This window comes from Urtica dioica, chromosome 4 (assembly GCF_054948205.1).
Source record: "Urtica dioica subsp. dioica isolate 48M chromosome 4, U.dioica_male_clone48M_v1_H2, whole genome shotgun sequence".
NCBI lineage: Eukaryota > Viridiplantae > Streptophyta > Magnoliopsida > Rosales > Urticaceae > Urtica > Urtica dioica.
Window position 1 is genome coordinate 12,299,330 of NC_142759.1, and position 61,443 is coordinate 12,360,772.

Below are 61,443 nucleotides of genomic sequence, written 5' to 3' on the forward strand. Positions count from 1 at the left end.
ACAAAAATACTCAATGTTCGTTATGAGTATCACCCTTCCTACTTCGGGATTTATTTCACGCGACACTAATAATTATGTTAAAACTTACTTTATACTTGTAATTTGGATTTTATTAATTAATTATTTTAATAATTATATTTTACTAATGTAATTAATGAAACCTATAGTATTAAACTTAATATTACGAACACCCACAGTTAAGTTTTACGTGGTGGATGAGCCTCTGCACCCCATCGCCGTTCCGATCGACGAGCTCAAGAACGAAGACATTCAACGCCGGTAGAACTCGATCCGACGCCTTATGAGTTCGTGTCACTTCTCCACTGTTTTGTGCAGAAGAGAAATGAGATCTCCTTGAACTACATCGACACCTAGCAGCCGCGCGCGCTCGAATTGGGGGTTGGGATTGAAGTTTTCGCAACGGCGTGAATATGGCAGCCTCGGAATCTGCTTATCAAACGGTACTTGCTCTTCCGGTACCAGAATTCAGTAAGAACTATTTTCTTTACTAGATTCTCCATCTTTGTTGGCAGTTTGTAATCCATTGAGATTGTCTTGATTTCCAAAGAATGGCAATCGAAGATATCCTTTTTTGTTAGATATTTTGTAAATGTTTGTCTTTGGTTTTGTTGGGAATATTGCCGACTTGAAGATAATGAACAAATGATTACTAAATTCGATAATAAGATTACTTTATTAGCATTATATGATTAGTGGGTTGATTTCTAAACAATTAGAATCAATAACAACTATCTTCCATAGCCTCCGTATTAAACTGAGTCACGTGTTGGGCACCTGAGTTCGGGCGGTGAGCTAAAACGAGGTCGATGACTGATATACGCCTGCAAAGCTATATCTAAAGTCATATATGTGGAACACATATGTGAAAGCTGATCACTATGTGGGAGCATTCTACACTTGTGGTAAGTGTACGACTTGGACATGTCTTGGTTGTAGATGTGTCGTTTAAGGACCGTTACGACACACTAACCGAGGTCGCTATGATGGTCACAGTGAGACTTGATCTGAATCCTGAAGTGATCATGGACACTGGGTCATGTTACTGAGCTCTTTGACTCATTCGCTAAAAGGCTATCCATGCTAATCACAGCTTATGTCTTGGGAGTCTCTCAGAGCATGATTCGAGTGGGAAGTGGTTTACAGATACGGAATCCAGCCTTCCTGAAAGAAGGTTAATGTTCACCTCACCTAAGGGTTGATTCCAGAACCGATAGATTACTAGCACTTTCGAAGTAAGTAACGTTCGAAAGAATCTTTCGCTAGGGAAACAACAATGCTTAGGGCTGATATGTATCAAGAGAAGTATAACGGAAAAATTGACTTCTCTTGACACGGGTAACCTGGAGAATCTTGATCACGAATTGACTATATCAGTGGACACTCGTCACGATGAGTAAATATAATTCTAGTATTAAAGGAGAGTTCATTCTTGGCTTACAAAGTGGAGTATTTGACCAAGATTAGACGAATCGATGGAAAAAGGGAAATGACTATTTCGTCTTTTTCATCGGATTTGTTAAGCTTCTATTACTAGGTCCATAGTCCCCGATTCGACTCTGATAAAGGCGGATAAGAACTTTCGTATAATAATGTTTATCATTATTAATCTCACTTGCTGTAATTGTGATTGACATCATTAATTCTGGACAACGGGTATTCGCAGAATTAAATAAATATTTATGGTAGAATTGTTTAGTTATTGTTGGATCAAGTAAATAATCAATTATTAATTATTTGTTTGTTGTTGGACCAAATAAATAAATAATTAATTGAGTTTTAAGCAATTGGGTCTTGCACAAAATATGAAAATCGGATTTGGGAATTTTGGCATGGGAGTTGCGCAAATTAATTTGCCTTGGCCGTGTGCCTAAAATCCGACTTTTATGATATTGGTATTTACCAATATTTTCTCTTTAGTTGTTTAAATAAAGGAGAGAGAATAATATAAGATATTGTCTTTTATTCTCTCCTTATTTAAAGGAAAATATTTAGGAGAATATACGAGAATATATTTAAAGGGAAATAATATATTCTCTTTTATTATCTCACTAAATAAATTATTCTCTATTTAAATAGAGAATAATATCCCATAGATATTGATCTGATGGATGAGAGAAAAAGTAGGATTCATTTGTTGAGATCCAAGGGCCTAAATTAAATCCTCTAGTGTGAACACAATAAAAGGAAATAATATATTCTGGAAGGTTCCATGAATATCTCATTTTACTACTATGAATAGGGGTTCATGAGAAGGCATAAAAAAAAAAGAGAAGGATTTTGACCTAATAATTTCGTGGCTCTCCCTCTTGGCCGTGCAAAATTTTCTGCCTCTCCCCCTCGGAAATTCGTTTCCATTCTTAGTAAAATAAGAACCAGATTTGAAACACCACGTTTCTCATCTAGTGAGATAAAGACTGTGCCCACTCATCTTTCTTATTCGTCTCGGAGATTACGTTTCGGAAGACTAAGGTGTCATCCTCGAGTCCTTCATCAAGACCACGCAAGGAGTACGCGATTGGTTTAGGAGCGTTATGTAGCTGAGCCGAAAATCAATGTAAGCATTCGTTTTTCTTCAAATCGGTTGCTAGATAAATATGCTCTCGTGAATTAAATTAATTAAACATAACTAGATCTTGTTAATTATAACCATAATTTAATTAGCTTATGATCAGCGTAATTAATTATTTTTCCGCATTAATATGGTTATATGGGAGAATCATCTTCAACGAGTGGTATCAGAGCGATTCCCCAACAAGTTTTATGGGAGAGTTTAACCTAAACAATATCAAAGATGGAATTCTTTCGTCTGCTTTTATGGTTTGACTCTCGTGACTGTTGGGAATATTGCCCACTTGAAGATAATGAATAAATGATTACTAAATTCGATAATAAGATTACTTAATTAGCATTATATGATTAGTGAGTTGAGTTCTAAACAATTGGAATCAATAACAACTATCTTCCATAGCCTCCGTATCTAACTGAGTCACGTGCTGGGCACCTGAGTTCGGGCGGTGTGCTAAAACACGGTCGATGACTGATATACGCCTGGAAAGCTATATCTAAAGTCATATATGTGGAACACATAGGTGAAGGCTGATCACTATGTGGGAGCATTCTACACTTGTGGTAAGTGTACGACTTGGACAGATCTTGATTGTAGATGTGTCGTTTAAGGACAGTTACGACACACTAACCGAGGTCAATATGATGGTCACAGTAAGACTTGATCTAAATCCTGAAGTGATCATGGACACTGGGTTATGTTACTGAGCTCTTTGACTCATTCGCTAAAAGGCTATTCATGCTAATCACAGCTTATGTCTTGGGAGTTTTTCTCAGAGCATGATTCGAGTGAGAAGTGATTTACAGATACAGAATCCAGTCTTCCTGAAAGAAGGTTAATGTTCACTCACCTAAGGGTTGATTCCAGAACCGATAGATTGCTAGCACTTTCGAAGTAAGTAACGTTCGAAAGAATCTTTCGCTGGGGAAGCAACAATGCTCAGGGCTGATATGTATCAAGAGAAGTATAACACGGATAAATTGACTTATCTCGATACGGGTTAACCTGGAGGATCTTGATCACGAACTGACTATATCAGTGGACACTCGTCACGATGAGTAAATATAATTCTAGTATAAAGGAGAGTTCAGTCTTGGCTTACAAGGTGGAGTATTTGACCAAGATTAGACGAATCGATGGACAAAAGAGAAGGGACTATTTCGTCTTTTTCATCGGATTTGTTAAGCTCCTATTACTAGGTCCATAGTCTCCGATTCGACTCTGATAAAGGCGGATAAGAACTTTCGTATAATAATGTTTATCATTATTAATCTCACTTGTTGTAATTGTGATTGACAGCATTAATTCTGGAAAACGGGTATTCGCAGAATTAAATAAATATTTATGGTAGAATTGTTTATTTATTGTTTGATCAAGTAAATAAACAATTATTAATTATTTGTTTATTGTTGGACTAAGTAAATAAATAATTAATTGAGTTTTAAGCAATTGGGCCTTGCACAAAATATGAAAATCGGATTTGGGAATTTTTGGCACTAGGGTTTGCGCAAATTCCCCCTTGGCCGTGTGCCTAAAATTTCAAATTTTATAATATTGGTATTTACCAATATTTTCTCTTTAGTTGTTTAAATAAAGGAGAGAGAAAAATATAAGATATTGTCCTATATTTTCTCCTTATTTAAAGGAAAGTATTTAGGAGAATAATATATTCTCCTTTATTATCTCACTAAATAAATTATTCTCTATTTAAATAAAAGAATAATATCCCATAGATATTGATCCGATGGATGAGAGAAAAAGTAGGATTCACTTGTTGAGATCCAAGGGCCTAGATTTAATCCACTAGTGTGAACGCAATAAAAGAAAATAAAATATTCTGGAAGATTCCATGAATATCTCATTTTTACTACTATAAACAGGGGTTCATGAGAAGGCAAAAATAATCAATTATTTGAGTGAAAATTTTGTGCATCACTAGCCTCTCGTGGCCGTGCATCTGCCTCTCCCTCCCCTCGGAAATTCGTTTCCATTCTTAGTAAAATAAGAGAGAGATCTCGAAACACCTAGTTTCGTGATCTAGTGAGATAAAGACTGTGCCCACTCATCTTTCTTATTCGTCTCGGAGATTACGTTTCGGAAGACTAAGGTGTCATCCTCGAGTCCTTCATCAAGACGACGCAAGGAGTACGCGATTGGATTGGAGCGTTCTGTAGCTGAACCAAAAATCAATGTAAGTACTCGTTTACTCTTATATCGGTTGCTTGACTTATATGCTCTCGTGAATTAAATTAATTAAACATAACTAGATCTTGTTAATTATAACCATAATTTAATTAGCTTATGATCAACGTAATTCATTATTTTTCCGCATTAATATGGTTATATGGTGGAATCATCTCAAACGAGTCGCATCGGAGCGATCGTTCGTGTCCGATTCGCGCTCGATCCACCGACAAGTGGTATCAGAGCTAGATGTTATGATTAATTAATCGATTCGTTCTTGGATGTGAATTTCATGCAATTCAATATATGATATGTGAATTGTGATTCGTGGTTTGATCGTATAATATTTGATTCTCGCTTTTTTAGATTTTTGTAAACCCGAAATTCAAAGGGTATAGGTTTTATGTAATTATTATTATTATTGTTGTAATCCGATGGTGCGACGTTCTTGATCACGACGATCGGCGAGAGACGGATACACAACGAAGAAGCATGACGGACGAAGAAAGATTCCACGACTACGCCACAAGAAAACTTGTCACAAAATTTTGTGACAAGTCTCGGCCGTCCTCTTAGTGCCGGGCCGCGCCCTCGTGGCGGCGGCAGTCCGGTGCAGCCTCAAGTCTAATCTTGACCTAGGTCAAGATTAGAGGATTCGTCCGGGCCTCAGCCCGGAAACCCTAGTGGGCCCACGGGCCCACTCATTAAAAAAAAAAAATTACTGAAAAAAATAAAATATAAGTTTTTAAATATTTTATTTAATTAATTGTATGGGCTGAGCCCTAATGATTTTTTATTTAAAACATTACAAAATAACTGATTATGATATCGATTTATGTTAATGGGACATTGGAATGGGCCCTTACTTAATTAATTTTTTCGATAAAAATTAGAAAAATTAAATAATTTGATATTGATTTATTTTTCTAAGGGACATAAGAATGGGCCCAATTGAATCCATGGGCCAATGTGATTGGGCTCATCTTGATTTACTTTATAGAATCAAATAGGAAACGATCAATCCGAATCAAACCATTCTTGCATGCTCTTGCTTGTTTATTTAATTACTATGCCATGCTTGTATACTATAACTTAGATCATGTATCGTATGTTTATGGTTGTCATGGGCTTTCATTCATTAAAATTGTCTAATTGGATTAGGATAGTTAATTAATGAATGAGTTGAACGGATCACAGAGCTTTGTCACCAAGCCGATAAGAGGCTAAGCTGAGAGGTACTTAAGAAGACCTAGTGTCTCACCTTCTCTACTGGGAGCTTTTTCCGTGATGGAATACTTTTAGGATAACCAAGACTAGATGTCACGAATTCCTAATCACTAAGCTATATCGAAACATCTGTTTTTAAGTGTAGCTTAGAAACACTCGAGTTTTTAATATGACTTAGTTAACTCGAGTGGATCACCTAGATTAAAGTTAATGCTAGGAAAATTAAAATACTGAAAGTATATTGAGTCGTAGGTCTCCAACATTGACACAACACCGTGAGGATGAAAGATCCCCTCGTGACCGGCGGTTTTCTAAACATGGTGGTCAGTTCCATTCGGAAGGGCTTTTCTGATTCCAATACCAAGGTTGTGTCTCTGACGATAGGTGGGAGGGTTGATCTCTGCGTGTACTAGTTACGCTAGTGCGTATGAGCTAGATTTCTTTCACTGAAATGTTGGGTTGACTCATGCATGAACCGACCGGTGGTTTCTCATGTGACCAAAGATTCCTATAAAATTGGTAGTTAGTGAGCATAGTTATGAAGGTGCATGTACTATGATTGCTCACTAATCTGAGATGGTTCTCATTTTCACTAGGTGCACTCCGTTACGTCACCAGAGTGAAACGGACTGTGGCTATTAGTCGAATTACCTTGGAATATAAAAACTGGGTTCTTTTGATTAGTATTTTATCCCGTGCATGTTTGCATTATAGTTTTTATTTCCTAAATTATATTGATAGTTGTTTCTTTTCATATTGTTAATAAATGTACTTTTATGTTTTTAGTAATCATGTCGAACCCTATTATGGCCCTGTTGTCGAAAGACGTCCTGACTGGAGATAACTTCCCTAAGTGGAAGTCGAATCTCAACATTGTGCTTGTGAGTGAAAGCATTCGCTTTATCCTCACTGAAGACAGACCTCCTCTTCCTGCTCATGGTGCCTCCAAGAACTTGAGGGAGGACTATGACAAATGGACTACTGCCAATAACAAGGCGGTGGCCTACATGCTCGCAAGCATATCTGATGCGTTGCGAACTAAGATGGAAGGGAAGGAGACCGCTGTGGAGATCCTTGACTCGTTGCAACAAATGTTTGGGATGCAAAGCGAGCAAGCCCGCATTGAGCTCACCCGTAAGTGCACTAGCACTAGGATGACTGCGGGAACTCCGGTGAGAGATCATGTCATGAAGATGACTAACTACTTCACCGAAGCTGAACTCCATGGGGCACAAATGGATGAGATTACTCAGGTGGGAATAATCCTGAATTCCCTTTCGAGTGACTTCATACAGTTTACGTCCAACTACATCATGAACAAGTTGACGTATGGACTGTCTCAGCTGTTGAATGAACTACAGACTTTCGAGTCTATCACTCGACATGGGAAGAACAAAGGGTCAGCTCTCTAAGCTGACAAGAGTTCTTCGCCTAAAACCAAGAAGATGTTGACTTCTGGTGCTGAGTCATCTAAGGCACGTCCGAATACTTCAAAGGGGAAAGGTCCCGCTAAGAAGGAAAGGAAGAACTTCAAGAGAAGTGGAAAAGGAAAAGAAAAGAAGCGAGAAAGCATTGGTAAATGCAACCACTGCAACACTGAAGGCCATTGGAAGAGGCATTGTCCTTTGTAGTTGGCTGAGCTTGAGAAAAACAAGAAGAATGCTGGTATGGTACCTTAAAATTCATGATTAAAGATATCCTAAAAAGGTTTTGAGGATAATTATTCATGAGCATACTTCTTTTCTTGTTGCAGAGCAGATCTGATGAAGCACACATGTGTAGACGAGCTTGCTGAGCAATGTTGGATTCAAGCCCGAATTGTAGAGAAGCTCATGCTCCGTTTGAAGATCTAATTTCCCGCTAGTTTTATTACTTTCATTTTTGGATTTATTTTTTGAACATGGGATGTGTCATTTAATAATCCGAGGTTTTCTGGATTGTAGCCTTTATGGCTATTCCAGAAAGGATGAATCTTTCTTTCTTTATGTTTTATTATATTATTTATGAACACATGGTTGTGTCTTTAAATATTTCCTTCTATTGAATGCCTTGATTGCTTTTATGATATTTGAATATGCATGAATGCTTATGTCCTTATGAAAAAGATATAGAATATGAAGGTCACGTTTTTCCGTTCATATGCTATATAGAAACACAATAAATAAATATAAATATTTTCTAAGTTATTATCTCTGTTAGAATTTAATTAGCTTTTATTGCTTCATTAAATTCTTATGTTGAATATGTTTTATTGTTTAAGAACTATTTAGAGCTTTGTAAGCGTCTAAATAAATATTATCATTATTCGACAGTGACTTGTGCGAATAATAAGTAATAAAGGAGACACAACTAAAAGTTAGTGTTGATGATGAATTAAATTAGTGGGAGCTTTCTTAATTGGAACCTAGTCACTAATATTCATATTGATTGAGTGGGAGCATCCTTGAATGGAACCTAGTCACTCTAGATTTATTGATTGAGTGAGAGCATCCTTAATTGGAACCTAGCCAGTCTAAAATTCAATAATCGAGTAGGAGCATCCTTAGCTGGAACCTAGCTACTCTTATTCATTGACATAGTGGGAGCATCCATAAATGGAACCTAGCCACTAAATAACCAATATTATTGAGTGGGAGCATCCTTAATTGGATTCTAGTCACTATTGTTCAATAAAAGAGTGAGAGCTTTCTTTAATGAAATCTAGCCACTTGTTGTTCAATAAATAGCAACATCCTTCACAGGATTAAACCCATCATTGAAGATGGCATCCTTAACCGGAATGTATATGCTATTATTCAATAATTAAAGTGAAAGAGTAATCAATGATTACCTTGCCACATAAATCAATGAATTGAAAGGAAGGATAATTTTGAATTATCTTGTCGTTAAAATCAATAACCTAGTGGGAGCATCCTAGAATGGATCCTTGTCACTCTCATCAACAATAAACTTTCCTTAAATGGAAAGACATGATCTTGAGATATCACTCTCGATCACACTAACTTGTCTGAAAGTTATTAGCCCATATTTAATAGATCTACCTGTTAAGCTATTAGCTTAAAGGAATTAGGGGTGAAACTGGATCGGTTCGGTTCGGTTTTTGACATTTTTAGTATCCGAATCCGAATTTTTGGTTTTTTAAAACTCGGTCCAGTATCCGGTCCAATTTAGTCTAAAACCGAAATTCGGTTATCCGAATACTCGGTTATCTGGTTTCTTAAATCCAGTATCCAGTCCAGTATCTAATTTTTAAAATTCGGTTATCCAGTTTGTAAAATTTCAGATCCATTTTAATATCCAGTTTTATAAAATGGATATCTAGTTTCTAAAATCCAAATCCGGTTTGTAAAAATTCAAAAAATGAGTACAAACGACTCTTATAAAGCTCCAAAATAACAATACATAATCTAAAACTAAGTAAAAAAAAAATAAAATTCAAAAGGACACTCGTCTCCAAACCTACACATGTAAATATCATAATATAAAATTAAAATTACAACTCTAATGATCATAATAAATCATACAACAATTGAATTTGTAGATCATATAATCAAGTTGTAGTAGCTGTAGAAGTTGATATATATGAGAAGTTTGTTCTTCTATGACAACTTGACCATCATCTGTTAATAATAATGACATATATTTAAAACGCTAGGTCTGTCTCAAAATTAGGTCAAGTCTTTTTTTAATATATATTTATTTTTAATTAAAAAAAATCGGTTAAATAACCGATATCCAGATTTTCCCAAAATCAAATCCGATATCCGGTCTAGTTTTATAAACCGGATCGGTTATCCGAATCCGAATTTCGGTTAGTTGACGTGGCTCCAAATATCGGTTTTGGTTCGGTTTGGATATCGGTTTTATCCGATTTTTGGTTCGGTTTTGTACAGCCCTAAAAGGAATATAGAGATCTATAAAAGGATTAATGAAATGGTTTAAGCTTTAATAAGCTATAAGGTAAGGGATTGAGCCCTTAAGGAGAGACATTATCATCAATGATACTCTTCTTTCTGATACCACGAACCACTTCATTAGGGATCTTCAAAATTGAAGATGAACTGTCCTTTGAGGATGAAGTTCCAATAACATAAAGACATGGATCGAAGTAGTTATACTACTAAACCTTTTGAAATATGAAAGGTAGATCCTAAGTACTTAACAAACTAGTCATGATTGTACATGGATGTTTGTTATAATCGATATTTTGAGAATGATCGATAAGTATAGCTCCTAAACAAGTGTCATGAATAAAGTCATTACTATTATAGTTCTAGACCTCATTATGACACAAGTAAATTGACTGAGCTAACTGTTTCTAAAATTAAATTTAGAAATGACATGCTCATTCCATTATGTCTCAAACATACTTATTGACATAAGGTATGAGCTCAATGTTGAGGCTATTGACATTGCCTTTAAAAGGACTAATAATTAGACCTTAGACAATGTCGTATTTCCGAGAATAACTACATGTGTTGTAAACACTGTAATTTATGGAAATAGTGAGATACTTAGTTATTTAAATATAGTAGATCCTTAAAGCCATGTGTATATATTGAATATGAACATTACAAACAAGGATGGACTATAAATAACCAAGTAATGGAAATAGGTCAATAAAGTTCTTATATAAACACGTTCAATAAATAACACTATAGTAAGTGGTTTATTGTTTACTAATTGACTCTCGTGACTGTTGGGAATATTGCCCACTTGAAGATAATGAATAAATGATTACTAAATTCGATAATAAGATTACTTAATTAGCATTATATGATTAGTGAGTTGAGTTCTAAACAATTGGAATCAATAACAACTATCTTCCATAGCCTCCGTATCTAACTGAGTCACGTGCTGGGCACCTGAGTTCGGGCGGTGTGCTAAAACATGGTCGATGACTGATATACGCCTGGAAAGCTATATCTAAAGTCATATATGTGGAACACATAGGTGAAGACTGATCACTATGTGGGAGCATTTTACACTTGTGGTAAGTGTACGACTTGGACAGGTCTTGGTTGTAGATGTGTCATTTAAGGACCGTTACAACACACTAACCGAGGTCATTATTGTTGTCAATGGTGCCCACAAGAAGAGTAATAGTGTCTATTTATGTACATTTGATGTCAAATAGTCTTACGAAGACTCTTGCTTGTAATTGCTTATTCATTAATAAAAAGTTGAAACGTTCATTCAATCTTCCTTGTCTGAAGCTTTATGATAAAACCCTGGTCTTTTAGTCCATAAACAAACCTAACAACTTACGAAGAGACAAATGTAGATTTGCATGAACAAACTCTTCGTAGTTTGCTTAAAACGATATATTCGCAATCTTAGGGTCAAAGGACTATTGACCTCAGTATGATTGTTAGAAGAATCTATGATGTCTGGTTATGAGGCATTGAGAGTTGGGGACTCTATAGTTCTTCTAGGTATATTCCGAAGGTACTGAATTGACCAGTGCACTTCTAGAGACAATATAAGAACAAACCATTTAACCTCTTATGTCTCGAAGTCACTATGTATGAATTGCATCATGCTTACCTTAATCCTGAAATGAGACATGCCATTTCACACCTTAGTATTCTCATTTGAGAAAGTCAGAGTTCGGACTCACTATGTCATTCCGAACAGGGCCTATTGGTGAAATACTAAGTTGTGAGTATGTCATGAGTAACTTTGTGAAGTTCTCATATATATGGAATTCATGTACAAGATTGCTGAAATGCAATGTATGTCACCTCATGCTTTGTTCCTTGGAGTGTGAATAAATGAACTGGCCAGTGTCCAAATTGAGTCCTGACTCTTTTGGATGAAACAATGTGACTTGTTAGCTCCTCGTCAATACATTGTTTCTAACTTATTCACAAGCGACAAAGGAGTTGAGGAAATAACAGCTAGAAGGGTAAAATGGTAATTTAGTAAATCCCGACTAGCTGATGACATTCATGAAGGGTAAACATAGATAATATTCAGTGGATCCGCTCATCATAATTAGGTCGAATTCTTGAGTAGAAAATAAATTCATTTGAACCGAGAGATTTTCAGTGTCAGCTCTTTAGTGGAGTCAGTTGGCATTAAGCTAGACTTGGAAAAAGTTTGTGAACTTTTGAGTCCAAGTGTTTAGCTAAAGCTTTGTTCATTTGGGTCCATGAGGTCACTGTCACGAATCACATCGATAGGAATAGTTAAACTGGAAGCTAAGCCAAAACAAGAACGAAAATAGTTAAAAGGGTATTTTTGTCTTTTGAGACAAAGGATGAAATGAATGTCAATAAATTTTTTGACAAGGTCATTTTGTGACATGTTTCACTCGGCCATGACTTGATCATTGGGCCTTGTGAATTAATTTCATTTCATAAGAATTTTATTGAAAATTCTTATTGGGCCTTTTTCATGTTGTCATGAACAAATGGAAAAGCTTCTAGAAGCCTTTTCTAGAAGGCCTTGGGCGCCCAACATACCCAACCAAGAGAGAATATTTTGTGCATAAATGTATCAAGATACTTGCCAAAAGAAAAAGAGGAAACAAATTTGCATAAGGATGCTATATGGAATTCGGCCAAGAGAGAGACAAGGCAAGCCTTGAACAAAATAGGAAACAAATCAAGGCTTCTAGAAGTCCTAGCTTGGCCGAGTATCTCAAAGGGAAAAAAGAGGAAATTGCTCATGAATATGTGATATTCTATAGAAGAGGAAACTACCTTATTGAAGGTGAGACCTCTCCTATAAATAGGAGCCTCATTTCCTCACAATTCATTCATCCAAGTTTAAGAGATTTGAGAGACTCTCTCTCTAGAACTTGGCCGAAAATCCTCTCTCTCTCTCTCTAGTTTATTTTCGATTATTTCTTGTCTTGGCACCTAGGTCCTCACTCGACCTAGTCTTTAGCTCTGCGACTTCGAGACTCGTTCTCAAGTCGTAGTGTTTAAAAGTGCCCACTCACTAATTCCTTCTTTTCGAGTGATTTAGTGATAGAAACTTTCGTGGTTGCTCGAGGTGCCGAGGAAAGAAAGAGAGACGTGCTGCGAGGGGAGACGAGCGTTGCAACTTTCCAAAAGCTTCTACAAGGTTCAAGCTTCAAGAAAGGTTAGTAACTTTAATAGCTCATATTAGTTTTTATTTACATGCACATGCTCTTGTCTAGGTTAGTAAAAACTAGTTTTACTTAAATAGGAAATTTTTTAAAATTCCGCCGCTTAACGAAGCGTTAAACTTTTTCTTAAACCCTAGATCGATTCTAACAATTATGATGGTCACAGTGAGACTTGATCTAAATCCTGAAGTGATCATGGACACTGGGTTATGTTACTGAGCTCTTTGACTCATTCGCTAAAAGGCTATTCATGCTAATCACAGCTTATGTCTTGGGAGTTTTTCTCAGAGCATGATTCGAGTGGGAAGTGATTTACAGATACGGAATCCAGCCTTCCTGAAAGAAGGTTAATGTTCACTCACCTAAGGGTTGATTCCAGAACCGATAGATTGCTAGCACTTTCGAAGTAAGTAACGTTCGAAAGAATCTTTCGCTGGGGAAACAACAATGCTCAGGGCTGATATGTATCAAGAGAAGTATAACACGGATAAATTGACTTATCTCGATACGGGTTAACCTGGAGGATCTTGATCACGAACTGACTATATCAGTGGACACTCGTCACGATGAGTAAATATAATTCTAGTATAAAGGAGAGTTCAGTCTTGGCTTACAAGGTGGAGTATTTGACCAAGATTAGACGAATCGATGGACAAAAGAGAAGGGACTATTTCGTCTTTTTCATCGGATTTGTTAAGCTCCTATTACTAGGTCCATAGTCCCCGATTCGGCTCTGATAAAGGCGGATAAGAACTTTCGTATAATAATGTTTATCATTATTAATCTCACTTGCTGTAATTGTGATTGACAACATTAATTATGGAAAACGGGTATTCGCAGAATTAAATAAATATTTATTGTAGAATTGTTTATTTATTGTTTGATCAAGTAAATAAACAATTATTAATTATTTGTTTATCTTTGGACCAAGTAAATAAATAATTAATTGGGTTTTAAGCAATTGGGCCTTGCACAAAATATGAAAATCGGATTTGGGAATTTTTGGCACTAGGGTTTGCGCAAATTCCCCCTTGACCGTGTGCCTAAAATTTCAAATTTTATAATATTGGTATTTACCAATATTTTCTCTTTGGTTGTTTAAATAAAGGAGAGAGAAAAATATAAGATATTGTCCTATATTTTCTCCTTATTTAAAAGAAAGTATTTAGGAGAATATTTAGGAGAATAATATATTCTCCTTTATTATCTCACTAAATAAATTATTCTCTATTTAAATAAAAGAATAATATCCCATAGATATTGATCCGATGGATGAGAGAAAAAGTAGGATTCACTTGTTGAGATCCAAGGGCCTAGATTTAATCCACTAGTGTGAACGCAATAAAAGAAAATAAAATATTCTGGAAGATTCCATGAATATCTCCTTTTTACTACTATAAACAGGGGTTCATGAGAAGGCAAAAATAAGCAATTATTTGAGTGAAAATTTCGTGCATCACTAGCCTCTCTTGGCCGTGCATCTGCCTCTCCCTCTCCTCGGAAATTCGTTTCCATTCTTAGTAAAATAAGAGAGAGATCTCGAAACACCTAGTTTCGTGATCTAGTGAGATAAAGACTGTGCCCACTCATCTTTCTTATTCGTCTCGGAGATTACGTTTCGGAAGACTAAGGTGTCATCCTCGAGTCCTTCATCAAGACGACGTAAGGAGTATGCGATTGGATTGGAGCGTTCTGTAGCTGAACCGAAAATCAAAGTAAGTACTCGTTTACTCTTGTATCGGTTGCTTGACTTATATGATCTCGTGAATTAAATTAATTAAACATAACTAGATATTGTTAATTATAACCATAATTTAATTAGCTTATGATCAGCGTAATTAATTATTTTTCCGCATTAATATGGTTATATGGTGGAATCATCTCAAACGAGTCGCATCGGAGCGATCATTCGTGTCCGATGCGCGCTCGATCCACCGACAGTGACGGCGACCACGATAGCTGTTGGAAATATTGTAATAAAGAGTATTTATTACAATTTGTGTGACTGATTTGTAGCTAAGATTTGAGTGAGGTCTACTCATCTTTCTTATTCGTCTCGGAGATTACGTTTCGGAAGACTAAGGTGTCATCCTCGAGTCCTTCATCAAGACGACGCAATGAGTACGCGATTGGATTGGAGTGTTCTGTAGCTGAACATAAAATCAAAGTAAGTACTCGTTTACTCTTATATCGGTTGCTTGACTTATATGCTCTCGTGAATTAAATTAATTAAACATAACTAGATCTTGTTAATTATAACCATAATTTAATTAGCTTATGATCAGCGTAATTAATTATTTTTCCGCATTAATATGGTTATATGGTGGAATTATCTCAAACGAGTCGCATCGGAGCGATCGTTCGTGTCCGATGCGCGCTCGATCCACCGACAGTGACGGCGACCACGATAGCTGTTGGAAATATTGTAATAAAGAGTATTTATTACAATTTGTGTGACTGATTTGTAGCTAAGATTTGAGTGAGGTCTACTCATCAGAATTGATTAATTCCAGCATATTCTTACTCCTCGTTGCGACAAATATACGATTTAATATTATTCTTCCAAAATCAATGCTATATTGAATGAAAAATTGATGTTCGAAGTGTGTTGAAAAATACCAATTGATTGTGAAGTAAATATGAAAGTGTTGTGATTGAATGTGCTATTACAAGAATCTCACACGGAAGAAACATGTGAACTTTGTGTGAATTTATATATCAAATTTGATCAAAATAGTTTGAGTTCCCAAGGGTGATACAGTTTCGTAGATGGGCAAAGACTTATGAAAGCCCAATTCCACTACGCGCATGCCGCCGCCGCCCGTCAGGTCAGTTGGACTTGGGCATTCCCTCTATTTATTTCCTTCCGAATTTTATTTTATTTTAATATAAATAAAATAAAATATTATTAATTTGATATTAACTGGCATTGTTAAGAGTGTAACCGTGTATAAATCTGGGGCCTTCATGGCTGGTTTTGAATGTCTATAACTGTGCATTTACCATGCACTTATGAGAATGTTTTGTAACCGAGCATTGATGGGCAACGGTTGTAACCTTCTTTGGCCCGTCCTATAAAAGGCAGACTTGAGATATCATTCTGCACACACCAACACTGAAAGCCAGTTTTTCCTAGCATCCTATTTCCCTCTAGATCTCCTAAATTGTTTGTTTTCTTTGTAGTCCGGTGGTAGGTTTTAAACCGTGGTTCTAGTTCACCGAAGTCAAGCATTGTGGTGCAAAGTTTGCCTTGTTCCGTCGTTGTATCTTGGGAGGCTTTCGCTCAAGTAATCCGGCACCCGTGGGAGGGCGATAAAAAGCTTCAAGAAAACCGTCCAACGGGCCTCGACACTTTTATTTCCGATCACGTCTTCTTGTGTTCATACCGGATATAAGGTAAGGTTTATCCAATTTTGTACTTTATTTCTTTTATCTAGTTGTTTCCTTTTTATTTTCTTCAAATTAATTTTATTAGTTTCTTTGAAATTATTATTTTTTTTTAATTTTTTTGCAAATTGTCTTTATATCCCGTCAATATTTTTTAAAAAATATTGCTAACAATAGCCGCTCCGAAAGGCCATCGTCGTTCGCACCCGGCTCCGACTCCGCTGTGGCTGTCGACGTCACGGCCGTCAGGGAGATGTGGAGGCTGGTCGTCTTGGCCGAGGTCAAGCTGTTATAATGCAGGCCATTATTAGATGTTATAAAGCAGGCAATGTATTATAATGCAGACAATAATTAGATGTTATAATGCAGGCAAGGTGTTCAATGTTTTACTTCAGTGAAACATTTTGAGAATTTTGCTTATTATTCTGTGAGAAGTTTTCGACAATGCACGTGAGATTTTTGTTAGTATTAACCGGTTATACTCGAAAGGAACATCGAGTATATTTGCCGTAAAAAGTTATTGAGTAATTAATAAGTGTTTAGTTAACTCAAATATTGAATATATATGTCGTCATTAACTCTTATTTTAATTATTTTTTATGCAATATTGCAAAAAATATGTAGGTGCGAAATGGGAAGGTTGTAGGAGCTAGCTAGCTGCTAGGACCATTATATATCAAGATTTATCTTCTTTGAGGTCTTTAATTAGAAAACACTTTCTTACCTAATATAAAACTTTTTAAGCACAAGTACGTAGTCTAACTCAATTTGTTAATTTAGGGGTGGAAAAAATGGGGATAAGTGGGTAGGTGGGTAGATATCATTATAAAATTCTTTTTACAATAAACATAAAAAGAACTTAAGAGTATAGGATATATTACAAGGGGGGGAAAATATTTCAATTTTTATTTTAATAATTATATGTTACAAATTTAGTTCGGGCGGTCAAAACAGAACTTCGTTTAAATTTGACTCAATGCAAATACAGTATTGATTTGCTAACAAAACACAAATATTGTAACAGCTTATTCACATCTCTCTTCAATAATGTGTCAAAGAAAAAAAGCTTGAAGTTGAGTTTATGAAATCTAATTTAAATCTCACGGTTCCTTTAGTTGCCGGGCTTTCGTTTTCAAAAAAATAAAGTTTGGACTTTTAATCTTCAATGTCGTTGCTTCTCCCGAGAGAGAAAATTCCGGTGATTTTGAGCAATGGATGACTCTCGTCACAGGAGAACATACTTTTTTTATTTTTATTTCATTCTTCATGTTTTTGTTTTTTTTCTTTTGACTAAGTTTCAATAATTCAAACTTATTAGAAATAGTTTTTGTACCGCTCAATCTTTAATCGGAGAGGTTTTTGAATATTTTTCATATATGAATTTCAAATCTAAGATATGATTTTGCTTAGGCATTGATCTCAAGGGCAAGACCTCTATAACTATAATCTGTAACAGGCGAGATCGGTATTTTTGTTCGTAATTCATGTAGTAATACTCTGATAATTAATGATTAATTGCACAGACAGATAACCCCATATTATTTTGTTGTGTTTATGATTGTTTGTGGTCCGATTTTATTTTCTTCCTACTTAAGTTTTTTTCAATTTTTTTGCGCTATTTTTGTAATTTTAGCATTTGATTTTTATCAATGTATCTTTTGAAAAGCCTTTTATAAAAAAAAATAATAAAAAAAAATAAACCGGATGAATCTAATTTAAATCGTGGTTTATAATATATTTGATTAAAATTTAATTAAGATTTTAAGTTGGATTTGATAATCCAAATTGTCTAACCAATTTTAGTGTATCATTTTACGTCTCTTTACTACAATAAATCACCTAACCATATTTTTAAAAATGAGTTCAAAATCATGACGTGATTTATTTTCATTAGAGAGATACAGACCATAAAAAAAAGAAAAAAAAACAGAGCGGTATGTGATTACTTTCTTTCTTGAATTGAAGGGAAAAAAAGAAAAGAAACAGAGCCTGATTCGATTTAGAGCTTCTGGAGACCGCTTATAATATCGATGTCTATAATAAAGTCTCAATTTTCATATAGCCGAGCTCTTAATAAAAAAACACAACTAGACAGATAGTGATCTGCAATGGACCACTTTGTTTTGTTGAAGAGAAACTTTGAACATAATTATATAAATTGACTATTCAAAATAATTGTGATTTTTATTTTGACAAAAACTATACATTGCTTTTCTTGATGATGTCGTGTGTGGATATAATCAATAAAACCAAAACCAAAACCAAAAATATGATTTTATTCCATCAGATCCCACTAGCTTAATAACTCAATTGATATAAATGAGAAGGACATTTGTGGTGCTCGAATTAGAATAGCAAAGAAATGCCTTTTAGATACTTAATTTCCATTCGCTTAAACCTACTACATCTTTTTCTTACCATCCTTCTCAATATGGAATTAATAAAAATTCATATTCTCCGGGAAATTCATGAACACCATGCGCTCAATACTTTATGCAATAGCTTAGAATACGATACAATTATTCAAAAGTAGTTGAAATTCATGTCCAACTAATATTACAGGAAATAATACCTAACCGATAAATATCGTTGCCTGAAGAAAGATCTTAAAAAAACAGTTTGCAGATTATATGATCTCTGACAACATAACACAAGATCCTCTTATCTTTCGATCTCTACAAAGTAAAAACGTGTCGAGAAGTAGAATTATTTTGGCCAACAACCAATCTTTTTATTTTATTTTATCACAAATTATTCATATAGAATTTCGTGATGAATCATATCTCAAATATAATAGTATTTTTTTTCCCTTCCCCATAGGATATAGAAATTTGCACCATATAAGCATTTCTTTACTATTAGCGAATAAATAATTAAATATCATATTCCCACTTCCCTTTCAAGTCTCATTTTTTATTGACGCTACGATGAAGTTAACAAAAGTAGAATAAACTACGTTTGTCTACAGTTTGAAATAAGAATATCAATATCATTATCAGTCAATAGCTACCACAACTATAACCGCGTTTTGGACTGATTTGCCCTGTGTTTTTCAAACGGCCGGTAAGTTTTTATGTTTACTATAAGCTGTTACCAAATTTAATATCTGTGCACAACTGAGGTATTAATTACCCAAATTCAAGGTAAAATTGTAAATTAATGTTGGTTATGAATAGTTGTAAAATGTGAGAAGGACACCTAACCCTCTATTCATTAAAAAAAAAAAAAGTGGCAATTAAGACAACTGTTAACAATTTCAATAGTAGTAGAGAAATATGCTACAAAAAGCCAAAATTTCAAAATATTATCATAAACAACAAGGTTGAATTTTGTTTAAATGACTCGCATTTTTCAAGGACAACAATCAAATTTCATATGTTGTGTACCTACTTTTTCTCTTAAATTCATCAAATAGTATCATTATCACACAATAACTAGCCTGTAACTCCTCTATTCAAATCACTTATTTTAAAAATATATATTATATACACACCTAAAAAATAATCCATGAACGCGACAAGTTTAAAAGAAAGACGAAAAAAAACTATAAAACTAACCAAAATTTCTAAACATCATCATCATCATCATCATCATCATCAACAACAACGCTGAAAAAAAAAATCATCCACCACCAGAAAAAAGCATCAATAGTGATGATGACGTTTCCGAGTGGACCCGGAAGCGATCCGAGTCTGGACTCGCTCGAACTCGGAGAACCGGCAAGGGATGGTTATACCGCCCTGGTGGTTAAACCCGTACTCGTCCTCGGCTTCCCTGAGAAGCTCGCTGAAGAGAGGGTGGTTGAAGTAAATCACCGGCACCAAAACCCTGTGAAAGTCCTCGTCCTCGTCCTTCTGTCCCACGTACACCGCCAGGTGTCCTTTCGGCACCGCGTCCTGACCGGGACAGTTCTCCGCCGGCTCTTGACCCAGCGCCACGTACCCCGGACCGGGTTTGACCCGGCACAGCGACTTCGCTCCTTTAGATAACCTCCGACCCCAGCGGATGAGCTTCGCGATCGGCCTCGAGTGTTGGGTCGGCCCGGCCCGGCCCAAAAACCCATTATTGGCCTTGCGGATCCGGGTCTTGCGTAGGACCCACCTCGTGACTTGGCAGAGGCGCTTCCCTAGCTTGAACCCTCTCGTCTTTCTCATTCTCGTCTTGTGAGAAAAGAGGAAATGGGTTTGTGTGTGTGTGTGTGTGTGTTTTTTTGGAGAGGGTTTTTTTTTCCCTTGGTTCAAGAAAATGGCCAAGGGTCAGCTTCGGACATGGTAAGACGAGAGAGAGTTAAACAGCCTTCGGAGATGAACCTTGGGATATTAGACATGTTTAAGGGAAGAGATAATAAACATAGCTTTTTGAATTTTTGGTGATTTTTAGAGGAAAAGAAAAATGGAGTTTTTGCGGTTTGGTTTGTTGAGTCGTGACTTATGAGGAGAACCTGTAATATAAAGATAAGAGCTTTGAGTGTCAAATTGCCCGGCGATATTTTTTTTTTTTTTTTTTTTTTGTCTTTTTTACAAGTCGGTAAGGACAAGATTGTTGGAAAGAAAGAAATATCTGTGTGAATATATATAAGGAGAGAGAATCGCGGGTGTGGCTGGCGAAGATTGAGTCGTATTAGCGTATAATTGAAAGTCAAACTTTTTTTCGTTAACTGGTTGATTTGATTAGCGTGAGTTTCGTGAGTCTAATTTGATTGGGCTGTTACAGAAAAAGCATAACCTGCCGGTGAGATTATAGGAACTCTCTGTCCTATTCAATGAGATGAGAACGGAGGTCCAATATTAGACTTTCTTCGAGCAAACGATTCTTCTTAGAAACTGCTTAGATTGGGACAGACACGTATGAATATTGTTAATATATCATATTTGTTAATACGAGGACTTGGTCTCATCGGGTGGAACTTGAAAGTTCCAAGAGTAATTGACGAAATTAACTCGTGTATTTATTACTACTTAAATTCTAAATAGTAACATTACCGCAAAAGTACAATAAGTACACACGCATTATCTTTATTGCGATAAAGGTAAATATTAATGCTACCAATAAGCGGTGACGTTTCACCGCTAACAAGAAATTATAATGTAGGATACGTTTCTTTAATTTACTCGTTAAATGTGATCATTTCAAAATCTATTTATAATAATCAAAGAGAGGGGTAATCCCACACACACCTCGACGGAGAGGTCATGGGTTCAAGCTTTCATGGATGCAGAAATGCATGTCCCTAGGAGTTATTCTAATAAATATGTAATTTTGGTCAGTAGTGTCACCTACTATGTAATCTTGGCCGATAGTGTCACCTGCGCTTTGCACTGTTAATATATCATGTAATTCTGACCGATAGTGCCTCTACTAAAAAAAAAAAAAAAAGAGAGGGGGTTAAATTCATTCGATTCTTTGACCTGGGAGTTCAAGGAACTTACAGATTAAATTGAGATGTCCATACAGAACACAAATTTTTTTGACAAATGGCTCAAGAAGTAGATAAAGTAATGTTTTGATAACGAAAAAAAAAAAAACTAATACGTAATGCAATCGCGATTTGCAACATCCTTAAAAATTATGAGTTCACAAAACTCGTAATGCTTATGTATTAGCTAAAGACATAAAGGGAAGCGTTGAAACGTGTTTAAGATAAAACTATCATAAATACATTTAAAAAAGAGATAAAACTTAATGTGAAAAATAAAGTACACAAGTCAACACTAGAAGTTTAAATGTCGAATTCTGAGTTTCTAGCATATGTGTAACGTCTCTCTACATATATTTTCTCTATTCGTGAAAGACAAAAACATAACAAATAAATAAAAACAAAAAATAATATATAATTCTAGGTGGTGAATTTACCATGTCATAATTTTTTTAAATCTGAATTAAAATTTAAGCGAGCATTATTCATACTTTAAACCATTTTTTTGCAAAGATTTTTTTTACAACAAAGTTCATTTTTTTTTGCTCGAAACAAGTTAAACTTCATTTGAAAATCAATCATATATACATATATTCATAGATATTTTAGCCGTACACGGTTTCTAGTCCACACAAAAAAAAAAAAAAAAAAATCTATTTTTGTCTGTTTGGAAAATTGAAAATATACACGACATTTGTGTAAACATGGAAATTTAGCAAAAGACCATATCGCTAATTTGCGATCTAACAGCAAGCTGCCACGTGTAGTTTAAAATTTTAGTGGACTTCTTAAAAAAAGTCTAGGTTTTGTTTGATAGTTTTGTTTTCTATTTTCTAATTTTTGTAGTTGTACTGAAAAATTATTTTGCAGTTGTTTTCAAAAAACTGTTTGATATAGTTTTCATTTTTGTTTTTGAAAAATTGAAAAAACTGAAAAAACTGTTTGGTACATTTTTCATTTTTGTTTTTGAAAAAATGAAAAAATGAAAACTATTTGGTACACCTTTTGAAAAAATGAAAAAAAAAATGAAAACTATTTGGCGGCGATGGTGAGGCTCGGTGGTGATTGAAGAAAATGGCCGGATTTTTTTTTTTTTTTTTCAAGTCTTACGCGCGGGTGAGGAGAAGGAGGAGAGAATAGAAGAAATTTTTTTTTTTTTTTTTTTTTTTCCAAAAACATCTTTTATTTGTTTTCAGTTTTCTTTGATACAAAAATTTTAAAATTTTTTTTCCGAAAATTAAACCAAACGCAACTTTCCTTTTTTGTTTCCAATTTTTTTTATCTCAAAAAGTCAAAAACTCTTTTTTAAATGAATACCAAACACAACCCTAACTTTTTTAAGGGACTTAGAAAAGTCCAGCACACGCAATACAAAAACACTTCATTTAAAAAAAAAAAAAATCAATACAAAAACACCCACTAATCTATATTGCCGAATACCATAAACTAAGGACAACTCTCCCTTGCTTGGCATCTAATAAGTTAAAACTTATAACAACAAAAATATAGTTTAAATAAAAAGTATACTATTATATAATAGGCTCTCGTCTTTTTCCGTACATGTACAAACCCGTATTGGAGCAAAAAAAAAAAAAAAAAAAAAGCTTGTACGAACCCGTACGCCACCGTATTGGAGCACGTGAGTGAGAGCTGACTAAAAGAAGTGCAAAACAAACATTACATTGTGGGACCCACACTTCATGATTGACTCCGCCTTTTGTGAAAGCAAATGGGTCCCACACAAGTCCACGGCGATTTTCTATAGAAGTGGGCTTTAAGATACCTTGGGCTCGGCGTGCGATCGGCCCATTTGGCAAGGATTGCTTACGTGGACCATACGACTTTGGGCGTCAGTTTCTCTCAAAGTTGAAGAACAAACTTAATGGAATCTCTTTATTAAAGGTTGATAAGATATGTCAATCTGTTTTAGAAATTTGTTATCTTTGGCTATTTGTTTTAAAAAAAAAGTGAAATGCCATTTATTAAGTTCTAGAGAAATTCTTTATCTGACTTCCTACTTAAATTATACGATCTGGAAAGGGAATCTTATCCCAAGTATCAAACATAAAACCGTTGTCATTATTTGTTTTATTTTTAAACAAACAGATTACTATTGTTAATGGCCTTTCTTACCTACCAAAATATTAATATTTTACCGTGATATTTGTAGGTCAATAAGCCGTGATATTTGTAGGTCAATTTCTAAATTAAAAACGCGCTACTTGAATATTATTTATGTTTATACAATAGGATGATTTCAAATCGCTTAACAGGTACATTAACTTCATGTGGTTATATATATGGATCCGTAGACTTTATTGATATCTACGCTGGTTTGTATAGTTTCTAGTTGATCTAGCATAAATTATTCATTGAAAAACATATCATAAATTTTTTTGAATAAAATAAATTGCGGAGTACTCACGAAAGACATGTTTATTTACTGATTAAAAGATATTATTGAAGATTTTAAAATGACCAAATATCTTCTCCATAATTTTATATTGCAATTGAATAATATATGTGTATTCATAAAATGATAGAATTTAGTAATAATAAAATTGTATGAAAAGGAACACTTCCGCTCCATTTGTTTTTTTTCTTTCTTATTGTGGCATTGTTGATTGATTGAATACCAAAATGAATAATTTAATCTTTCAAATAAATAAGTCGGATAATTACACAGTCTTGAAATAAAGAAAAGATAGCAAAATTAAAAGAGAAACAAATATCAAAAATACCAAGGGGAAGGAACATGCCATTAAATCCTCAATGAGTACCATATCAGCCACTAACATAAGGCACCAATATCAATGAGTACCTCGGGAGTTTCAATGAGTACTCATAATCCTCAATGAGTACCTCAGGAGTTTCAACCAAGCTCTTTTGGCTAAGGGAGTGTGGCGAGTTTTGCGGTTTCCGTCCTCCTTGGCGGCGCGAGCCCTCAAAGCTAGCTACTTCCCTAACTCGGACATTCTCTCGACGGAGAACATGAACTACGCCTCGAGTACTTGGAGAGGGCTCATGTGGGGGCGTGACTTTATTCTTAAAGGCTCAAGATGGAGAATCGGTACCGGGGAATCTGTGAATGCTAGGTCCGGTAGGTGGATCCCTCGAGCTACGGGGTTCTCGATTCGTGATCCGTCTCTCCTCCCGGGCGGATGGACGGTGGCTGACCTCAAACTGTCGGGGGGTTCGTGGAACGTCCCGCTCCTCCGAACCTCCTTGCGGGAAGATGACCTTGAGTACGTGCTGAAAATCCCTTGCGTGACCTCCCCCGTCCCCGATGAGTTATGTTGGCACTTCTCTAAGGACGGCGAGTACTCCGTGAGGAGCGGGTACCGAGTAGCTCGCGACGCCATGGGGAGCTGCTGCTCGTCGGACCCAAGTGTGACGGAGAAATGGTGGGGAGGGATGTGGAAGCTCAAAGTTCCCCCCAAAATGCGCATGTTCATATGGAGGGTAGGGAAAAATTGGCTGCCCACTATGAGCAACTTGGTGTCCCGAGGCATGGAAGTGGACCCGTGGTGCCCTCGATGTAAGAAAAGATCGGAGAGCGTCTTTCATGCCATCTGGGGCTGTGGCGCTAGCGCGAAAACGTGGAAGCTGACCGGATGGTGGAGATCGATCAAGACGGCTTATGCTGGAGATATAATTGCACTGCTCATCCACATGAGATCGGTCCTCTCTGGCTCGGAGTTCGAGGTCTTCGTGGCGGTGGCTTGGTCGAGTTGGAACGCCCGGAACAATGAAGTCCACTCGGGTCGGCGCGAGCACCCGGCGGGGCAGCTGAGTAGAGCCTTCAACTACATCGAGGAGTTCCGCCTTGCCTCGGCACCGCGGGCGGTAACAAAAGTCGAGCCGAGGACTACAAAGAGATGGGCTCCCCCTCCTGCGGGTGTTACAGCGATATGCGTGGATGCGGCTTTTTTGAGGGACGAGAATGTTAGCGGAGCAGAGGGAGTGCTGCGTACATCGGAGGGGTCTGTAGTGGGCTCCTTCATCGCCCCACTCCGCCATCCTTCTTCTCTCCTGTTCGCTGAAATGCAGGCGATAGTCGAAGGCCTCCGGGTAGCCAAACAGTTGGGCTGCCAGAGGATCCGTGTCCAATCCGATTGCACCACTGCTCTGAAGCTCATGCAAGACCGGCGTCTCTGGGCCACGGAGGAAGGCTTGCTGGTCAGCTAGGCGACGAACCTTGCCGACGATTTTCTTTTTGCTGAATTCTGTTTTTTACCAGGGGCTTGTAATCGGATTGCTCATATTTTGGCGAGGAAAGCCTTACTATTCCCTGAATGTACTGTATGGGTGGAGGTTGTTCCCCCAGAAGTTGTTGACCTTTGCTTGGCTGATATGCCTTAATCCATTTCCTGGTTTTCAAAAAAAAAAAAAAAATCTTTTGATCAATTTCGGCCAAAATACCCTTAAAAGCATTAAAATTAATTTTTTTCATTTCATTTTCTCATTCGATCGTATTTCATCTTATTTTATTGTAGTTAATCTTATTTCATCCTTAATCTTATTCCATTGGAGAAAATGAAATGCGGTGGAATAAGATGAAAGATGAAATAATATGAAATTAGATGAAATACGATAGAATAAGATTAAATGAGAAAGAAATGAAAAAAAATTAGTTTAAAGGTAATTTAACATGACATTGGGTCAAAAATTCACATTTAGATATTTCTTAAATAAGAGGTTCATTGTTGATATTTCTCTACTTATAAGATCCACTTTAATAAATTTCTCTTTAAATACCAACTTTTTGTTGTTGCTCATTGGACTTCCATATAGCATGGCGAAGGGATCTGAAAGCATGCCCAAAGCTTGGTTATATTGGTTTCTTCATTACTCAACGCTTCATAAAGGCCTTTTTCATGGGAAATCACTCGTGGTACAATTTGTTTGCAAATAGAGAGGAAACACCAAGCAGTATGGATGCAAACACCATGCAGCCAAAAACTCAAAGAGAATGATAGTCAACTGTCTTGTGTAGAGCATTGTGTAGGGACTCTGATTCTTCAATATAGGAGTTGGTGCCCTATTTATCAGATATACTACTGTTAGCACACACTTGGACATAAGCTATAGGAACTCTTCATTGGAAATAAAGCGCTCCAGCTACATTGAGAATATGTTGATGCTTTCGTTCCACAACTGATGTTGATGCTTTCGTTCCACAACTGACTTCTGTTGAGGAGTCTCTACACATGATAACTGATGCAATGTGCCAGTTTGACCAAAGAACTCACTAAAAATTAGTTCAGAAGCATTGTCCGATCTAAAAAGTTTGATATGACAATCAAACTGAGTCTTGACCACATCACAGAATCTTGGTATTAACCTGTGAATCTCAACTTTAGATTTCATAAAAAAAAAATTCCAAGTAAAACGAGTTGCATCGTCAACCAGAGTTAGAAAATATATATGTGTCAAGTAAAAGATTCCACATGATTTGGACCCCATACATCACATTAGACCAGATCAAATCTATTTTCAGCTACATTATTACAATTGGGAAAAGTGAGCCTTCTTGTTTAGCCAATGAACAAATACAACATGTCTTTGACTTATTTGAGCTGAAATCTAAAGTATCTTGGAGTGGTTCAAGCTTCTTGAATGAAAAGGGACCTAGCATGTCATACCACTGCTGTGTAGACACTTTGTTGATGCTAAAAAAGCCCTCTTGACTTCATCTTCAGTGAGAGCATAGAGATCAGCAGTCTTTTTAGCCTTGCCAGTCGTTTCTTGAGGTGAGTATCCTGAATTATACATTAATCACTCGAAAAAATGACCACAACATTTGGTGTAGATGTTAATTCATTCACTAACATGAGATTGTATTTGAAATCATGGACCAAAGTAACTTCTCACTACAACAAATCTCACCATTACCGACGATTTTTTTCGTCGCTAAAAACCCCATAATCGTCGTCGCTAAATCACTTTAGCGACGATTTTTATCGTTGCTAAATGTCCGTGCCTAAATATATTTAGCGACGAATTAATCGTCGCTAAATATTTACCGACGATAGTACCGACGATTAAATCGTCCCTAAATGTTTAAATTAGGAGTTTTTTTTTTAATTATTTAGCGACGACTTAATCGTCGCTAATTCGCGCGCGAAATTTTCCCGCGCGAATTAGCGACGATTAAGTCGTCGCTAATAAGTTAATTTTTTTAATAAAAACAAAAATATATTATCCAAATCAACTTATATATAAAATCCGGTTACGTTTTCAATTATCGAGAAATATGTAAATAATAATCTACAATACACAAAATATCTAATAAAACACTAGTCGCGGCGTTTGCTTTGTCGTCCTGCCGCTCGTTTTCCCCCTCCTCGACGTGAAACGCTCTTCTGCTGGCGCTGATCAGTAGACTGACTCAGACCGCCGGGCGTCGTCTACTGGCTACCATCGGGAGTCCTCTGCTGGCCGCCCGTCGGAGTGTGGACGCCAGGCGTCAGAGTCTGGACACCGGCCGTCGGAGTCTGCTGGCTGTGGGACGACGGAGCCTACTGCGAACTATGCGGAAATTGAGGCATAAACGAGCTCAGGTTGAGACCGGGTACCTGACTCTGTATTGCCTCAGCGAACGAGGCGATGGTCGACGTGAACACCTCTTGGGAGATATATCCTGGATGCAACATCCCAACATCCGAACTACCGTAGACTTCGGCGAGGTCAGCCGCCATCCGTGCTCCCTGTGGCACCAAACGTCCGACGCCGGTCAAGTGATCAGTCCGCGAACCCATAATATCACGGATCGCCTGCTGCTCTAGGACGGAAATATCAACGTCCGCTCCTTGTTGCTCAGCCTCCGCTCGCAACGTGTTGAACCTATCGATCAGTCGATCCTGATATAATTAACCAGTTAGTATATATTAATCGAAAAATAAGACAAAATAAATGTAAACTTACATAACGTGCGGAGGCTTCAAGAGTCAGCCATTCGGACTTGTCGGACTGATGTTGGCGCTTGTAGTTCGCAAACAAGTTCTCGAAAGCGCCTGTCTCGACGCTCTTCTGCATGTAAACAAAATTTCAAGTGTTAGATAGTTTTAACGATTTGAAGTATCATATAAACATAAAACTTACGTTCTTCATGCGGTGGGTCAAGAATCCAATCGTCCCATGTCGACTCTTCGTTTTCTTCTTCGAGCGATTCGCCTTGTTCTTCGCTTATATGGCATGTAATATAGTAAACGTACACGTAAATAACAAATTGTATAATAAAAGGGTAAACACATATTTAACGTAAATGATTTGATTACCTTAAACTCATCGCTCGAATATCGTTGTATAAGCGTCTCCTAGTCGGTGTCGAGCTTAACGGTCCTCGGTTTCATCGACCGCGCCACCTGTACGCTGCTCTTGCAGTCGATTTCGAACCATGACTGCAAGGTATGCCTCCAATTGCGAAGACGAGTCTTTGCGTCTCGAATGATTGCCGCATCGACAATCGCCTTCTTCTTCCCGGTTGCGTCGCCATCGACTCGAATGCCGTACTTGTCTCGAATCGTTGATCGGATCTCGGCCTCCTTCGCTGGCCCCACGTTTGCAGTCGTCCACCTTGGGACCATAGGCGAGATCTTGTCTCGGACGACCAACCCGAGCGTGTTCGCGAACGTCGCGAGATCCGGATCCATCTCTCGCTCTGGCTGCAAGAACGACTGAAACTCATCGTTATAAATAACGACTTCCTTCACCCCGGGCGCCGTGCACGCTCAGATCGTTTCCCGAGCGTCGGCCCACGCACGGTGGGTTCGATATCCTCATCGGCTTCTTCGACGCCATCGCGTACGGGCGCCGACTCGCAATAATTCGGGAGACGGGATAGGTAGTCATCCCCGCCTCCGCTGCCTTCGGCTCCTGTAGCCGTAGCCATCTGAAATTTACCTAAAGATAACTCATTTTATTTTACCTAAAGATTCAACATTTAAAAATTTAGTAATTTCCAGATTTTATTTTATAATTTCACTATCCTACCAAAATTTCGGCAGAACCTCCCCTATAAACTTAACAACCCGGCATCAAGCCTTTAACTTTAAAACCTGCATAGAAACATCCTAAAACTAACGATAAATCGAACCTAGTGGTTCGATTATTAAAATACATAATCCATAACCAACTAATTAATTTCACATTTTTATTCTTTTTTAAATCTATAAACTAATTAATTTCACATTTTTATTCATTTTTAAATCTATAACCAATTAATAAATGTCACATTTTTATTCATTTCTAACAAAAATTAAATCCAATTTCAATTTCAATCCATAACCAATTAATTAATTTCACATAAACTACCTAATTTTCGTTAAACTAATTCATTAATTTAAGTTTGTTAGCTTTAGAGAATCGGTCGAAATTGGATGCGAATTAAGCGACAAACTATATCGATCTCCTAACGTCGAGGCCAACTACACAAAATTAAACAATTTTAAATTTTCTAATCGTAATTAACAAAATTACATTTCCTAATTTATTAATCTCTAATCTACTATACTTATATACATATTTAATCTCTAATCCTAATTTACAATTTTAAATTATCAAACATCCTAAATTATATCGTAATTAAATCCTAAATACTAAATTATATAATAAATTATATACTAAATACTTATATCCTAAATAATTATATATAACTAATTATGTAAATACTTATATCCTATATAATTATAACTAATTATATAAATACTTATATCCTTAATTATATACTAAATTATGTAAATATATAAAATATAACTTATATATATATATAAACTTACCTTCGGTGGCGGATCGAGGAAGAGCCGTGCAGGCGGAGGAAGAGGCGGACGAGCTGGACTTCGGCGTCGGCGTCGGAACGGCGGAGGACGACGGTGGACGGCGATGAGCTTCGGAGAGACAGATCTGAGGAGAGAGAGAGACGTGAGGAGAGAGAGATGTGAGGAGAGAGAGACATGAGGAGAGAGCGACTTACCGGAGCTTCGGGGACGGCGGACGACGGCGGAGGACGGAGGTTCGTCGGAGGAGAATTGGGTTTTTGGGAGAGATTGGAGAAATGAAGATTTTTAGGTCGGGGAAAAATGGGGGAAACTGATACGCGATCTGGTATTTAAAGACATTTACCGACGATTAAATCGTCGCTAAATGTTTAAAATTCGTAGCTAAATGAACTTAAATTTTCAGTTCATAACCAGACATTTAGCGACGATTCAATCATCGCTAATAGTTTTTTACACATTTAGCGACGATTTTATCGTCGCTAAATCATTTCATTTAAATTATTTTGGGGGGATTTTTCCCTCTTTAAATTTGGTTAAAATTCGAAATTAATTCGATATTAATTCCAAACTATTAGCGACGATAATATCGTCGCTAATTGTTTTCCCGCGAACTTAGCGACGAATAGATATAATTAGCGACGAAAATATCGTCGCTAATTGTCTTTTCCGCGAAACTTTAGAAGTTTTGGCACCAAATAATTAGCGACGATAAATTCGTCGCTAAAAGGGTGATTAGCGACGAAAAATTAGCGACGATTAAGTCGTCGCTAATACTTCCGTAGCTAAATGTCATATTTCTAGTAGTGTCTCTCAATGTCAAATAATTATTGATTATCACATCTCCACATAAATGCATCTTTATAGACATGTGATTAGGCAAAGTTACTATTGAATTCTTCAGTAACCTAAGATTTGTAAAAGACTCTTACCCGCACAAATGTGTTTCGAAGCTTCATAATCAAGAATCCAAGTATGATTAGAGCTATTTGAACTAACACCTGAATATATAGAACCAGTGAAGCAAATAAAAACACCTATATCAATAGAGGTAGAGTTGACATCCACATTCTTGGAGGTAGTTGCAGACATCTGAGAAGATAAGATGTTCAAGAGTTGCTGATATATATTGTTCCGAGGTGAGTGAGTATGTTGGCGATCTTTAAGTGTTTCTTCACCTGATCATCTACTCCAACACCAATTGACTTGTCTTTTTGCTTTGCCCTTGACACAAGGTAGATAGTCAGGCAACTTATAGCACTTGTCAATTGTGTGACCTTGCATTTTGCAATGAGTGCAATACGTCCTCTCTTTCTTCTGAATCTTCTTAACATCTTCCTTCGGCGCCATTGCCATCACATTGGAGTTGTTTGATCCACCACTCAAGTCAAGTTCAATGGATTTTATTTCTCTTCTTGAGACACAAGAGAAAAGACTTTGTTGATCGGAGGCAAAAGATCCATCACCAAGACCCGACTTCCTGCTCCAGATAGAATTTCATTCAATCCAATTAGGAATTGCATAACATAATCACTGTACAGAAATGCATTGGCTTTCTTCATTCCTCCAGAGGTACAGCCTCCATATGTGCAATAAGGACGAAAGTTGTTCAATTCCTCACAAATTGACTTCAGCTTCGTGAAATACACAACAACAGACTTCTGATCCTGTACAAGATTGACGAATTCCCTGCGTAGTTGAAAGATCCTCGGACCATTGCTCTGTTCGTATCGCTCACGAAGATCATTCCAGATCGCCGTGCGCCAGATTCTCCAAACATGATGCTCGACGAGATCTCACGCGTAACGGAATTCAGAACCCAAAAAATGACAATATTGTTGTTTCTCTTCAAGCATTCAACAAAGAATCAGATGCATATGATTTAGGAATCGAACCATCTATAAACCCTAGCTTATTCTTCAGAGACAACACAATCAACATCGAGCGACTCCACGAAGATCATTCCAGATCGCCGCCGCAGATTCTCCAAACATGATGCTCGAAGAGATCTCACGCGTAACGGAATTCAGAACCCAAACAATGACAATATTGTTGCTTCTCTTCCAAGCATTCAACAAATGAGAATCAGATGCAGATGATTTAGGAATCGAACCATCTATAAACCCTAGCTTATTCTTCACATACAACGCAATCAACATGGAGCGACTCCATGAATTGTAATTATCTCCATTAAACAATTGCGAAATAAGAACCATACCAAGACTGTGTGCGTGATGGGGATAATACTCACTCAAAGGATCATCAATGGCGGATCTCAATTGCAAACCAGTGCCTGCGATTGAATTTTCTTATTGCGAGTTTCTCTGCTCCTCCACGCTCGTCATTGATAGCGAATCCGTCGAAAAGAAAAACTGGATTGATCTTGGCTACAATCTCAAAGCTCGAATCAAACGATCGTTTCGGAAGAATACGAAAGCTCTCATACTATAATATGAACAGAGCTCGAGAGAGAGGAAAAATCTAGAACCAGTATTGATCGAAAAGAGAGATTTTCATTAATTGATCAAAATGAAGTCTTACAAGCTTATATATCAAATTGAGGCGGTTATAACATAGTTCACTCTACGAACCACTAATAACATGACACGTGGTGGGTGAACTCCGCTGAAATAAATAAGACGGATGTCATATAGGCTTACATTTAGGACTTTGACTCTAATCCGAAGTCCTCTCAATCAACGGCCCAGATTGAACTTCTGAAATCAAGCAAAACCTCTACGCTTAGAACACAAAAGAGAGCACAGTGAAGAGAAACAAGCTTCTTCAACCGTAAAATAACAGATACCAGATTCAAATCCCTTCCGTTTGGATCGATTTACGAAGAACAATCCCAAGCCGCTAGACTTTGGTGGATCCGAATTATGGATTCGAGTTTGGAGCTTCAGGAATCGGGCTGGGAAGAGTTGAGAAGAGAAGCTCGGAAGATCGAAGGCGATCTCGACGTCAAGCTCTCTTCTTATGCCAAGCTCGGAGCTAGGTTTACCCAAGGAGGTTCGCGTTTCGTTTTCTCTCGATGTCTTTATAATTCTCAGTGTTGATTCGCTCGCGTCATTTCTGTTGCTGGTTAATGAAAATGGTGATAGATTTGGTTAATTCTTGTATTGAGTCTGGGAATTTGAAGTGTTTCTGTGCTTTTTTCGTCCAGTGTCGTAATTATTGAGAATCGAATGGACATAGTTGGTGAAATGAGGAGAATCGAGATAAGAAGCTTGAAATCACAACTATAGACATAAAGATTGAAATTCTAGTTAAGTTTTGGAAGTTAGTTAAGATCATTGTAATGTTCAAGATTGATTGATTGTGAAGAGGGACATGGATCGAAACCAGGTTATGATACCGGATCACCAACTGTCGGGTCAAGCAGGTCATGGAAGTCGATGGAAATGGAAATCCAATCGTCGCTTGAGAAGCTTTTGGACATAAACGATTCGATGAGTCGTTGTGCTGCTTCGGCTACTCCGGCCACTTCTGTTTCCCAGAAGCTCGCGAGGCATAGAGATATACTTCACGAGTTCACTCAGGTCTGCATTTTTCTCAGTTTTAGTATTTAATATTTAGCGAGATCTTATACTTATAGTTTCATGTGGTTCTTCTTGTTCTGCTTCAGCCAGAATGCTTTCATGAATACTCAGACAAACCCATATACGTTTCTTTTTTGGCATTTCAACAGAAGCTATTTATAAGTGCACTACTCGAAAATGTCTTGCTGGGTTTTTTATTTGTCGAATTTACAACTTATGTTTTCTGGTGGAGACATTTAAGTATTAGGCATCACTGTGATTTAACATGATCTACCTCTATTCTGCTAGTAGTGTACATATATGGCTGTATTTGAACTCTTGATGTGCTTTAGTACTACGGCCTTTGAAATCCTAGAAAAACTACTAATCTGTGTTTGGAATATGGTAAGGGAATTGGGTAAACTTTTAATGTATCTGAAATGGGGTTCACAATGTGATGTGGCTGCTTGTTGCGGCAGCTTCAAAATTTAAGTTTAAACTTAGTTTCTCCGATAGATTATTTTAAGATAAAGAAAATAATACTGGGGGTGATCAATCATAAGTTCATAACCAACTCATAGAATTTTGTTATCTGCAGGAATTTAGACGAATCAAGGGAAATATAAGCTCAATGAAGGAACACGCAGAGCTTTTGAGTTCAGTCAGGGATGACATCAGTGAATATAAGGTGAGAGCTCTCTTAAGCAGTCTCAAAGTCACTCTTCTCTTGTCTCTCTCACACTAATACACTCAAAGTCGTTTGTGTTTCTTAAACATTGTTCCGTAATGATTTTGTTTCTTCCCACGGTTGGGTTCAGGCATCTGGCAGTATGTCGCCGAGAATGCAGTTACTAAGGGAGCGAGCTTCTATCCACGGAAACATATCTCATGTAAGCCAAAACGCCACATAATTGATATCATATCTTGTGCAAAAATTATGCAGACATATTGATCCCATTAATGCTATAAAGCGAGGCATGTTATGTACCTTATCAAGGTTTTGGGTTCACTCTTCTGCAGATAGACGAGGTGATTAGTCAGGCTCAATCCACAAGAGCAACTTTAGGCTCACAGAGGGCTTTATTTGGAGATGTTCAAGGGAAAGTAAAGGTCCTAAGTGACAAGTTTCCCGTCATTCGTGGCCTACTCGGTACTTGATGAAGAGAGTATATATATTTTCACCATTTTGATTCTTTGATGTGATTTGTTACAAATAATTGTCCAAATTTTTTGCAGGTTCGATCAGAAGGCGTCAATCAAGAGACACGATTATTCTGTCCACGGTAATTGCGGCGTGTACCCTGTTTCTTATCATCTACTGGCTTTCAAAATAGATTAGAAATATGTCTGATAATCACACAAAATTATACGTACACCGAGGCCCCTTTATGGAATTTTGCTTGTATTTTTGTTGGAACGATTCAATTTTATTGTTTTTTATGAAGTTTGTGGTACTCCTTTCTTGGGTACCATTGCCCATAAATCTATCCAAATATGTTTTATCATTTACATAACTTCTTAATGGTTCTATATAGACTGTTATGAGGTTGGAACTCGGGGTAGGATTAATCTCACAGAGCCTGACGTCCAAGTTGATTATTACATCAAAGTTCGAAAGTGAAATTGGCGATTTTCCTAATGAACAACAGAACACAACTCAGCTGTGACGTTGAACGATTCACTATGCTGGATGAGAAGAAATAGTTTATTCAGAGACAATAGTGACGGAGTTAAACACTCAAAAGTGGCAAAAATGAAAAAATAAAATAAAAAGCTATCGAAAGAAACTCTCAACAGCAAATTATCTTTGAATTTAGTGAGAGTGGCACTTTGGTCAATAACTATTTTTTTTCAAGCTTAATGATCCTCTTACTATATAAAATTTTAATTTTTGTTAGTGAATAATATCTTAATTTTTATATGAAATATAACAGAAAAATAACTTGAATCATATTTAGAAAATAACCTCATATACTTAGTATCGGTAAAACGACATCATACAGTTTAATTCTACATGAATTTAATTAAGTGTTTTTATTTACATGACTTTAGTGTCAAAATATAATTTAATTAGTTTCTTTTACACCAAGTGACTTAAGTTTGTATATGTTTTAAGTTGTTTACTTGCCAAGTCTCATAAGATTTTTTCTTTATCAAAAGAGTACCCTTATCAATGAATAAAATACTATAAAATCAATAATTATAGTGTCATTTTGCATAAGAACTGGATTTAGTGACAATAATATAACAATATTTTGTTGTAACTAGCCATTGTCCCAACTCTTTTTAAGATTATGGTCAAAGTTTCATTTTATTAATTAATTTACTTTTTACTTGATTCATTTACTCTGGATTATATATGGATTTAGTAGATTATTTGTTAATAAAATAAAACTTGAAATACTTTTTAAAAAGGAAGTTGAGTAATTAGACTACTGACATAATTACTCCAAAATACGACTCACTGATTATTTGCGCTAAAAACCTATACTAAAAATATAAATCACTTTTAGCCAATATAAATTGGCAGTTAAAAAATATCCCTCGACGCGAAGTCGGGAATGTTGTTTGCTTAGAGAAAAAAAAAAGGGATGAGTTAAAAGCTTGAGAAGTGAAACCAAGCTCTGCAGCTCTTTTATAAGAAAAAGTAAAGGCTTCTGTGGAAAGCTAACAAGTTTAAACAGCAAATAACAGATACAGATACCATTGAGGCCAGCCAGTAGTACACGTGGCTGTTGTGTATACCTATTAATTTAAGCATGCACAGTTGCATAGTACATAAGCAAACAAGAAAACGTTGGATCTATAACTTTGTCAAAAGACATAAATTTCAATTGAGAGAGAGAGAGAGAGCTTAATACAGAGCGACAGTGAAGAACAGTACTCATACAGCACTTACTCATTCACTCACTCTATGTTGCCATATTTTGACATGCCACCCCACATAACTCCACGCCTCTTTCTATTAATTTACCATGCATATGTGTATATGTGGTTTCGCTGTAGTTATGAGAGAGAGAGAGAGAGAGAGAGAGAGAGAGAGAGAGAGAGCTACTGAAAGATAACAATTGGATTAGTATTGAGCGTTGGAGTACGTATTAGTATTATGAGAAACTCCATACCGAATAGCTAATTTTTATCCTTAAAAGGGAAGATGACCGGCAAATCACTTCTCAGCTAGAGAAGGACGAGCTCTAAAAATCGATCTCTCGATAGTGAACGTCATTTGGAACGCAATCATTTACTTCTATGTCAAATCTTCACCATCTTAGATGGGGAAACGACATATTAATAGCGCTTTTGGGCTTTCTAAAGAATCACTACACGGAATATGACAATTAACATGACACAGCATTTTATGGTGGGAATAAAAACTATTGCGCTACATGATGTACATGATGCATGGAGGTACTGTACATTAATGCATTTACTTGCTTATATTTATAATTTGGTCATTATATGTAAGATTTTTTTTTTTTTTTTTTTTATTTTATGAACTAGTCATTTCAAACTAACTGTTTAGTCAAGATTTCATAAGTTGATGCATTTTAGTCACTTATAATATAAAACTATTAGTACATCTTTAATTATTTTCAGAATAATTAATCTAAGTTTCTAAAATTTTAATCCACCGCACTTTCTGTGTTAATCCACTCTTTGATAAACAAGAAGAAGAATATGTCAAAAAATCTAATTCACTCTTCAATAAACCAGAAGTATAAAAAGAAGAAGACGAAGAAGATGTCAAAATTTTAATCCTGCTTTCAAAAAAATTAATCCACTCTTCGATAAATTAGAAGAAGAAAAAGAAGATGTAAAAAATTTTTATAATCAATTGTTCGACAAACTAAAAGAAGAAAAAGAATAAATAGAAGAAGAAGAAGAAGATGGTGGTGATGACCATGTCAACTCTACGCTTCTTAATAATTATGGTACTCAGTCTCCCCTTCGCCGTCGCAAATCAGGAATCAATCGCCACCGAATTTGACCTCAGAACCCTAACCCTAAGCGTGACGTCGAATCGAGTCCTCTACTCCACACCAGTCCATCTCCGATCGGCAAAATCAAAATCTCCGACGAGCTTCAAAATCCAAGTAACGCTCTACCATAACTCTATTCGCCTCGAGGTGAGTTACAGACCACCTCCGACCATCTCCGACAAAATCCTCCTCCGCGCGTGCCATATTCCGGCCAATCACCCCGTCATATTCTCGTCATTGGCGTTGTTAGCGAGCACGAAATCAGCCTCAGCCTCAACGAGGTACCGCATTGACCTGACTCTACAGCCGTAGAGCGCGTCCAAAACCTTAAGTCCGCCATTAGAGCTCGTGTTGAGCTTCGCAGCGAGCACGCCGACGTCGTGTCCAGTCACGCTCTCGTGCCTGAAGAATGAATTATCGGTTTCGAATTCAATTCCTCGCTCCGATTCTCAGCGAGCGACGTGATTCAGCTTCTTGGTTCGATACTCCCATGGATGTTGAGTTCGGCGATGTTGAGTTCAATCTAAAGAGCGGGGCATTTGTTGTGGGTATTTTGGGGTTCTATCAAATTTTGGTTATTTTGCTTCGACTTTGGAAAGTTGAACTATTTTGCCAAATCCAAACTTTAAAATGACTAGATAACCCCATCACCCTTATATGTATGACGACTTTAGAATGGATGACTTGGACGGTATAACGATGCTACATGGATGACCTTATGACGGCTTTATGACGTTTTGTTAGTGCTTTCTAGATATATAGTCATATAAAAGTTCAAATTTTGGTCAACCTTTAGTAAATTTTAAGTAAATAACCACGAGATTTTATTAACAAAGAAAAATAGACATTAATAGTTATAAATTTCCGTTCATGATTGTAAATAACCATTGGACTCCAAGGACATAAATGGAATTCTAAATAACAATTCCATATAATCATAATAGCTATATACTAAAAATTTACCAAAATATTGACTATTTAACAAATCTTCAAATTTTGGTGGCTTAATTAAACAATTTTTTTTTAATCAATTTTACAGCATTTTACGATGGTTTTATTTTTACAATCACAATGACATTAATTTAAAAAACACATGATAGAGTACAAAATAATTAGAGTAGTCCTAACTAGTCTATTTAAAAAATACGAAATAAATATAAGGGTATAAACATAAATAAGAGATACCTAGAATATAAATATATCATTGCTAAATAACATATTGGAAAGAAGTAAAATCATACGAATATGTGTAGTATACACTTTATTCTATTATTTCCTTGGGATTGTAGTTCAGTTAGCCAGAGCACCGTCATATCAAGGCGGAAGCTACGAGCTCAAGCCCCGCCAATTCCGATGGAGCCAAATCCAAGAAAAAAAGAATGAAAACTTTAAATAAAAATAAAACTAAAGGTGTTTTTTATTTTATCAGGAATTTACGTTAGAATTCAGTTGGAATATCGAGTTACAGGTGTCTAACATATTCATACTTAACAATTTTTCTCAAAAGGTGACGAAATGTATAACTTGTATAAATCTTTCAATTTTCCAATTCGATCCGATCCATTCGTTCGTAGAGCTATTTACTCGATCGCAGAGATTTCTTGAGCACTTCTAACAGACGGACAAGTATTCAATTTTGAAAGAACTGTCAAGCTCTTTCAGGTATGAATATGTCTGATTCAGAAAGGGAAGAACTTGCATCAGTATCTCAATTTCAATTCCAACATGAGTTTGATTCACACTCCATGTTTTGATAAATATTTACCATCCGAAAAGAGGAAAAAACAGGGTCCTTGTCTAAATAAATGCCTTGAGAAAGGATAGATGTATGGAAACTTTCAACGAGATAATGCTTTTTCAATTATTCCAAACTATAATATATTCCAAATTTTATAGAGATTTGTTACGAAGTATGACACTTGAAACGTGTGAACTTTGTTTTAACCAACGTTTTAGTTAAATAGCCATTAGAATGACGCGACAAGTTTTTTATACCCGTATTACCCATATTAATTTAAGATTAAAAAAATTGAAATTAAAAAATGTCTAATTTATTATATCAAATCCTCCGAATTCATAGGATCTGTTTTTATCTCTCCTTTCTCTTTCTATGTTTCTTATGACGTTATCTATCTATTCACCTCCGTGCGCGAAACAAATAGAGAGACGCGCGAGGGAAAGAAAGGCATGCGAGGGTGGGTGTTTGTTGGAATGGTTCTTCAAGTCGCCGGAGCATCTTGTGAAAGTAGGATTTCCGCCTCTCCCATTCGTTCGTTCGTTCTTCTTCTTCTTATTATTTTTAAATCCTCGTTCATCTTCTTCAATATCGTCTGATAACTGTTGATAAATGTCAATAGTTTTATGGGTTCATATAAAAGTTGTCCTTGTGTCTTCGGCCGCTACTCTTGATAAGGGTTTGAGGGTTCCTCATGATTATAACCCTAATGTCGGCCCAAGCCCAATCTCTACAATCCAAAACTTAAGAGATCTGGGGCCAGGCTAACCAAATGGTCCCTGTACCTCAATCTTTCTCGGCTGAGCTTCAGGGAAACTGCCTGGTGGGCCTGGATTCAGTGGGCCATGGACTCTGCACTCAGGGCCTCACAAAACCCAGGAAGGGCGTTCTCTTGATGACCTCCCATCTCTTGGGTCAGATAGGCAATTAGGCAAGAGGAAGCTTCCTACTCTGGATAAGGGGACAGAGATGAGTTTGATTTTAGCGGGTCCGGGTGGAGATGATCACGTGGGGCCTTAGAGAGCGATCGGGGCAGAACGGGAAACCTGAAGAAAATGGCGCGCCTCTCAGGAAGTCTCCCGCCTAGGACTTCAAGCTCCCCTCTTCGCCCCTCGACGGACTCTTCGGTAAGTCCACCTACCTCATCTCATACTCATTTATTACAGTTTGATTTAGGACACAGAGACTTACTTTCAGCTACACCAGCCCTAGGGGTTAGAGACTCCTTTTCCGATACTCAAGAACTAGGGGATAGAGACGTTCTTTCTGTCACACATGACCTAGGGAGGGGAGACTTATTTTCTATTACTCGTACTTTGGAAGTTTCTAGTTTAGTGGATTCGACCTTAGTAGTTACTGATGAGAGAGCGGCGCCCCTCGAGAGCGAGGGCCGTCGAATGCAATGATAGGCGTTATATGGAACGTCCAGGGGTTGGGTAACCCCGGGACGAGGTCAGCCCTCCTTTCTCACGTTCGAGACCATAGTCCCGATTTTATTTTTCTTTCGGAGACTAGACTACGGCGAGAGGGGGCTGAAAGGCTGAGAATGTTGTTGGGTTTTGATGGTTGTATGACGGTGGACTGTCTTGGTAGGAGTGGAGGCTTAATGTTACTTTGGAAAGAGCCTGTGAGATTCCTACTCGGGACGTTTTTGAGATTTCACATTGATGGAGATCTGGTTAGCTAGTTAGGTGAGAGATGGAGATTTGTGGGGATATACGGGGATCCAGTGAGCGCCCAGATGAGGCATACTTGGGAGCTTCTTCGTCGCATCCGGAGCTCTTTCACGTGTCCTTGGTTGGTTGGGGGCGACATGAACGAAGTTGCCTCCAACTCTGAGATTAGAGGAGGTAGAGACAGAGGTCCCGGCCAGTTATCAGCTTTCAGAGAGATGATTTTGGATTGCGACATCCATGACTTAGGTTTCGAGGGAGACCCTTTCACCTGGCGCATATGAGATAAAGAGGAGCGTCTAGATAGATGCCTTGCGAGTCACGAGTGGAGCGATCTCTTCCCTTCGGCCACTGTTCGACACTTGAGTTTTTGGAGTTCAGATCATAGACCTCTTCTTCTGATTACAGCGGGTTTTAGAGATCGCCGGCGGAGTAGGAGGCCGAGGCGATTCTTCTTTGAGGAGTCTCGGATAGGAGAGCCAGAGTGTGACGAGCGGATCCGTAGAGCTTAGGGGACGGGCCAGAATGGTGATCAGAGTCCGAGCTTAGCTGATGAGATCAGTAAGTGCAGACAGAGCCTCTTCCGCTGGGGTGGGGAGAAGAACAAAGAGACCAGAGACAGGATCGAGAAGCAGAGGAAGATCATTGAGCTTGCGGGACGATCGGGCCCGGATTTCTGTATGGAGTCCTTCAGACGGGATGAGAGACATCTTGACGCCTTAGTGGAGAGAGAGGAGCAGTACTGGAGACAGAGGAGCAGAATGTCATGGATGCGGTGCGGGGATAAGAATACGAAGCTTTTTCACCGCAAGGCCTCTGCCAGGAGAAAGAGGAACGCCATCAGAGGTTTGGAGGACGAACACGGGGTTTGGCACAGTGGAGACACTGAGATTGAGAGGATCGTCTCTGGTTACTTTGGTGACATTTTCTCTTCAGCGAGGCCTTCTTCGCAGAGTATTGAGTTAGTTTCTGCGGGCGTACAGCCTAGGTTCTCGGAGGCGTTGAGCGCCGAGTTGGAGCGCCCTTTTGAGCCAGGGGAGATAAAAAAGACGCTTTTCTCGATGGATGCAATTAAGGCTCCGAGAAGTGACGGCTTTCCTACGATTTTCTACCAGAGATATTGGGACGTAGTTGGCGAGTCGGTCTTGAAGACCTGCCTTGGGATTCTTAACGACGGGGATGAGGTGGCCACCATTAACGATACTGTGGTCACCCTTATCCCCAAAGTAGAGGACCCGAGACGAGTCAGCGACTTCAGACCGATTAGCCTGTGCTTGGTCAATCGTCTTAAGATCACTTTGCACGATGCTATTTCTGAGTCCCAGAGCGTTTTTGTAGGAGGTAGACTGATCTTCGATAATGTCATGGTTGGATTCGAGGCTCTCCATACGATGAAGCGGAAACGCTTCGAAAATAGAAAGTGTGCGTCTCTCAAGCTTGATATGGCGACGACATTCGACAGGGTAGAGTGGGTCTACCTGGAGTCGATGATGTTGAGACTGGGATACAGCACGCAGTGGGTGCACCTTATCATGAGATGCGTTACCTCAGTCAGATTTGCTTTCAACATCAACGGCTCCACCCGAGGCAGTGTGACCCCTTTTAGAGGCCTCCGCCAGGCCCTCTCTCTCCATTTTTATTCCTCTTCTGCTCTGAGGGTATCTCGAGCCTCTTTCGAGTGAGCGAGGATGCTGGAGCGATTTCAGGAGTCCGATTCCGGGATCTTCACGTGTCTCACCTTCTTTTCGCGGATGATAGCATGGTCTTCTGTCGAGCAATACCTGACGAGTCCGAGAGGGTTACATACATTTTACGGACTTATTCAGAGGCCTCAGGCCAGATGGTGAACTTTCAAAAGTCCGATGTCTGTTTCGGTACAGATGTTAGCGATGAGGAGGGTGAGGCTTTGGCTCAGATCCTAGGAGTTAGGAGGACGGAGTGCCATAAGCGATACCTGGGACTTCCCGCGTTCACTGGTCGGAGGACAACGGAGCTCTTTAGGTTCGTGAGAGACCGTGTCTGGGAAAAGATTAAGGTTGGAACGGCATCTCCCTGTTGCAGGCTGGCAGCAAGGTTCTCATTAAGTCCGTCCTTCAGTCGATCCCCAGCTACGTGGCCTCATGCCACAAGATCCCGCTGCGATTGATTAGAGACATCCATTCAGAGATTGCCAGATTCTGGTGGGGGGGTGGAACGACGACGAGTAAGATCCACTGGTGCAGGTGGGAGGATCTCACGAGACACAAGTCAGAGGGCGGGATGGGCTTCAGAGATCTGGAGAAGTCCAACCAGGCCCTTCTGGCTAAGAGTGTCTGGAGGCTCCTCAGGAGACCGGACAGTCTGGTAGGCCGAGTCTATAGACAAAGCTATTTCTCCGACGGAGATATTATGACGGCTCTTCCAGGCCAGTGTAGCTCATCCATGTGGCGCAGTCTTCTTTGGGGTCGTGAGATCATTCGGTCCGGTTCGAGATGGCGGATCGGGGACGGGGAGTCTGTGTTGGTCATGGGCGACAGTTGGGTTCCTAGGGACAGACCGGCCACCTGGATTGATCCCCCTTGGGTTCCCCCCGATATGCGGATATCTGAGCTTATGAGATCTGACGGTAGTTAGGACACCGATCTTATTACAACGATGTTTGGGGTGGAGGACGCTGCGGCGATCTTGAGCATCCCGTGTGGTGGTGAGGGTATTCCTGACGTGCATCGTTGGCAATTCACTGAGGACGGAGAGTACTCCGTCAAGAGCGGTTACCATGTTGCGATGGAGAGAGCCAGTACTCCGGTCGCCAGCCCTTCAGATCCAACGGTGATGGAGAGGTGGTGGACAAAGTTCTGGCAGCTGATAGTTCCTCATAAGGTTAAACTCTTCTGTTGGCGAGTCTGTTTAGGCCAGATTTCGGCCAGAGCAGTCTTAGCCAAGAAGAGAATCACCTCTGACGACAGCTGCCCTGTGTGTCAGGAGGCGAGAGAGACAGTTTTCCACGCGATTTGGGGTTGCAGGTGGAGCAGGAGAGTCTGGAAGGAGGTGGGCTTCGACCACATTCTTCCACGTTTCAGAGACGGCGATGTTTTCGACGCCATCCTCAGAGCGACCGAGGTCCTTGAGGTTCGTTTCCATGAGCTTTTCATTACTATTATATGGGAACTTTGGAACCACAGGAACAATGTCTTAGCCGGGTGATCAGCTTGGAGCCAGTCACAGCTAGTCCAGCGGACGGTGAGCTTCCTCGAGGAGTACAGAGCGGCTACGGTTGGGGAGACTCAAACGAGCACGAGGGTGACTACGACCCCCAGATGGACCCCCCAAGGGACGGGACCCTCTTGATTAACGTCGACGCGATACTAGCTCACGACCGTGGAGGCTTCGGTGTCGGTTGTATAGTTGGAGACCACACCGGAGAGGTGATCGCCTCGCAGACGCTTTTCCTAGCTAGGGGGTTCTCCCCCCAGCTTGCGGAAGCGTATGCTGTCCTCCGTGGCATAGAGCTAGTTCGCAGCGTCGGCGGCAGGAGAGCGGAGATCCAGTCTGACTGCTTGGGGGTGGTGAGTGTTGGAATCGATCTAGGGTTTAAGAAAAAGTTTAACGCTTCGGTAAGCTGCGGAATTTTAAAAATTTTCCTTTTACAAGTAAAACTTTTTTACTAACCTAAACAAGAGCAAGCACATGTAAATAAAAACTAATATATGAGCATTAAAGATTACTAACATTTCTTGAAGCTTGAACGCTGAGAAGCTTTTGGAAAGTTGCAACGTTCGTCTCCCTCGCAGCACCTCTCTCTTTCTTTCCTCGCTAACTCGAGCAACCACGAAAGTTTCTATCACTAAATCACTCGAGAGAAAAAGGAATTAGTGTGTGGGCACTTTTAAACACTACGACTTAAGAACCAGTCTTGAAGTCGAAGAGCTAAACACTAGGTCAAAATGAGGACCTAGGTGCCAAAACAAAAAAAAACGAAATTGAATAGAGAGAGAGAGAGGAGAGGGGCGGCCAAGCTAGAGAGAGAAGCTCTCAATCTCTAAAACTTGGGATTAATGAAATGAGGAGAATAAGGCTCCTATTTATAGGAGAGGTCTCACCTTCAATAAGATAGTTTCCTCTTCTATAGAATATCACATATTCATGAGCAATATTGCCTTATTTCCTCTTTCATTTGGGGGGCCAAGAGGTTCCATGCATAGCATTGGATTTGTTTCCTCTTTTATTTGCTTCCCCCTTTACTTACTTGGCTGATTTCCCCTTATTCCTCTTAGAGGAAATTTGTTTCCTCTTTTTCTTTTGGCAAGTATCTTGATACATTCATGCACAAAATATTCTCTCTTTTCCTTTGGGTAGTAGGCGCCCAACATGCTCTAGAAAGGCCTTCTAGAAGCTTTTCCATTTGTTCATGACAAGATGAAAAATGCCCATTAAGAATTTTCAATAAAATTCTTATGAAATGAAATTAATCCACAAGGCCCAATAAGACTAATATTGGCCGAGTGAAACATGTCATTAAATGACCTTGTCAAAAAATTTATTTACATTCATTTCATCCTATGTCTCAAAAGACAAAAATACCCTTTTGACAATTTTCGTAAAACTTGTCTCGTTTTTGTTTTGACTTAGCTTCTAGTTTAACTATTCCTACTTGATGCGATTCGTGACAGTGACCTCATGAATCCAAATGAACAAAGCTTGAGCTAAACACTTGGACTCAAAAGTTCACAAACCTTTTCCAAGTTTAGCTTAATGTCAACTGACTCCACTAAAGAGTTGACACTGAAAATCTCTCGGTTCAAATGAATTTATTTTCTACTCAAGAATTCAACCTAATTGTAATGAGTGGATCCACAGAATATTATCAGTGTTTACCCTTCATGAATATCATCAGCTAGTCGGGATTTTCAAAATTACCATTTTACCCTTCTAGCTGTTATTTTCTCGACTCCTTTGTAGCTTGTGAATAAGTTAGAAACAATGTATTCACGAAGAGCTAACAAGTCACACTGTTTCATCCAAAGGAGTCAAGACTCAATTTGGACACTGGCCAGTTCATTTATTCACATTCCAAGGAACAAAGCATGATGTGATATACATTGCATTTCAACAATCTTTACATGAATTCCATATCTATGAGAACTTCACAAAGTTACTCATGACATTCTCACAACTTAGTATTTCACCAATAGGCCTTACTGGAATCACATAGTGAGTCCGAACTCTGACTTTCTCAAATGAGAATACGTAAGGTGTGAAATGACACGTCTTATTTCAGGATTAAGGTAAGCACGATGCAATTCATACGTAGTGACTTCAAGACATAAGAGGTTAAATGGTTTGTTCTTATCTTGTCTCTAGAAGTGCACTGGTCAATTCAGTACCTTCGGAAGATATCTAGAAGAACTATAGAGTCTCCAACTCTCAATGCCTCATAACCAGACATCATAGATTCTTCTAACAATCATACTGAGGTCAATAGTCATTTGACCCTTAGGTTGCGAATATATCGTTTTAAGCAAACTACGAAGAGTTTGTTCATGCAAATCTACATTTGTCTCTTCGTAAGTTGTTAAGTTTGTTTATGGACTAAAGACTAGTGTTTTATCATAAAGCTTCAAACAGACAAGGAAGAATGAATGCACGTTTCAACTTTTTATTAATGAATAAGCAATTACAAGCAAGAGTTTTCGTGAGACTTTATTACATCAAATGTACAAAATAAAGGCTACAACTCTTCTTGTGGGCATCATTGAAAACAGTGAGGATGATCGATGAGGGCACAACGCCTACGACAGAGCTTGGGACGATCTTGCACCGCATCTTCAGAGAGGTGAGGGAGCTTGAGGTTTTTAGCATTATGCATATTTCTCGTCTTTGTAATGTTGCAGCGCATAATCTAGCGCGCTATGCGGTTAACCATCACTCGTCCTCGACCTGGTTGAGTTTAGTCCCGCCTTGTTCGGAAGAGGCCATTAGGGCCGATGATCGCGAGTTGAGGTCCCGCACGGCCTCCAGGGCCCTTGTTGTTTGAGTTTATTTGTGTTTTCTTTACCGATGGTTTCTGTTTCATTCTTATCTTTGTAACCACGGTTTTCCTCCGCCATGCGTGAGGGCTTTTATGATATTTCGTGGCACCGACCACGCTTCCTCAAAAAAAAAAAAAAAAAAAAAAAATTGTGACTATATTGCAAATTTGATGTTTCGCTTTTTCGAGATCCCTACGTCCTCCTTTTTTATTTGATGCAAAAATCAAGGTTTGAAATCTCGCGCGAGATGGGGGTATCTCGCGCGAGATCTCGCGTTTGGGAGGGGTGCGAGAGGGATATGAGTATATCTCGCGAGATTGGTCAAATCTCGCGAAATCTCGCGCCCTATCTCGCGTACCTCCGAATCTCGCGCGTTGGAGGTGTAAAAGTGCTCAAATCTCGCCGTGTACCCCCGATCTCGCGCGGTAAGGTTCGAAACTGATTTTTTTTTTTTTTTTTTTTTGAATTTTGAATATTTTTTTATTGGATTGCTGAGTATTTTTTAATGGATTGTTGATATGAAGTTATTATAATCCGAATGTATGTAGTAATTTTAAATAATTTGATGATGTTGTTAATGTTGATTGTGATGAGTTTTATTTTATTCCGAATTTAGTTGGTAATTTGAATTATATGTTGTTAATCTTGAAGTCGTTTTGATTTTGAAATGGTTTATTTTTAAATCCGAATTTAGGCAGTAATTTATTTAAGTAAATTACTGTGAACTCTATTTTTTACTATGTTTTGGTTTGTAGTACACTTATTATATTGTGTTGTTTTGTGTGAAAACTCTCTATTATGTGTATAATTATTTGTTTTCTTTATTTAGTGTGACTTTGCTTGAGAACTTTATATTACATGTATGGAATTTTGTAAACTTTATTCTAAAATTTATATAGATTGTGTATCCTAAACTTATACAAAATCATAATTAAAAAGTTGTTTAAATACCCTGCGGAATACCCTTTTTTTTGCGGTATATCCCGCGAAATGCGGTATACCACACGGTACGAGATACCCCGAACGTTCATCAAATACCACGAGATACCACGGTACGAGACGAGATACCCCCCAAAAAAAAATGCGGTACGGCCGCGAGATGCGAGATTTTAATCCTTGGCAAAAATAGAGTGATTTTTATTTAGGTTTGAGAGTAAAATTTTTGGTTAGGGACGGTCCAAGGAGAATCTCTTAAATATTTTAACATAAAATGTCTGCAAAACAACTGAGAATTCTAGAGAACCCAGTCTAACTTTTCCGCACATCGATACATGACACGTCTTATATTACATATAATCTATATTACAATCATGTTCCAACGTCCAATCAACTAAATTTTCAATTGCCCGGCGATTGGGACAAATATAAGGTCTCCACATATATAGCTTGTGCTAGGATTATATTATCTGCCTATATTTCATTTCATCTACCATGGGGAATCTAAACTTTAACTTGTTTCACGAGTACCGTCAACGTAGATTTATTGCATATACATTTACATTATAGTAAAAATATATTAATAGCTCTTATTTTTAAATGATAGGTTTTTATGCTTTTTTCTATTTTTCTCCTAGTACATTTTCATATAATTTTGCACTACAAAAGGAATTGATTGAAAAACAAACTTGAAATAAAATATAAATTTCCATTGCTAAAAAAAAAAAAAAAACGAGGTCCCAGTAGTGTCCAAATCTCAAAAAAAATATGAGCTAAATGTATTTGTGGTAGAAGTATTTACAATTTTCAAGAACATATTCGCGAGTAAAATATGAACAAGACTGAGAAGGTTCGTAAACTAACGAGCATAGCCAATAAGATTCGTAAACTAACGAACATAGCCAAAAGATCAGACAAGATGGTGATTAAATAAAGACTAGTAAATTCAATAAATAAACATCACCACGTAGAAAACAATCATTTTGATCAAGAAGTCAGCGATAATTATCTTATGAACTATATAAAGTCACGTACTCGACGATTATCAGTATATAACTGCTAAATTGTGACTATGGTCATCCCATGATTAAAGAAATTAAGCACTATAAATGACAAGAAAGATGGTGGAAACTAGATTAGTTGGGTTCGATTATTACCATTTTCAACAATTGAATTCGAATTTTTGTTTTTTTTTTAATTTTGGACCAATATATAGATTGATTTAGTCCTTGATCGAAATTCATTATCTAGTTCACCAAACCCAATATCCAATTTTTATACTGATTTATAACTACATATATTAAATCAAATTACGTCATAATAAGGGAAATACTCCATCCTCGTGTTCAAATCTGACCATCAGCTCCAAATGGAATTTTATATAAATGGTAAAGGTTAATTAATATAAATGGGTGGAGGTCTGGTTTTAAACTTAAAGGAAACCAAAATGGTTTAAATTTCTTTTTGTGTTTATGAAGTAAATTTTTATTAGACTTCGCGTTGGAACAACCCAACACACCCACCCGCCTGATGGCGATGCGCACACGTCTGTGGTGAAGATGGATTTGTTTGCATCCTAATCCCTCTACGCCTTTAAAAAAATACCTCTCTACCAGCTACTCGGTTACTCTTGGGGACCCAAATCGTTATGCAAGAAAAAAAAATCTATATAGACACTACAATATTCACATATATTTCCCGTGTGAGACTTTTGCATATTCGTGAGATAATGAGAACTAACACAATTAAAAAAAGGTCAATGGTTATTCCTCTCATTGCCTCTTGGTTTTGAGATGGAACCAGATGCTATTTTCACATGATATCATAGTCCATTAAGCTCAAACGTATATTCGTTGCAATTGTTGGAATTTGACCCAAGATGCACAAATAGAATGAGAATAGAATGTTTAAGATCCGCAATCTTGACAGGGCATGTTTAAGATCGCACGTAGAAAATAGAATGAGAACTAACAAGGTTTATAAAAGTCATGCATTATCCTTTCATTATCAATCGATTTTGATACTGAACCCTCTGATATTTTCATACACAACACATTCATTTGCATTCACAATTTTGTGATGTTTTTCAATAAACTTTGCACATCATATTTCTCATTTATATTAACTTCGATTTTAAAAAATAAATAATTACAAGAAATATGAATCTGCTTCAGAATTTTAGATACATTTTATAATAAATGGATCCCGGTCAAATATTTTCCATATATAATCCAAGCAATTGCCTTAAATTCTCTTTAAATGCCCAACTTTCCAAATAGAACATACTTGAAAATTGGAATTTCATTCAATCTTGTTTGTTTTGATCTAATTACTTGGGGAACTTAATTTATTTTTTCTGATTCGTGTTTTTACCATTAATTTTAACTTTCTGGGAGAGGATAATTAATTGAAAACATTGAATTTGTTTCATAGACTTCCAATCAAAACCGGTCTATATAAACCAATTTTTTTTTATAATAATAAAAGTAATTTCACAAAGATATTTAAAAACAACGATAAAGTTTCTTTTTTGAGGGGGGCATCTTCGATGGGTTTTACACTTTGAGGTGACATGAAATTAGCATTAGACTAACTAGGAGCCGCGAATTTCTTTGAAAAACGAAAGAGTTTCATATAAAAATATAATATTTTGTTTAAGCATATATAGTTTTGTTTTTAGCATGTATAGTTCCGTTGGCCAAAAATCTTGTATCAAAAAAAGCAAAGACTTGTTTTGGACTTACCAATGGAGATCTAAAAGTAAGTGTAAGCTATGAGGCTACGAAAGTCTAATAAAACTGGTCCAGAACAGCGATCCAAGGACAAAAAAAAATTAGAAAAATACACACAAATAAATGTACAAGTAAAGGACAAATGAAATTAATATAGATTACAGCGATTCCTGTCTTGATCTGTTGTCACTGACAACTACGTATCTCTGTAAACGTATATATGAGATGAGAGAGAGATATGTGAGTAGTCAAATCGGCAACGTAAAAAAGCCCTAATGCCTTTTTGTGTGATTGTGTTATTATTGCCATAATAATTTGGTTTGAATTCCCTCTAAGGTTGCGGAGAGACAGACACGGATGCTTGTTTGTCATTCAACCATTTAACCATACTTTGCACATGTATCTTTTCACTGTGCCTGACCTAATAATCAACATGCAATGGAAATCAAGCATATTATGATACGTTTGACTTTGATTATGACAGAAAACAAATTAAAGTTTATCTATGACTTTAATTATCAACGTACATTAACCTTAAACTGAAGTTTAGAGCTGTGTTTTAGGCACTATATGTACTGTTAGGAATCCTAAATTTATTCTGCTAGGAATACATTATATGTTTGCAATATAAGAATATTAAAAAAGTCCACTAGCTATATAGTGATATTTATCTTTACGTTTGATCATTTAGCTCATTTTTAGTAAATAGTGGCCTAAACTATTAATGACACTCATAGCTGAAATACCATATTCAAGTGCCCAACGTCATTACACATTATTAATTAAAAATGGCTATTAATTCGAGCACTTATAAACGAGTATTTACAGTTATTGATTTTTTTCTTGCATGTTAATAGCTATTTACAACTATTAATGTGTATTTTGTGAATATATTTGCAGTCAACCTTTTAGACGTAGATTTTTTCTCATATTATCAAACTCAACTTGCTAATATATATGTTGTTAATACAAGAATTCAAGAATTAAAAGTTCATAATTTTTTTTACTATTACTAGATAAAAAAAAGTACACTATTTTTTATACAACTATTTACAATTATTTACACATATAAACTTGAATCTGGTTCAGAAGACATGTTCTAGCTCTCTCTCTCTCTCTCTCTCTCTCTCTCTCTCTCTCTCTCTCTCTCTCTCTCTCTCTCTCTCTCTCTCTCCGTCGTGGATAACCTGGATCCACGACGATGGGTGTCTGTGATTTACTCCACACTGTATTGAAATATATCAATCGATCGAACCCAAAAAGAAAAAAAATGAAACACGATTTTTTAGGCACATGCAAATCCTTCTCGCCGCGACCTCTGCCTCGGCCTCGTCGGATCCCGCGACATCCTCGCTGTCATCGATAAGTGGTACAACTCACTCCCGTCGCCCTCGCTAGAATCGCCAGAATCTCCGGCGATAAGAAGAAGGCATCTGAGAAATTGAGAGAGAATAGAAAGAGATCTGAGGCGAGCACCACCCTTGCTCCGATCAGTTCTTCACTTAGTCGTCCTGCCTTGAGTCCATGCTCCTCCGCGCCTTCCGCCTCGGCCTCGTCGGATTCCGCGACGTCCTCGCCGTCGTCGACAAGTGGCACACCATCACCCTCGCTCGAATCTCCGGAATCGTTGGTGAGAAGAAGAAGAAGAGATCTAAAAAATTGAGAGAGAGAGAGAGTATTTTGAAAAATAACTTAATGCTAAATTTTATGGATTTGAAACTAATTGAACGTAATAATGTGTAATAAATTTTGAAATATATCCGCAACACGTAAAAATACAAAGAATGGCAACTTTGAAAACTGAACAATTCTCTTAATTTCGTGAGCTAATATTTTGTATTCCAAATTTGATTTGAGGAATCCAATGTAACCTGTTCCGAGTTTGATTATTCATATGCATACTAATTATGGACAACATACCCATATTATGTATTAAGTAGTATAAAAAATGGTGAGTACTATAAAAAATGGTGAGTTTCATCTAAAACGAGTCAAATTAAAGCTGGATACCACTAGATGGCAGACTTTATCGTTTTGATATAACATTCGTGTGGTGTTTTTCGAGATTAATACAAAATTTACCACTTCCATATTTTGTTAAAAAAAAAAAAACATGTCATCTACGAAAGATTCATACTGAGACAACTGATAACAGAGTTTTTTTTTTTTTTAAAAAGGGTAACTAATAATAGAGGTAAAAAGTTAGGGTAATACTTCAAACTGATTTTTTTTTGTTACTATAAATGGCAGATATAATCATTAAAAAAAGTTGCTCGCACAAAATCTTTGTAGCCTTATAGAAATTCTAAATCGTTTGTTGCATCCAAATGACATTTTTTTTATTAAGACTATTTTTATTCTTATTACTTCTGAAATTAACATAAATTTATTGTTATGATTATTAGAATTTATCATAACATCGAACATCCACATAATACCGAACACGACTGTTCGAAGTGTAAAACGAAAGGAACGATCAGGAACATAAATTGAGTTCTGAATACCGACTAGCTAGCGGAACCGAAAATATCAGAGAAGCACTCGGTATAAAAAAAAGACTAATCGAATTATAGCTTACAAAGACCACGCTAGCACAAATAACCGTCTGGATAACCCACGAACATTTACCAGAGCAGTTACATCACACGATTAAGGCAGTTATCGAATACCTACATGAACCCTATCTATAAATAGCAGAGGACCCCCAACGAAAAAAGCTGGATACTCATTCGCACAACACACCTACACTACACAAATCATCTTTATTTTCACCTTTACTTTGAATTACATTGTAATCTATACTTGGAAAAATTGTACAAAATAGTCATTTGAAACTTATTCATTAGCAAAATAGCCAAAGTTTCAATTTTTCAACAAAATAGCCAAATCTCAAAAAAAATTTGACAATCAGGACTAAATTTTTTTACGATTATTATAAACAATTTATCACTTTCAAAAAAATTAATCTTGGCTATTTCACTAAATTGAGACAAACCTTGGTTATTTTGCAAATTCATAACTTTAAATTGTCTATTTAGTTACGTTACCCTTTATACTTCTTGTATTGAGATTCGTCTAATATGAGAATAATTTGGCTTTTACATTCGTTATAATAACGAGTCCGTTCGGCATATACATATAATTGTCGAGACAATTATTGTATCTATCTTCTAACATCAACGGTCATAAAAAAATGGTTACACGAAATTGGAAAAGCCAAACATAAATGCAGACTTAATGATATGATTCTAAACCTAAATTTGTCTACAAGATATTTAATCTACCATAGAGCGAACATTCTGTGAGGATTTCCGAGGTCATATTAAATTTCTAGCGGCAACCACGAGTGGTATCTTCTTTTTACTAATTACATTCGTTTGCCTCTTAATACTCTTTGATTTTTGCGGATCGTGGGTTTATTAGACTCACGTCCCTTCAGTTACTAGTGTTAACGATTGATTTCGTGCTTTTGGAAAGTTGATTTCTTAGTAGTCACGCTCTATTATGTTTGGCTAATATTATTTTGAGTGACAAGTACCTTCTCCGCTTGGATAATTGCGCTTGCTTGTCTCTACTCTCTACTCTTATGAGCTAAGTATTTCTCTTATTTTACTCCATTTAAAGTTTTGTGTTTGAGATTCTGTCCGCACTTTTAGTTTCAGGCACTTTTTCGGATATTTAGTTGTACCACAATTTATTTATGGAGACAAACCTGGATAATAGTTCGAGAGCATTTTCATTTTTTTTTTCAAGAAGATTATTATAAGCGACATATATTAGCCAGATAATTTCAAGTGCATTTGTAAGTCACATTTTTTTTTAATTCCTTAGACTTAGTGGCCATAAGGGACAATTGCATGACACAGATGTAAGCGAAATAAATGATAAATTAATTGACAGATAATGATATTCTTCGATTGTTTGACTAGTTTCCTAATAAATATCCAACTATGATTGTTGTCACTAATTCGTAAGTTTCACAGGAACTATGGTACTGTTTCTTTTCTTTTCAATCACAATAGCCTAGTGAGTTTGTGATTTTCCTATGCAACTAAATGATGAATAATTACTGTAATTCAGTTTTAGAGTGTCATCATTTAATTTTTTTTAATAATAATAATAATGGAGTTGTACTAAAAGCTATGAATTAATCACTATACATTCATATTGAATTGCATGTTAAATAAGAGTATTCAAATCCCCAAAAACAATAAGGAGGTCCCCTGCTGAGAAAAAGAGGGGCACCATAGTTGTGGTGGCAGAATAGAATCATGGGCCGCTGAGTAGTGTTTTTTTTTTTTTTTTTTTTTCACATATCCACATATTGCTTTGCTACAGAGTTAGCACAAAAGCGAAGATATCCAGGAAGGAACTGCAAATATCTTCATTTGATATAAACATATACAATTACTGTTTCGTGAATTGATTTGGTTGGAAGTGATTAAGAGAGTTGGGATCAGTGAAACGGAATTGTAGAGAACCGAGGTAATGGAATGGCTTTTCGCAGCCCTCAATTAAGTGTGACAGCTACAGCTGAATGAGCACAAAGCTAATCGCTCCCATGCACACGTCCCTTTCTCTCTCTCTCTCTCTCTCTCTCTCTCAAGTCTCAACACATTCACACACACTGTTTGTAATGTGCATATATACAAATAATAGTGGTTCCCCTCCATACAATTTTCCATCTAGCTCCTACCTTTTTATTAATAAATATATTTATATATGATATTACATGATCTATCTCATCATCATTATCATCTTCTTCTCTTCTCTCGTGGTACATATATTACATCAATTTATAGATGTACATGTGGGTATAGTATATAGTAGACCATACAAGAAAAAGAAAGACTCTCTCATCCCTTATTTTGCCATATCTTTATTATTATCACTTATTGCACAATTGGAAAAAAAAAAAACTTACTCTCTCTCTCTCTCTCTCTCTCTCTCTCTCTCTCTCTCTCTCATATCCTATAGGTCTTCCTCTCACACCCACACACACACACCTGATCTCAGCTCAACAATCAAGGAAAAAAATAAAGGATCATATATATCAGATCCATAGGAGGGTCTAATTTCTTTTTTATTTTTCTTTTCTTTTCCTCGCTTCTTTTATGTGTCCATCACCGAAATCCCACTGATCTGTCAATCCTATCAGTCAAATCAGCCCAAAAACCTAGAGAGAGAAACTAAAGACACGGAGGCGAAAAAAAGAGGGATAATTGAAAAACACACACACACACACAAAAGTCAATCTTTGACAAAAAAAATGTCCACCTCGTCCGCTGCCTTTTCACCGGACCACCTCTCACCCTCCGACCAGCTCTGTTACGTCCATTGCAACTTCTGTGACACTGTCCTCGCTGTGTGTCTCCATCTCTATTTTTATTATCATATCTACAATAATTGATCAATCTTCTTCTTCTTCTTCTTCTTTTGTATATATAATTTTGAAATTATTTGATGTATTTTAGGTCAGCGTTCCCAGTGGAAGCTTGTTCAAGACCGTCACGGTCCGATGTGGTCACTGCACGAACCTTCTGTCGGTCAACATGAGAGGTCTTCTTCTTCCATCCAACGCCAATCAGCTTCATTTCGGACATCCCTTTTTCTCTCCCCAACAATACTTTTTGGTATATACACAGTTTACTGTCTACATATATACTATAATATATCTTAAACTCCTATTAGGGTTTCTAATTTTAGCATTGTGTGTGTGTGTCTCTGTTGCGGCAGGAGGATATGATGATCCGAAGCCCCGGGCCTGGAAATATGGTGATGAATCAGCCAAACCCTAATCATGATTTGATTATGCAAAGCCGCGGAAGATCATCTGTTGAGGAAATCCCTAAACCGCCTGTTGTGAACAGACGTAAGATTTATGATAAGGAACTTTTTGTTTCTTTTAATTTAAAAAAAAAAATCATAACCTCGAGTTTGACAGTTCTCAGGTTCTTGACATTATCACTTCTTCGCTTGGTCGTAATTGGTTGAGGTGAAGAGAAAAGTGGACTTTTTTAGTTAGTCTACTAGTAAATAGGCTTTTCTCATAGGTTTAATAGCCAAGTGCCTCTTCTTGTATATATTGCGGCTGAGAGGACAATTTTTTACATTAAAAAAATAAGGTTTGAAAATGTAGGATCTAGGTTTTCATGGTCAAATCAATACATGGGTCAAAAAGCAAAGACTCTTTCATCATTGTTACTTAATGCATTACATTCTTCTTCCTACTCTTCTTCTTTTTTTCTTTCACGTTTCTCTCTCTGTCTCTCTCTAGTTATTTGATTTCACCAAAAGCGAGTTTTTTTTTTTTTTTTTGGCTCATTTCCATTTTTCATGAAATAATTTCGCTTCTTTAAAACCTTTTAAGATCTCTCAGACGTTTTATGCTTTAATTTTTTTCCTCCATCAAATCGACAAATACAATACTCAAGCCTCTGGATCTGTGAAGTTTTTTTTTTCTTGCCTCACTTTTTGAAATAAAGTTTTCAGACTTAATAATCAAAACAAAACCGACAAATACTATCAAGTGCGAGTATTGTTTTCACTTTTTTCAATCTAGATTTGTGAAACAAACATACAATTTTTTATTCCTTACACCCTTGCACGAGAGGGCTCACAAGTCACAACATACTTTTTTGTTTTGTTTTTGTTGACGAACGATTACGCGAGAGAAGAGATCCAAAAAGCTAACAAGGAAAAAAAATAAAGAAAAAATGTCAGTGAAGCGAGTTTAATGTCTCTTTTTTTTTTAGTGTGTGAAAATGTGTTTTTTGTTCAGCTCCGGAGAAGAGACAGAGAGTACCGTCTGCTTACAACCGATTCATCAAGTAAGTAACCTCAGAATAATGTTTTACTCCTGTTTTAATTTTTTGATTTAGGACTTCAGATAATTTAGACAATTTCCTGTCGATATATGTTCAACCAAAGTACATTTAAACACTGGTTTCATGATTATATTTATATAGCAAAATTTCACATATGACACCCTAGATTATAAAGTAGTATGAGAAATATCGCTTAAATATATTAACCCATATTACAAATATCCATTTGTTGTCTATCTATCACTAAAATTCCTTATGTTTAACTTCTAATTGTTCGCTCATTAACTCAATCTTCTTGGACTTTCTAATGTGAATTTTCCCTATGTTCGTACATATCTATGACTTATCTCGAACATTAATTAGGTGATCTTTAATCAATGTAGCTATTTAATTCATCATAAAAAGACGTATTATAAAACATAGTAGAAAAAATGGGTTATTGTTTGAGTTTTGTGGTAAACTAAAGTACTTAACAACGTTTGGCGCAACGAAGGAGCCTGAATATTTGTCAGGGAGGGGCACAAAAAAAAAGTTTATATATTTATGTAATTAACATAAATTTAATGTTTTATTGTGGGCATGCCAGAATTTTTTTTATGAAAGTTTAATTTAGACTACATAGCATAAAAGACTTGTAAAAATATGTACTATCAGGGATTAATGTACTCCATTTATTACATGTATTTAAAAAAAAAAAAAAAAAAAAGCTATATTGGTTAAAGATTAGCCAATGAGTTTTTTAAGATAAGCTAGATTAAATACAACCAGTATTGTAAATTTGTATAAATATGTCCTCATAAAACTTACTGAAGGCATGAATTAGAAACATGTGATGACAAAGGAATTTTTGTGATAAATTGAAAAGTGATGAGAGATCCGTAATATTGTGTAAAGCAGAGCGCGGGTATTTGTAGTATTATGGTGAAATCGATGGGATGTGTACGGGCCTGGTTAGACGTATAGGTAGGTCAAGCAATTGCATTAGACCTCCACTAAATAACGGTCTAAATCATGTAAAAAATTCTTAAATTTAATATATTTTAGACCCAAAATATATATTTTTTAGGCTCAAATATACTTAATAGTTAAAACATTTAAAAAAAAAGCTTATAAAATTAAATTTACGTTAGCCTCGCAAATTTTAGAACCGGGCCTGGATGTGTGTCCAATATAAATATATCTATTGTTCCACTAGAAACTAATAGAACTGAAAAATAATTAAATTTTGTCAAAATTAGCAAAATGATCAAAAGTTAATAAAATTTGAAATAGTAGGTGTGAGTAAATATGTATCCCGTATATAATTGATGTAGTATAAATCTCTCATCTAACAATGTGTATAATTTTTATGTAGGATAAATATTTTATCTACGGTGTCAAACATTAACTTAAAAACTTGGATATTGTGCTTATAACTAAAACTTTCGCTATTTTCTAGGGTATACTCTCTCTCTCTCTCTCTCTCTCTCTCTCTCTCTCTCTCTCTCTCTCTCTCTCTCTCTCTCTCTCTCTCTCTCTCTCTCTCTCTGTGTGTGTATGTGTGTGTGTGTGTCAATTTTCTCTTACATGTACTAATTTAATGGCTGTTGAAGATGGACACAAACGCTATCTAAATTTTCATGCGTTGTATATTATGTGAAACACACACAAAACAAGCATGCATTTAATAAATTCGTGACAGATGGCCTGATCAGAAAAATAAGTTAATGATTACAAATATTTGCATGCAGGGACGAGATCCAACGTATCAAAGCTGGAAACCCTGACATAACTCACAGAGAGGCCTTTAGTGCCGCTGCAAAGAATGTAAGATCTTTAACTTCCTTTCTTTCACAACTAATATCATCAGAACCTAGGGTTTTCTTTTTCCATATTATACCATATAATTTCTAACCTAGAAGTTATATTAGTAGATTACACTAGCATTTGTGTATATGAAAAGCTTAGTATGATTTATTATGTATGTATAGTACTTCAGCTCTTGACATGCCAAGTTACATATGCGTTTAAAATATATTACCAACCTTAAATTTGAAAGGATAATCTTTGGTAAGTTGATTACGGATTTCATATATACATTTGATATATATATATATATATATATATATATATATATATGGCTGTTTCTTTCAGTGGGCACATTTTCCTCACATCCACCTCGGACTAATGCCTGACCAGCCAACGAAGAAACCTAGCATACGCCAGCAGGTAACTAATCAAATCCTTTATTTAGGATATCAAACTCTGTCGGATATGAAAGTTGAGATTTTAATTTGACTGACTATTATATGGAATTGCTATAAATAATCTGTGCAGGATCCAGACAACATGCTTATGAAAGATGGGTTTTTTAACACTCCTGCTAATGTCGGTGTCTCTCCCTACTAAGTAATCGTGTTTGAGGCTTAATTTTGGAATTCACAGCTACTATATATATATATATATATATATATATATATATACATATATATATATATATATATGTTTTTCACCTTTCACACTAGATATGCGGAACTTTGTACTGATATAAGTTGGCTAGCTTTCTTCGAGAGAACTACTATAACTCTAGTACGTCATGTGCTTTTTATTATAATTTAACAACCGATTTCTGGAGATCAACTGATAAACACACAGTGAGAGATTAGTATATATGCATATAATTAATGCTTAATAGACATTAGTTATAATATGCAACTAATTATTAGCATTCCGAGTGTTAATTAGTTTGCTATCAATCTTACTTAATAAACGTAATATTATAACATTTGTAAGAAATCTAGAGATAAAAACTGTGGGTTACATTAATATCAACTTTTAGTCATCACGTACTTCATTATTTCATTATGTCCTTCAACATTAATATACTAGCATTTGCACATCATGCTTTTAATATAAAGGGAATGACAAAGAACACATTAGCATTTGAGCACTCATTTGGCTTTGTGGGCGAGCCGTGTGGTCCAAGCGGCCGGGCTTTGTGTGTCCATGACCAAGACATAGAAAATTAAAAAAAAAAAAAAAAAAAAAAGTTATAACCAAAATTCGAAGTTTCGCCTAATAATTGGTTATTTCAATGGGTTTATATGAATGTCTTGTCCCCCCAAAAATTTGACCAAAAGATGGACATTTATGACTCGGTGAGATTGTTGTTAGAAGTGTAAGTGTTTTAAATATGTCTTAATTAAGCTTCAAAATTTTGAAACATAGGCAACACTCGAGTAAATAACACACAAAAAACAAGCCAATATCACACTAGATTCCTATAATCAAGGTTTTAAAAGAAATTTGAGGCGTAGGCGTTGAGGCGGTGAAGCACGGAGAAATGCATTAAAAAAACGTAGGCCTCACCCCTAG

General features: G+C 36.9%; 4 protein-coding genes across 4 annotated transcripts; 2 read left to right on the forward strand and 2 right to left on the reverse strand.

Moving 5' to 3' along the window:
• Positions 1–19,831: 19,831 nt before the first annotated feature.
• Positions 19,832–20,699, reverse strand: LOC149400506 (auxin-responsive protein SAUR36-like). Its single transcript, XM_089613895.1, has one exon. It carries the CDS (start codon positions 20,636–20,638, stop codon positions 20,129–20,131), a length of 510 nt encoding a protein of 169 aa, XP_089470021.1. The 5' UTR covers positions 20,639–20,699; the 3' UTR covers positions 19,832–20,128.
• Positions 20,700–32,080: 11,381 nt separating this feature from the next.
• Positions 32,081–32,893, reverse strand: LOC149400507 (uncharacterized). The gene is made up of 2 exons (XM_089610443.1): positions 32,617–32,893; positions 32,081–32,472 (listed from the first exon to the last, which is right to left on the reverse strand). Exons 1-2 carry the CDS (start codon positions 32,891–32,893, stop codon positions 32,081–32,083), a joined length of 669 nt encoding a protein of 222 aa, XP_089466569.1.
• Positions 32,894–33,343: 450 nt separating this feature from the next.
• GOS12 (golgi snare 12) lies at positions 33,344–35,712 on the forward strand. Its single transcript, XM_089610938.1, has 6 exons — positions 33,344–33,689; positions 34,026–34,219; positions 34,797–34,886; positions 35,017–35,088; positions 35,219–35,348; positions 35,435–35,712. Exons 1-6 carry the CDS (start codon positions 33,560–33,562, stop codon positions 35,530–35,532), a joined length of 714 nt encoding a protein of 237 aa, XP_089467064.1. The 5' UTR covers positions 33,344–33,559; the 3' UTR covers positions 35,533–35,712.
• A 20,381-nt stretch (positions 35,713–56,093) lies between these two features.
• Positions 56,094–60,694, forward strand: AFO (Plant-specific transcription factor YABBY family protein). The gene is made up of 7 exons (XM_089611594.1): positions 56,094–56,627; positions 56,737–56,895; positions 56,999–57,134; positions 58,044–58,092; positions 59,820–59,895; positions 60,223–60,297; positions 60,406–60,694. The coding sequence occupies exons 1-7, from the start codon at positions 56,532–56,534 to the stop codon at positions 60,475–60,477; spliced, it is 663 nt and encodes a 220-aa protein (XP_089467720.1). The 5' UTR covers positions 56,094–56,531; the 3' UTR covers positions 60,478–60,694.
• The last annotated feature ends 749 nt before the right edge of the window (positions 60,695–61,443 follow it).

What these genes read in the sequence shown, in the direction of transcription:
- AFO (XM_089611594.1), top strand. Translation starts at nt 56,532, where the DNA reads ATGTCCACCTCGTCCGCTGCCTTTTCACCGGACCACCTCTCACCCTCC. An exon ending in TTAGTGCCGCTGCAAAGAAT is followed by an intron (nt 59,896 to 60,222) that starts GTAAGATCTTTA and finishes TGTTTCTTTCAG; the next exon opens with TGGGCACATTTTCCTCACAT. An exon ending in AACCTAGCATACGCCAGCAG is followed by an intron (nt 60,298 to 60,405) that starts GTAACTAATCAA and finishes TAATCTGTGCAG; the next exon opens with GATCCAGACAACATGCTTAT.
- LOC149400506 (XM_089613895.1), bottom strand. Translation starts at nt 20,638, where the DNA reads ATGAGAAAGACGAGAGGGTTCAAGCTAGGGAAGCGCCTCTGCCAAGTC.
- GOS12 (XM_089610938.1), top strand. Translation starts at nt 33,560, where the DNA reads ATGGATTCGAGTTTGGAGCTTCAGGAATCGGGCTGGGAAGAGTTGAGA. An exon ending in ATGACATCAGTGAATATAAG is followed by an intron (nt 34,887 to 35,016) that starts GTGAGAGCTCTC and finishes GGTTGGGTTCAG; the next exon opens with GCATCTGGCAGTATGTCGCC. An exon ending in CGTCATTCGTGGCCTACTCG is followed by an intron (nt 35,349 to 35,434) that starts GTACTTGATGAA and finishes AATTTTTTGCAG; the next exon opens with GTTCGATCAGAAGGCGTCAA.
- LOC149400507 (XM_089610443.1), bottom strand. Translation starts at nt 32,893, where the DNA reads ATGGTTCTTATTTCGCAATTGTTTAATGGAGATAATTACAATTCATGG. An exon ending in TCTTCGTGGAGTCGCTCGAT is followed by an intron (nt 32,473 to 32,616) that starts GTTGATTGTGTT and finishes GTTACGCGTGAG; the next exon opens with ATCTCGTCGAGCATCATGTT.